We start from the raw sequence: 72089 nt of genomic DNA, 5'->3' as shown, positions 1-72089 counted from the left end.
TTCAAACAAAATGCATCAGATGACTAAAGAAACCAATCTCATGCCAACACAATCATGAAATTGGCACAACAAAGGACTAATCCTAGGCTGTCAAGCCTAATCAAAAGACAAGACCTTAGAACTCCTACTTAATAGATTTGAATTTGCATACAAGTTGGAATCAAAAGAGAAGAGCAAATAAGGATTACCCTTGATGCCGACAAACTCAGATGGAGCGTGGAAAATCTCAAGAAAATGTGCAGATTTCGAAATGGAGCAAAACGCAAGTGACTGATATTGATGTCAAGAGCTGTGAGGAGGGTGACTACGAGGTCCGATTTGAAGACCTTAGAATTGTTTTCCCTAAAAACTCTCAACACAAAAATCACTCTACTATGATCCTAGAAAGTGCAGAAAAAGAAATATCGTTCAACGGACCTCAGACGAAGTAGAAAAATGGGGATGAACAAGGTTGGTTCATTAGCCTATTCCCAGTTTTTTGCAAAAAAAAATTTCTTCTTTTTCTTGCTTTTTTTTTTCTCTATCCAGATCTTGTGCAGCCTTTTTTTCCAACTTGTTTCTTCCCTCTCTATCCTAAAACCTACGTTTGTTATGCATTTATGTGAAACCAAAAACCCTCAAACTAGCAAATGAAGGGTTGGGGTGTCAATGAGTGATGTGTCCCCTTCCATCCCTTTTGATCAATTGTCGTTAGGTGCTAATAGATAAGATTTGGGAGATAATGAGCTGTCTTGTTGCAAAATTTTAAAGTAGAAACGTGCGCGTGAAGGATCTTTTTTTTTTTTTTTGGAAGAGAAGAAAGGAATCGGGCCAATCAGGCCTTTTCTTATTTTCTTTCTTTTTTGGCTTTTGCTCGGTTTTTGAATTGGGTTTAGGTGGACTTAAGATTGGGTTTTTGGTTGGAGTTTTATTGGGTTAGAAGCCAAAGAAAACCTGTGACGACCTAGGCGGACCCTAGGACGAACCCTAGAGTTTAGCAGACTGCCTGCCTGACTCTCATCAGGACTCTCTCACCCACATTAACTTCAAAGACAAAATTAATTTAAACCATCTACTAACAATCCATTCACATTTACATTTACAGCTAAAATAAGAGTTATCCTAACTATATCATTTAATATCTATATATATTCTTCAAAATAAGGTGACCGCATATCTTCAACCTTAAGTACATAGCCAACTAGACTAGAATGTGAATTTGTCTGTTAAAAGAAGCAAAATATGAGTTTTAAATAGCAATATACAAATTTGACCACCCAAAACCATCTATCTCTACTCCACGCTTCTTCCAACATCAACTTCTGTTAGGAAAACAAAGCCAAAGGGATGAGCTTCCACCCAGTAAGATTTTCCAAACAAACAACATTTAATAAACACTTAAACCAGTAAAATTAAGCAAGTACAAAATGTTTCACTGTATAATTACTTTCAAAAGGATACGATGCTCATTAGGAGCCACTTATATAACACAATGCACTTCACAATATAATGACTCATTCAATATAAAATGATACAACCTCCTTCCGGGAGTCATTTCAACATCACTGCACACTCCATCAAAATCATCCCCTTATATCTTCCAAAACAATAAACAATCCCCTACATTCATTAATCAGTTCAATAATATCTAAAGTTCAGGGTATAATCGAGTATACCGAAACACTTACCCAAAACTACCGCCCTATTCGACCAAACCCTTTGCTGGATTGAATAGTCCATTGAACAGAGAGTTTTGGGGCCCAGTTCAGTCGGTGTGATAAAGTACATAGACGGCTTACATTCATGCACACTCACAGTAATATTTGGTCAATTATCAATGTCACGGCCTCACCTCCCCCTAGAGCGTACCCAAGGATTTGGCGGACCGCCTGCCCAACTCTCGTCAGGACTTACTCACGTACCATAAAATTTACAAAATAATAATCTCAACAATAAGAGCAATAGTAATTTCAACCTTAAATGTATACGATCGGGATATCAAATGCCCAAACCATCCCTAAATATAGCCGGGGCTCCAAACATACAAAGTAAAACTAAGTGAATCCGATATGGAGTTAAGAAATGCTCACACGACCAACTAACAAAACTTAGACAAAGATTCCATTTTCTCCAACTCTCACTCTCACGTTCTCGCCCCCTTGCAAAGAAAACAATCTAATAGATTGAGCTTTCACCCAATGAGATTCCAAGAAAACATGCAAGTAAACTAGTAGGCATGATACAATTTATAAGATATCAAGAAGCAGGTCATATCCTAATAAATAATGACATAATGTATAGTAAAACAGGTAAACCAAATAGATCATGCAATAATATACAGTAAAGAACACATTTGTGTCAAAGGATATAGTTTGCTCTCAGGAGCAGGTTCCACAGTAGCATATCCAAAGTCCGTTGACATTCCGTCAACCAATTATGATGTCCATAGACCACCATTTGTCTCTAGTCCTGTTTCTCCGATTATCCTCCTATACCGGACCCGCACATAAAACAAGTACTCAGGACTCGTCAATCTCCTCCACCAAACCCTTTGTCGGCTTAATTCGACCAACTAGCCATGTGGTTGGGTTTAGAACCCCAAGTGTTTAAGTATTCATGATCTATGTTTGGAGTCCTAAATGTTCAAATGTTCATGAGTAGAGTCGTTGGTTGTCACCCAATGCTCAAGCATGTCACGATTGGAGACGTTAGCAGTCACCTAATGCCCTGGTATTCAAACATGTCATGAGTTCAAGTCACTGGTCAACATGTTAGGAAAATTTTCCTCTATCCAAGGTTGTACAGCTTACCCGACCGCTCTAAGGCTGGTCTCAAGTAATAGTTCCAATGAAGGGCCCAATTCAGCCGTTACTAACTTACATTCGCGCATACGTATGAGTAACTCAAGACTGTCTAGCATACCCGACATCTTAGATAAGGGTGCCAATGAAGAATCCAGTTCAACCACTGCAAGAAGATATACATCCGACCTACATTCATGCATATGTACATTAAAGTCCGCATGCAGGATCATATAATTCAATTTTACAAAAGTTGAGTACAATAAAGTACACACTTGCTTATGAAATAACAATTCAAAATCCCTAGCAATTTCTAACAACAAGTCACATTTGATCAAGTAACATGGAACATGCAGTTGGAACACTCACTAATTGATCACAATTTTTTTTACTTCAAACCATGGTTCTTTCTCTTGGTCACTCGCGAGTCCTGTGATCATTTCATACATCAAGAGTCTAACCATTTCATGCCAATATAAATGCAAACTATGAATTTTGAAACTTCACTTAGCCAATAAAGCAATTTGCAGGTTTAACGCCCATAAAACTGTCAAAGTGCAAAGTATTTTTGTTCAAATGTAGGAAAAAACCCTCATGCATGATAACACAATATCTCAAACAACATATAGAGCACAAAGACATCACTTATAGTCAAAATTTTAACGAAAAGGAGACAAGATCTTTGAGGTGCAAAGCTGGCAAATTCAAGCAAGTAGCATGTTGGAGAAAACTCATTTCCTTCTCTTGTCCCCCTTTGTTTTGGCTCAAACCAACATACATATGAAGATCAAAATCTTGACAAGTATCTTGAGCAAACGTGTTAACCTTGGTCCCTAACTTTTGATGATTACAAAACAAATGAATGTTGCTAACATCTCCTCAAAGGCATTTTCAGAAATGAAACAAATCAGGTTCAAAGATTAAGCACATTTGAAAAAGACAGAGTATGCTGAACTTGTTGGACGCTCAAGAAGACAGTACCGGACGTTCGATAGGATCCTTCGAAGTCGACAAAACTATCGGACGCTGAATATGTCTCTATCGGACGTCCGATAGAAACAAGATAATTTCTCAAATCTCTTTGTTTGCTGTCGGACGCACAAAAAGCTTGCACCGGACGTCCGAAAGAATTGAAAAAAATCTCTTAAATTCACTGCCTGCTGTCGGATGCATAAAACAGGGATATCGGACGTCCGACACTCCAACAACTAGATGACTCTTGAGCTACTTTCTATCCGTTGGAAGCACTAATGAGGCACTTTTTTGATCCTATATAAATAGTGGTTGGTCAGATACTTCAAACAACTTTGACACACTGAAGATACAAAAGATCTAGAGTGATTTTGATGAGAAAATACTCTTCAAAGAAGATTTGTAGTCTTAGTGGTGTGAGGTTCATTGTAAGTTTTTCATTTGTGAGTGAATACTTCATAAGTGTAGCTCTGTGAGGGTTGTCCTAAGGGATAGTAAAACGTCCTGACTTGACCGAGTGGAGTTCGGGACAAAAAGGAGGTGAACCTTCCTTTGTACACAAGAGTGATTATAATTTATCAACTTGAAATAGCTTGTTTGAATTAACCTACAAGCTCAAGAGGAGTTGAGTAGTTAATTGGTTTGTAATTCCTTCCTTTTTATTTACTTATTGTTACGTTTGTGCTCTTTAAATTGATTATCTCTTCTACTCCCAAGCAGCCTTGCTTTCTTGTTAATTGTCTCATTGGTTATTTTCGGGCCTTATAATTGGTATCAGAGCAAAGTGACTGCCATTGAGGAAGCCAAAGATCTAAATACCTTGCCTATTGAATTTCTCATTAATTCACTGACTTCTTATGAGCTAAAACTCAAGTTCAAGGCGCAGGAAGAAGAAGATACAAAAGTGAGAAAGAATATTGTTCTGAAGCCTTTACAAGATGAAGATGATACAACCTCCGTAAGTGAAGATGACATGGAAGGTGATGATAGTGATATTGCACTCATCACACGAGGCTTCAAAAGAATACTCAACAAGAGAAGATTCAGAAAAGGTAGACCTAGCAACTCCTTCCCGAATCAGTCCAACAACTTGAGAAACAAAGGGAAGTTAGAGTTCAACAAAAAGTAAACTGATAAGTGCTTTGAATGCAGCCAACCTGGATACTATGCAAGTGAGTGTCTAGTTATGAAGAAGAAAGAAGGAAAAAAACCAAGATTCAATAAATTTCAATTCACATGGAATGAGTGCAACTCTAATGGTGAAATTGAAGAGAATGAAGAATCTGCTCAATTGGCTTTTATGGCTATTGGAGATGATGAGGTAACATCTTGTAACTCTCAATTTGAAAGTGATGATGAAACTGATGATGATCTTGAATCTTTCATTATAAAATTGCATGATTGTTTGAAAGAATCCTATCCTAGACACAAGGAGTTAAAATAGAAAATTAATTTTTTGCTTCGAGATAATGCAAATCTTTTTCAACAAAATAAAAAGTTGAAAACTAAAAATGATTATTTCAAAAAGAGTGAGACTGCTTTACACTTTGAGCTTGATAGAAAAACAAAATTTTGTGAATTGTTCAAAAAAGAACAATGTGATTTGAAAAGAAGAATGGATGGTCTAAATGAGTTGCTTAAACACAAGAAACAAGTCTGTTTTCAAAAGAATAGGTTGAATTCTAATTCCAACGAATTTGCTATTTATAAGAGAAGACAAATAAGATTTATTAAACCTGTTCATGTAAATAACTCCTTGATTATGTGTAATTTCTGTTGTCAAAAAGGTCACATGAAAAGTGATTGCTATGTGAGAAAAAATATAAAAAAAGGCATGAAATGCATGTGGATAGTTAGACATGATGCTAACTCTAACAAGTAGGAGATATTGGTAAGATTGATGAGATTCTTGTTCATAATATTTTTTTTTAATTCTCTTTTGATGTTTCTGATGTTTTGAACTGAGTTTTTATTGATTTTTTTTATTGAATTTGTATGATGTCAAAAAGAGAGAAAAAAGAATAATACCGATCTCATGATGATTTGCTGTGATTGCTGTCATTTCTCTGTTTTTATTTGGATTATTGGATTCTCTGTTATTGTTGCTGGTTTTTAGTAGTTAATTTTTACTCTCATCTTATGATGACAAAAAGGGGGAGAAATGGATGCTATGTGTAAGGGGGAGTTATTCTGAAATTATAAGTTTAGATGCATTGTGTGAGGGGGAGTTTATGCTTATATGCTCATTTTTGTTCTTTCTTCCATCCATTGTTTTGTCATCATCAAAAATGGGGAGAATGTTGACCTTGGTCCCTAACTTTTGATGATTACAAAACAAATGGATGTTGCTAACATCTCCTTAAAGGCTTTTTCAGAAATGAAACAAATCAGGTTCAAAGATTAAGCACATTTGAAAAAGACAGAGTATGCTGAACCTGTCGGACAATCAAGAAGACAGTACCGGACGTCCGATAATCATTGCACAACTTCGGACGCATGCTTCGGACGTCCGATAGGATCCTTCAAAGTCGACAAAACTATCGGACGCTGAATATATCTCTATCGAAGATCCGATAGAAACAAGATAATTTCTCAAATCTCTTTGTTTGCTGTCGGACGCACAAAAAGCTTGCACCGAACGTCTGAAAGATTTGAAAAAAATCTCTTAAACTCACTGCCTGCTGTCGGATGCATAAAACAAGGTTATCGGACGTCCGACACTCCAACGGCTAGATGACTCTTCAGCTACTTTTTATCCGTTGGAAGCACTAATGAGGCACTTTCTTAATCCTATATAAATAGTGGTTGGTCAAATACTTCAAACAACTTTGACACACTGAAGATACAAAAGATCTAGAGTGATTTTGGTGAGAAAATACTCTTCAAAGAAGATTTGTAGTCTTAGTGGTGTGAGGTTCATTGTAAGTTTTTCATTTGTGAGTGAATAATTCATGAGTGTAGCTCTGTGAGGGTTGTCCTGAGGGATAGTAAAACGTCTTGACTTGACCGAGTAGAGTTTGGGGTAAGGAGGAGGTGAACCTTCCTTTGTACACAAGAGTGATTGTAATTTATCAACTTGAAATAGCTTGTTTGAATTAACCTACAAACTCAAGAGGAGCTAGGTAGTTAATTGGTTTGCAATTCCTTCCTTTTTTATTTACTTATTGTTATGTTTGTACTCTTTAAATTGATTATCTCTTCTACTCCCAAGCAGCCTTGCTTTCTTGTTAATTGTCTTATTGGTTGTCTTCGGGCCTTACAAAACGTATGTCAAAATTAGCATATAAATTCTAGCAAGAACGCTGCAATTTCTTCCTCGCACTCTCAGCTAACCCAAGTAAAATTTCCAGCAAGGTTATCCAAATTTGTCTATCGAATCTTCCAACTTTCAACCTTATTCTCATAGCAAAACACTATAAATCATGGCTAGCATAGCATGTGTCACATGGGACTTATCCTTAGCAAAAACAATCCATCATACTTGCACATATACAAAGCTTTCACTAAGTTATTCACTTCTTACACCAAACTAACAAGTTCATGACACCAAAACTAACAAGTTCATGGCAATTACTCTATAACTTGAGCCAACCCCATTTCCATGGCAAATATGCATGTTTTAGACAAGGAAATCTAGCAAACTTTTACATATAGAAAACTCTCAACTAAGCTATCTAGATTTTGCATCAAAGTTAGAAATTTCAATAACACTTAACAAAACGATGAAATTTTCCATAAACCTGCTTCATTTAGCTTCTATTACCTCATATATCAACTAACCCCAAAATAAAGGAAGAAAATAAGAAGTTCTAGCAAAGTTCACCTCTTTACGCCCAAACCCAAGGATGGCAAGCAAATCAAGAAATATGCAAGACTTTCTTCCCCTAAAAACTCCACCAAGAGCTTCCCTCCAAACTTTACTCAAGATCTATCGGAGCAGATTAAGGCTGATCTTTGGATTTCTCATGGATCAAGCAAGAAATCAAGGCTAGAAATGAAGTATTTTCTCTCCCCTTTCCTCTCTAAAATTTCGTCCAAGCTATGCAAGGAAGAAATAAAATGAAAGCTTGGTTGGATAAGAAGAAAGCTTGGTCTTGGCCAAGGGTCTTTGGATGCTTGACAAGTGGCAAAGCAAAAACTAATGTCTATCCATTTGTCTCTCATTCACTAGACTATCTAACTCTCCTCCAGTTAACTTTTAACACCTCTTATCACATAATTTCTTTTGCACAAAATTTCTTCTAATCCTCCAAATTTATTACACACACCTTGCTAGTTGGTCATACCAGTATCATGCAGTATGAAATTTAACATGCACCAAATTTAAAATATGCACCAATTTAAATAAGGTAATAGAGTTAAAAACACACCTCAACCATTAAATCAACCACAAATTCAAGACAAGTAAATTAAATGAACAAAAATGCAGAAAACAAATTTTCAGGTCCTCACAATCAACTTTCAATCTCAACTAAGTCGAGTGTGATAAAGTACTCCCCCAACTTAGAAGACGAGGGACAATTGAGATACACTTTACAATGAATCGCTAGCAATATTCCATAATAAGCACATTTATCACATAGCTTCACTTAAGTAACACATAAACAATTTAGACACACAAATCTGGAAACACTCACCTAAAGTATTTTGAGTTCACACCTCAGTGCTCGGTCCCTCCTCCGGTTCACCCTCGGCCCCTGAGATATTTGTATAAACGTATTAGGCTACATTACGGTTCACATGATTATTGTGACTACCGTATGTATAGGTGTGCATATATATATTTAGAAGGAGTTTTAAGGTGATTATATGTTAATAAAAGTTGGTATTTAGGTTCTAAGGATTATTTAGAATCCGGTGTAAATTAAGTAAGTTTTTAACATTTGATAGTTTAGGGATCTTATGAAATTCCTTGTTTTAACCCTAGATTTTGGATGAGTTTTATAGGTAAAACTTTGATAAGGTAACTTAGAGATGTTTTGATCAATTTTGGTTTGTTTCTACCTTAGAAATTCAAAGTTAAAGCTAGAATCTAAGTTAGGATTGTTCAAAATAGATTTAGTAGGACATACTTCATGTTTTTGGTCCAAAGTTCACTATTTTCTTTGTTCAAATCTCCTAAAATCGAACTTCCATTTTACCATTACATCTAATAGGTTGTTCTTAGTTCAAAGTTTGGTCAAAATTTCCAAATAAAGTTTAGAAATTAGTTTGAAATCCTCAACCATTCCAATTGGCTCAAAAGGGTCTAACTAGTTCAGACATCTCTAGTTTTAGATACCTAAAAATCTTAACATTTAGTTTTCTTTGAATTGGTTCTATTTAGACGCAAGGGATCAATTTAACTCCCATTCCCCTTTTCTAATCATTCAAGTTCAAAAGTAGCTATTTTAATGTACTTTCTTGTCCCATAATTCCATCTTTTATTGGCCAAAAACCACATGCATGACTAGATTATTATGTTAGGTGTGTGTGCAATTCATATAAAGCCAATTAAACCCGATAATAGTTGAAGAGCCACTCAAATAAGCTACAAAGTCCCCTCGATTCCTATAGTTGGTACAGTAACCTTCCTCTTCAATTTTAACCATTTAAATTTTATTTCCAACCACAAATCACACACCAACAAACTCATAACACACAAACAAGTGCGAATCAAGCATTTTTCAGCCAATTTTATAGCAAAATATCCATTCAAACTCCAAGAAATTTCCATCGGCTAAGCTGGAAAATGGTACAAGAGTCATGCAACTTCCAATAAAAATTCCAGCCATAAAAATCAAATTTTCACCATAAAATTCACATGCATGTCAATATTAATGTATAATAAGGTGTGAACAACAACAACAACAGTGAAATTTTACAGCCAAAATTCATGGAAAAACTGAAAAATTTTGCCATCTCTCTCTCTCTCGGTCAAAACTGGAAGAATTCCAGCAATTTGGTAGTTTGAAATGTAGATTCTATAAACTCCCCATTTTTTACACTCAAACCTAACATGCATGTCAAGACCAATGTGTTATAAAATATATTGAACCACAAAATGAAAGTTTGCAGTCAAAATTCATAGAGGAAACTATAAAATTTTTTTCTTTCTCTTTCTCAGCTAAAGTTAGAAAATTCCAACAACTTCTTTCAACGATTTCAGCCAAATTTACCAACATTTCACTATTTTCACAGATAAATATCTTATAAGACTAGAGATGACCATAGTTGTCGCGCCCCATTTTTTATAAGAAAAATAAATGGTTTAAAAAAAAGTGAATTTTGATTTAAAAAGAAGATGAAGAAAAGTATGGGTCTAATGGGACATGAAAATGCGACGATTTGACCCAAAATATAGTTTAAAAAGGGTTTATTGAATGAAAAATGGAGTCGCCACTTGGTATAGAGTTAAGGTGTACCAAGTCACCTAAAAATGAAAATTTAAAAGAAAAAATGGAAAAAAAACCCCTTTTAAACGACTCCAAATCTACGTAAACCAACAAAAAAGGTTCGGGAGTCACATTTGACGAAGGGGAAGGCAAGGATAAAAATCCAAGGCACCCCTTCGACCTAGCCAAGGCTAGTTGCGTGATTTAGTCAAAGATTTTCTTGTTTTAACCAAAGAATTATCACATTTGGATGTACTATACGAATGTAAACCCTAAACTTAGGGGGATGTCGGGGGGCAAAATTTCTCTTCAAAGCTTGAATGGTGCCAATCACATTAATTGTGACGCCCAATAAAGACTCTTCGAAGAAGTCACGAATAATGCAAGTCATGAGACTCGAAAGAAAGAAAAAGTAAGAATAATAATATACAAATGTGTATGACCTAAAGGAATGCATCATGATGGGTGCGGGGGACTTATGTTCGTGACTCAATGTTCCCTTTAATAGAGGGAATACGAGCGTGCTAAGGCTAGAGAAGCCAAACTCGTCCATATCCCATATCCAAGGGGTTTTCCCTAGTCTAATCAAGCAAGATGGACTAATCTACCCCTAATTCCCTAAATGAGATGCAAATCTAAATGTTATATATACATAGGGATAAGGGATATTTTATTAGGGGGAAATATGATGTGAAAATGGTAAAGATTCTAAAAAATGGAAAAATATGCATGAAGTGTAATGTAATCATACAAACATGATCTAACGAGGGAGGTCCTTAAGGGTCTAGCATTGGACTAACCCATATCTATGAATTCCTACTAGCATTGGACTAGTGAAAAATCGGAATGAAGGGCCACAACTAGCGTTGGACTAGTGTGGTGACGTCACACATTCATTACAATCAAATAAATCATGTAAAGCCTAATAAAGCAAATAAACACATAAATCACATATAGCACATAACACATAAGCATGGTATCTAGATGCAAGACCCTAAGAAAGCAAGTAATATGTAGCATGTAAGCATGCAAATCACACAAGCAAGAAGAAAGCAAATAAAACTCTAACTATTACATTTGAGGGGGCCTACTACAATCTAAAAGGGGAAATAAATAAATAATTAAAGTAAATACCTAACTATACTAAAATAAATATACAAAAATAAGCCAAACAAAACGAATAAATGAAATAAATAATAAAATAGAAAAAACATTCAAAAGGCATGCAATTAAACATGTAAAGTCATGTAGGGCACATAGGATCAAATAAAGTGAGAAATAAGGGATAGGGTGTACCTCCCTTGAGTTGGGGCTCTAATGGAGTTAAATTACTTATTTGCCCTCCAAAATACAAAGAAAATGTCAAGGCATCATTTTAATTAACGAATAATCACAAAAGATAAAATGAATCGTGAAATCGAATCAATTAAATCATATAAATAACCCACATTCAAGAAGTCAAAAGAATAAAAGAAAGTTTTGGGGCCAAAATTAAAGAAAAATAAAGTTTAGGGACCTATTAGCAATTAAATCAGGAACCCAATTGAAAGCATTAAAAGTTGGTAGGGCCATAACATAATTAGGGGGAACTTGGGGGGGCTAGAATGCAAATTTGAAAACTTTTCCAAGCAAAGCTTACGAAGAAACCTTCTGTAACTTTGTTAGTGTCTTTCTTCTGCAAAAATTTTCTACCGTAGCTTCGCAACCATTTTCACAAGATTTCATAAACGGGAAGGGGACTAAACATTAAACAGCAAACTAAAACTTGATGCACCCATTGAACAACAAACTGAACCTTAACTTTGAGCAAACACAGAGCTTCATCAACTCAAAGCGGCAAATTCTTATGCCAATCTCAACCCGAACATCACGCATCAGGTTTTTTTTTTAACATACAAACATCAGATAGTGAATCCTACAAAAACTCCAAGCAGTTGGGCTGTTCTACAAAGTACAGCAAAAATCATTTTTTGCAAGCAAGACTTTCGGTTAGGCACTTCATCGAACATCAACTGGCAATAAAATTTTACCGATTTTTCACTAAATTACAGTTACAATTCGCCCCAAAAGTATCAGCAAGCCCAATCAAATTGCTCATGCACAACAGCAATTATATGCATCACATGAATGGGATACACCAGAAAGGGATACAACTACGAGCTTCATTTGAGCATTTCATCGAACACCAAAAGGGTGTTGAAAAATTTCGCCAATTTCGCTCAATTGCCATAAATCAGCACTCAAAAATTTCGTTAAATGCAAAGAAAAATCATTCCAATCAACCTATAACACATACTCGGTCAAAAATTGCGAGTAATTCACACAAACAATTGAAGAAATCATCCTCTGCTTTAAGCTTCAACAATATGAATTTTGAGCAGAAAAATGAAATTCAAAGAAAGGATCACTTACCATACACGTTTTTTCGGCGAGGCTTTGCTGATGGCGGTGGCAAGGGACGGGAAGTTGGCAGTGGGAGCAGAGTTGGCGGCGGCGCCGTTGACCTGAGCATCGGAGGGTTTGGGTTGGGGCGAGTAGAGGCTGTCGGCGTAGTCATGGTGCGGTTTACCATTCTCGTTTGCTTGCCTCTGTCCGAAACTCTCCGTTGCCTCCTTCTTGGCCTTCTGCTCTGCTTTTAAGCATTTTTCTCCTCTGTTTTCATCAAGCCCCCTGACCTCCTTCTCTTCCATTTTTCGCCGCCCTTTCTCTGTTTTTCTTTCTGATTTTCGTCGCTCTCCGCCGCAACCCTTTTTCGGTTCCTCTCTCCGCTCCATTTCTGTCTCACTTTCTGGCTCTCTCTCTCATTTTCGGCCTCACCCGAAAACTTCCTCCCCATTTTTTTTTTATTGTTCCCACTCTAGCCCCCCTGTTCTTGCTCTTTTTTTCGTTTCATCCGCTTCCCTTTTTTTTTTCTCTCTTTTTTTCCCAAAAAAAATCTTAAAACCTACCAAGTGTTTCTCCCTTGCCACCTAGGTGATGTGTTGTAAAAAAACAAAAAGGCACACTTGTCCCACATGCAAGTTTCCACTTGTCAAGTTTCTTTTTTCTTTTCTTTTTTTTTCCTGCAATTTAGTATAAGGACCAAAATAAACAAGACAATAAAATAAAATAGAACAAAATAAAAATAAAATAAAATAAAATAGAATGAAATGAAAACCCTAGAATTGAAACAAATAAAGTTAAGATTAAATTAATCAAACAAATAAAGTTAAAAATCAAAAATTTGGTGTCTACAGTTTGCCCCTCTTTGTCTGAATTTTGGAAAAACTTAAGACAAAGAAATGGACACCAAATACTTACCTGTGTTATTCGGCTACGACCGACTCGAGCGATGGGTGCTTTGAAAATGAGGACAGACCTTTTTGACAAAATTTTAAAATGGGACTGACCCAAACAAGAAATTAAAACGGGACTGACCTGAACAGAAAATTTAAAATCGAGATGACCCTAACAGAAAATTTTAAAATCGGGACTGACCCGAGACAGAAATTTAAAATCGGGACTGACCCGAAACAGGAAATTTAAATCATGGGACTGACCCGAACAAAACTTAAAATCATGGGACTGGCCCGAACAAAATTTAAAATCATGGGACTGGCCCGAATAAAATTAAAATCATGGGACTGACCCGAATAAAATTTAAATCATGGGACTGACTGGAACAAAACTTAAAATCATGGGACTGACTCAAATAAAATTCAAAATCATGGGTCTGACCCGAATAAAATTAAAATCATGGGACTGATCCGAACAAAACTTAAAATTATGGGATTGACCCGAATAAAACTTAAAGTCATGGGACTGACCCGAATAAAACTTAAAATCATGGGACTGACCCGAATAAAATTTAAAATCATGGGACTGACCTGAATAAAGCTTAAAATCATGGGACTGACCCGAACAAAATTAAAATCATGGGACTGAACCGAATAAAATTTAAAATCATGGGACTGACCTGAATAAAGCTTAAAATCATGGGACTGACCCGAATAAAACTTAAAGTCATGGGACTGACCCGAATAAAACTTAAAATCATGGGACTGACCCGAAAAAAATTTAAAATCATGGGACTGGTCCGAACAAAATTCAAAATCATGGGACTGACCCGAATAAAACTTAAAGTCATGGGATTGACCCGAATAAAACTTAAAATTATGGGACTGACCCGAATAAAATTTAAAATCATGAACTGACCCGAAAAGAAATTTAAAATCGGGACTGACCTGAGAGGACTGACCCGAGGGGACTGACCCCAACATGAAATTTAAATTCGGGACTGACCCGAGGGGACTGACCCCAACAGAAATTTAAAATCGGGACTGACCCCAACATGAAATTTAAATTCGGGACTGACCCGAGGGGATTGACCCCAACAGAAATTTACATTCGGGACAGACCCGAAGGAAAAATTAAAAATCGGGATGCACACAAGTGGGACTGACTCACGGCTAGTGGCAGTGCAAATGAAAATGCCTTGACCATCGGTCAGTGGGATTAAACCCGAGTCTGTCGTGATAAACTTGATTTGATTTTTGATTTTGATTGATTTTTTTTTATTTTTTGATTTTTTGATTTTTTTGAATCTTTTCAAAAATAATTTGCCCCAGTATGATGAATTGGTCGGTAGGATTAGACCTGAGCCCGCCATGAAAATTAGTCAGTGGGATAACACCCGACCCTGCCTTGATTGCACAAAAATTCAGGCCCAACGGGATGTTGGCGGCACAAAGTCCAGGCCCAACGTAATCTTTCTGATGTTGGCGGCACAAAATCCAGGTCCAACGTGATCTTTGGGATGTTGGCGGTACGAATTCATGGCCCAACGTGATCTTTGGAATGTTGGCGGCACAAAATCCAGACCCAACATGATCTTTGGGACGTTGGCAGTACGAAATCCAGGTCCAACGGGATGTTGGCAGCACGAAGTCCAGGTCCAACGTGATCTTTGGGATGTTGGCGGCACGAAATCCAGGTCCAACGTGATCTTTGGGATGTTAGCGGCACGAAATCCAGGCCCAACGTGGTGATGTTGGCGGCACGAAGTTCAGGCCCAACGTGATCCTTGGGATGTTGGCGGCACGAAATCCAGGCCCAACGTGGTGATGTTTCAAAAACAAACAAGAAATTAATTTTGACTTGTCAGGAAACAAGAAACTAAACTTGATTGATGATGATCTTTTTTTTTTTTTTTTTGAATGAGAGAATCTTTTCAACAAAATCTGCCCCAGTGTCAGGCCCTTTTTGTTCTTTCTTCTTTCTTCTCTTTTCCGGCATCGGCCTTCCACCTCAATTGATGCTTCTTCATCATTTTGAACTATGAATACCTGCACAAGGGGTTCATCAAAGTATAACATGCACTCAAATTTCTTATTTGAAAAGAACAGCGTGATTGGTTTGACATTCTCAAATGTATTACAAAAAATTTGCCCCAGTGTGGGCCTATTTTGCAAAATCTCTCAAATGAAAATTTGCCCCAGTGTGGGCCTATTTAATTGCAAAAAATTTGTTTGAATGACTCTCCATTTATTTGAACAAAGTAAGCAATTGCTTTTCCTAACATATCATGTGAAGAAAATTGAATGTCTTGCTTAAACTCATATAGCAAATTTCATGATGAATTTCTCAAAATAATGTCAAATTACGAAAGATTTCTTCCCCACTTTAGCATCAATGCTTTGGGTAATGGGTCACCATTTCTTGTTGGCTCATCTTTCAGGACCAATCAAGTGACTTTATTTTTGAAATGACTAAGGAAATGGGAGGTCAGAATCTGTCTCACTCTTGCGCCCAAATCGTATCTAACCCATTTAATATCACATCTTAGTGAAAGCAAATAGTTTGTCCATCCTTATTTCTTGAGAAAACTTAGTCAACATATAAGCTTTTTAGGCTTGTAATGTGTGGACAGAAATGATAGCTAAACATGTGGAAACAGGCTATAGCCTTAAGATCACAAATGGTTGATGGATTCCTCAGAAGCATAATCTTCAATTCGAGTTGTCATGAAGGATAAGTCAACGATGGACTTTATGAGCTTATAATGTGGCTTGAAAGCGATACTTAAAGGAATAAAATTCTCAAGGACATTGCACTGAAGATCGCATTTTTCCAAAATTGCCCCTATTTTGAACTCAAGGATCTTGGATTTGGTGACTCTTATCATTACTTAACGGGGACTTTCAGCATCGAAATTTTTTTGCATTTCCTTTGCATTCATTTCACTTGCTTTTTCTCTCTTTTTTTTTTTTTTTTTTTAACGGTATCCTTGCAGGTTTTCACATGACAAGCACTGTCAAATTCACAGCTAATCAATTCAGAAGTGCATCTAAAAAAATTTCTTGGCATCAGTATATGAGCATCACCTGCCAATTAATTTAGAAAATTTCTCGACAGAGATATTGCAAAGAACAGAAGTCAGGGCTTCCGGCTTTTGTAATGGGATCAGGTGAAGTGCTAAGAAAGGTTAAGGCTTGAAAGCGGATTTCAAAAGCAGTTTCAATGATCTGAGATTGCATTATTGCGCCAACCTTATTTTAGGGTTAAATCAAAATTGCCCCAATTTATTCTCAATTGAGGCTCTTTTCTCCTTTCTTTTGAACTTTTCCAAAAATTTGCTCCAGTTTATGCTCAACTGAGGTTCCCATCTCTTTCTTTCTTTTTCTTTTGATTTTGTTACTTTATCACTTTTCACCTCTTGGGGTTTTTCTTTCTTTTTCAACTCAAACTTGTTCCAGTGTGGGGTTTACGATTCTCAGGGGTTGCCAAACGAAGTATTTTATTCTGAAAACTCAAAAGGGAAAACTAGGGATAGAATGTTCCAATGGAAAAGAAGAAGGCCTGACTTTTTTATTCCGTTCCTTACATTAACTTTGAAAGGAAACTTTCATTACTGCGAAATTTTTTGCATGCATCTGAATCAATTAGTCGAGGATGAATTCTGTTCGTCTATATCCGCGAAACATAGAGGATCCGCCGGACAACTTTTCTTTCTTTTCTCTTTCTCTCTTTTTTCAAAATTGAAGCCCAGGTAGAATAAATTTTTCCATTCGGGGTTCTCTCTTTCTTTTAATTTTAGCATTTTGCTTTTTCTCCTTTTTGAAAAAATTCTCCAATCTCCCTCCCCAATGTGGGGTGCGATCGTAAGTGCTTTTGAAAAGAACCACCGATTTTAACTCAAATGATGATGCAAGGGGTAAAACAGTGTTTAGGTTGTAGAAACGATGGCCAAAGCATCATTCTTACGCTTCATGACAACCAAAGTAACGAAATGCTCATTGAGAATCCATTCCCTTTTGATATTTGAAAATTTTCCAATGTAAGGTAATGATCATTAAGGCTCTTATTTGAAACGAAATTATTCTTTCAAAGGCTCAAGTGAGAGAGCAAATGATAAAATCTGTATGGGTAGAGAAACGAACGCTCGAAGTATCATTCCAAAATTTCAAAATAAACAAGGATAATGCACATTTTTGCTTTCACTTAGATGTGAATTGAATATGATTAGACACAATGGACATTTTTCAAGCAAAGATTACCCCAATTTGTAATTTATCAATCAATGTGACTGATTTTATTTTGGGGTGCTTTTGTGAAGGAGAAAATGTATCTCATTGGAACTTTTGAGTGACCGCTCACCCTTTTTTTTTTAAAAAAAAAAAAACTCCGAGCACTCTTATTGTATAGCTCGGATCACCAATTGAGTGTACGTAAGGATTTTAGGAAGCATACACTCGTGAAATTTCAGGCTGGAGGTTGAGGAAATCTCAATTTAGCTTTATTTCCCAAAATTCATCATGAAATCTCCGATGAGCAAAAGAATGAAATGTACATGAATACAATAATTATCCAAAAACTTTATTGCTGAAAAAGTTTAAAATAAAATTTCTCGTTCAATTATAATACAAATGAGAAGAGAAAAACTTCTAAAGAGCTCCACATATATACACTTTTTGTCTCCTTTTCTTTTGGAACAAACATGTATTAACAAACAAAACTTTCTTTGACTAACAATTATGAAGTCTCTTAGACACTTTAGTCTAACGCTTCCAAATAGATCCATCATGCTTTACGTTGTAGGATCTGCCCAAGAATCAAGTAAAACTTTATCGGATCAAAATTGTTATCAGATATAGAAAAATACTTCCACCTTATTGAAACATTTTTATGAATGCATGGGAAGGGGAAAAAACAAAAGAAAAAACACCCTGAGTTAGTAAGCAAGACAATAAAATCGGTATGCATGTCCTATGGGGGAGCCCATTTTATGCCAAGGGTAGGCCTAGCATGAAAATGCAATCCTCTAGGATAGGCACCATACAATACCTGATGAATCCGATCAACTGATTGAGTGAAAAATAATATGAAAAAGTTTGATCAATTGAAATAAGAAGAGACATTTGTCCTAAAAATGAGGACAAAGTCCGAATGGATTGCTTGTTTTGATTAACGCATGATGTGCAAAAGAGCCTGCTCTTGAAAGGGTTGCAATGTTTCGACCAATTTATTCAGTGAACCTTAGACCTAAATCCTAAAAGGGAATAAGCGGGTCAAACGGATAGGATGAAATTGATGATTTATTCAAAATTGACTAGATTACCTTAAAAAGGGTAAAATAGTCAAATGCATTGAATGAAATTTGATTATTTATTCAAATATCGACCAGATCACCCTAAAAAGGGTAAATTGGTCAAATGAATGGAATAATTTATTCAAAAATCGACCAAATCACCCAAAAAGGGTAAATTAGTCAAATGAATTGATTGAAATTGATGATTTATTCAAAAATCGACCAAATCACCCTAAAAATGGTAAATTGGTCAAATGAATTGAATGAAATTAATAGTTTATTCAAAAATCGACCAAATCACCCAAAAAGGGTACATTGGTCAAATGGATTGAATAAAATTGATGGTTTATTCAAAAATGGGTTGAATTGTCCACCCATTGGCATTTTTCAAAAATTCATCGTGATGCATTAGTCTATGAGCCTCCTAAAAATCAAAATTTGACCTCAATACATTTATCGTCTCAAGAATGAGGAATCATTTGTGAATTTCTTTAAGTCAATGTCCTTTAAGCAAGGGACTTTTATAAACTATGTTAAAAATGGCCAAAAGATGATTGTTAACTGCTCATATTCCAAAGATTACTCTATGAGAATGATCGGATCCTATCTTACCTTGTGCACTACCTCTTCGGACGATACAAAATGTAAACGTGCAAGTCTCATTGGATTATATATCCGAGACACAGGGCGGTTTATTCCTAGCACTGGATCCTCTAAATGGCATTCCCTTCTAGGGTTTATGCATGATGCCATTTATTAAAACAATAAAACATGCAATTTAAATGGAAACGTGACCTAAGGAGCCCTTTATATGCCAGGATAGGCCTAAAATGATATGCCATTAATTTACGAATGAAATATACCAAAATTTCTAAACGTGCAATAGCCTACTATAAGGGTAGGTCCTAAAAGAGGATCATGCCAAAAGATGATTGTTAACTGCTCATATTCCAAAGATTACTCTATGAGAATGATCGGATCCTATCTTACCTTGTGCACTACCTCTTCGGACGATACAAAATGTAAACGTGCAAGTCTCATTGGATTATATATCCGAGACACAGGGCGGTTTATTCCTAGCACTGGATCCTCTAAATGGCATTCCCTTCTAGGGTTTATGCATGATGCCATTTATTAAAACAATAAAACATGCAATTTAAATGGAAACGTGACCTAAGGAGCCCTTTATATGCCAGGATAGGCCTAAAATGATATGCCATTAATTTACGAATGAAATATACCAAAATTTCTAAACGTGCAATAGCCTACTATAAGGGTAGGTCCTAAAAGAGGATCATGCCAAACCTCTTATTTCCTAATGTTTGTGATGCAAAAGACAAGAGACAAGGAAACGTCAGTTCAACACATAATCACATAACACGTTGGACAATTAGATGATATAAAAAGCAACAAAGATAAATAAGGAAAAAGGGTAGGACCCCTCCCCTCGTGCATAGTGTCCTTAATAGGGTAAGATCGACTCTACCCTAGGCATTTCTAATATGGATGCATGAGGTTTGGCTCACTAATGCATCTAGACTCAATAAGACTTCGGCTCCCAAGCCTTCAGACCTAAAGGCGAAGGGTCATCACTCCCAAGGCCTTCGATCGGTGGCTCGAATGATCCCTTAGGTAGCGCTATGGGCGCAGAGCACACCATCCACCTACCCAAGGCAATCGATCTTAATCCTACAAGGAGGTGTGGGAAACACCCACGAAAAAGAGAAAAATAGGGTGACTAAAACTACGTATGCACGTATGAAGTGTTTCGTTTGGAGGGGAGGGATCGAGAACCAACACGAGGCTCTAGGGTAAATTTTCCCCCACCCAAATGCAATGCAAAGCGTGGGATCACATAAATAAACCATCCATCCAAACAATCGTACGCAAATGTGTGAGGGAGTGAGTTGATACGCGCGAAATGCAAAAAATCCTAAAAAAGGAAAAAAATGCAATCCTAAACATCCAAATGCGATATATGAAAAGGTTAAAAGAAGAAAAAAATTGACTAAATCAAATTTGCTCGGACTCTCTAAGTCCCCAGTGGAGTCGCCAACTGTCGCGCCCCATTTTTTATAAGAAAAATAAATGGTTTAAAAAAAATTTTTGATTTAAAAAGAAGATGAAGAAAAGTATGGGTCTAATGGGACATGAAAATGCGACGATTTGACCCAAAATATAGTTTAAAAAGGGTTTATTGAATGAAAAATGGAGTCGCCACCTGGTATAGAGTTAAGGTGTACCAAGTCACCTAAAAATGAAAATTTAAAAGAAAAAATGGAAAAAAACCCCTTGTAAACGACTCCAAATCTACGTAAACCAACAAAAAAGGTTCGTGAGTCACATTTGACGAAGGGGAAGGCAAGGATAAAAATCCAAGGCACCCCTTCGACCTAGCCAAGACTAGTTGCGTGATTTAGTCAAAAATTTTCTTGTTTTAACCAAAGAATTATCACATTTGGATGTACTATATGAATGCAAACCCTAAACTTAGGGGGATGTCGGGGGGCAAAATTTCTCTTCAAATCTTGAATGGTGCCAATCACATTAATTGTGACGCCCAATAAAGACTCTTCGAAGAAGTCACGAATAATGCAAATCATGAGACTCGAAAGAAAGAAAAAGTAAGAATAATAGTATACAAATGTGTATGACCTAAAGGAATGCATCATGATGGGTGCGGGGGACTTATGATCGTGACTCAATGTTCCCTTTAATAGAGGGAATACGAGTGTGCTAAGGCTAGAGAAGCCAAACTCGTCCATATCCCATATCCAAGGGGTTTTCCCTAGTCTAATCAAGCAAGATGGACTAATCTACCCCTAATTCCCTGAATGAGATGCAAATCTAAATGTTATATATACATAGGGATAAGGGATATTTTATTAGGGGGAAATATGATGTGAAAATGGTAAAGATTCTAAAAAATGGAAAAATATGCATGAAGTGTAATGTAATCATACAAACATGATCTAACGAGGGAGGTCCTTAAGGGTCTAGCATTGGACTAGCCCATATCTATGAATTCCTACTAGCATTGAACTAGTGGAAAATCGGAATGAAGGGCCACAACTAGCGTTGGACTAGTGTGGTGACGGGAAAGGGGGCCACGACTAGCGTTGGACTAGTGTGGTGACGTCACACATTCATTACAATCAAATAAATCATGTAAAGCCTAATAAAGCAAATAAACACATAAATCACATATAGCACATAACACATAAGCATGATATCTAGATGCAAGACCCTAAGAAAGCAAGTAACATGTAGCACGTAAGCATGCAAATCACTCAAGCAAGAAGAAAGCAAATAAAACCCTAACTATTACATTTGAGGGGGCCTACTATAATCTAAAAGGGGAAATAAATAAATAATTAAAGTAAATACCTAACTATTACAAATTTGGCATTCAAGTGCCTTTCAAATGATTAAATCGAACTAAAATAAATATACAAAAAATAAGCCAAACAAAACGAATAAATGAAATAAATAATAAAATAGAAAAAACATTCAAAAGGCATGCAATTAAACACGTAAAGTCATGTAGGGCACATAGGATCAAATAAAGTGAGAAATAAGGGATAGGGTGTACCTCCCTTGAGTTGGGGCCCTAATGGAGTTAAATTACTTATTTGCCCTCCAAAATACAAAGAAAAGGTCAAGGCATCATTTTAATTAACGAATAATCACAAAAGATAAAATGAATCGTGAAATCGAATCAATTAAATCATATAAACAACCCACATTCAAGAAGTCAAAAGAATAAAAGAAAGTTTTGGGGCCAAAATTAAAGAAAAATAAAGTTTAGGGACCTATTAGCAATTAAATCAGGGACCCAATTGAAAGCATTAAAAGTTGGTAGGGCCATAACAGAATTACGGGGAACTTGGGGGGCTAGAATGCAAATTTGAAAACTTTTCCAAGCAAAGCTTACGAAGAAACCTTCTGTAACTTTGTTAGTGTCTTTCTTCTGCAAAAATTTTCTACGGTAGCTTCGCAACCATTTTCACAAGATTTCATAAACGGGAAGGGGACTAAACATTAAACAGCAAACTAAAACTTGATGCACCCATTGAACAACAAACTGAACCTTAACTTTGAGCAAACACAGAGCTTCATCAACTCAAAGCGGCAAATTCTTATGCCAATCTCAACCCGAACATCACGCATCAGGTTTTTTTTTTAACATACAAACATCAGATAGTGAATCCTACAAAAACTCCAAGCAGTTGGGCTGTTCTACAAAGTACAGCAAAAATCATTTTTTGCAAGCAAGACTTTCGGTTAGGCACTTCATCAAACATCAACTGGCAATAAAATTTTACCGACTTTTCACTAAATTACAGTTACAATTCGCCCCAAAAGTATCAGCAAGCCCAATCAAATTGCTCATGCACAACAGCAATTATATGCATCACATGAATGGGATACACCAGAAAGGGATACAACTACGAGCTTCATTTGAGCATTTCATCGAACACCAAACGGGTGTTGAAAAATTTCGCCAATTTCGCTCAATTGCCATAAATCAGCACCCAAAAATTTCGTTAAATGCAAAGAAAAATCATTCCAATCAACCCATAACACATACTCGGTCAAAAATTGCGAGTAATTCACACAAACAATTGAAGAAATCATCCTCTGCTTTAAGCTTCAACAATATGAATTTTGAGCAGAAAAATGAAATTCAAAGAAAAGATCACTTACCATACACGTTTTTTCGGCGAGGCTTTGCTGATGGCGGTGGCAAGAGACGGGAAGTTGCCAGTGGGAGCAGAGTTGGCGGCGGCGCCGTTGACCTGAGCATCGGAGGGTTTGGGTTGGGGCGAGTGGAGGCTGTCAGCGTAGTTATGGTGCGGTTTCCCCTTCTCGTTTGCTTGCCTCTGCCTGAAACTCTCCGTTGCCTCCTTCTTGGCCTTCTGCTCTGCTTTTAAGTGTTTTTCTCCTCTGTTTTTCATCAAGCCCCCTGACCTCCTTCTCTTCCATTTTTCGCCGCCCTTCCTCTGTTTTTCTTTCTGATTTTCGTCGCTCTCCGCCGCAACCCTTTTTCGGTTCCTCTCTCCGCTCCATTTCTGTCTCACTTTCTAGCTCTCTCTCTCATTTTTGGCCTCACCCGAAAACTTCCTCCCTATTTTTTTTTATTGTTCCCACTCTAGCCGCCCCCTGTTCTTGCTCTTTTTTTCATTTCATCCGCTTCCTTTTTTTTTCTCTTTTTTTTCCAAAAAAAATCTTAAAACCTACCAAGTGTTTCTCCCTTGCCACCTAGGTGATGTGTTGTAAAAAAACAAGAAGGGACACTTGTCCCACATGCAAGTTTCCACTTGTCAAGTTTCTTTTTCTTTTCTTTTTTTTCCTGCAATTTAGTATAAGGGCCAAAATAAACAGGACAATAAAATAAATTAGAACAAAATAAAAATAAAATAAAATAAAATAGAATGAAATGAAAACCCTAGAATTGAAAGAAATAAAGTTAAGATTAAATTAATCAAACAAATAAAGTTAAAAATCAAAAAATTGGTGCCTACAATAGTGAAATTATCCCAAATAATATTTCGTCTGCATCATACGCACATTTTCCAATCCACCTTTTTATATTTCCAATCATCTTTTTATCTCACATACATTATATCACAAAAAGTGTTACAGTAATTGTTTCAAATAATACCCTATCCAAACAAACATATTTCATGCATTCCTAGTATAATTTCTCCAAAAAAAAAAATTTCAGATAACAAGCTACATATCAATTCTCATTACGTCGGCTATAACACAATTTTCCAACAAATGAGCAGCTATTAAACTGGTTTTTCTTCAGCAAAACTCACCATTCTTATCTAAAATCAACATGCAACATACATAATTATTGGAAGATTGAGCGGTTTTATTACAAGTTTTACCTCCTTTTCTGTGAAAATATAAGCTGGAAAATACGGACAGCCTATTTCCTCTCCTGGCTCCTCATGAAATCGCACCAGCCTTCCCTTTTTTTTTCTGCCTTGCCCTCTCACTGTCTCGGTTGTGGCTGGAAGAAAAAGGAACTAGAAATATGCTCTCCCTCTCTCTCTCTCTCTCTCTCTCTCTCACATACTCTCTCTCATGCAATTTTGGGATGAAGAAGAAGAAAGTGATTTGGTTTTCCCCTTTTGTTTCTTTTGTTCCTCTCAGTCAAGACAAATGGAATGAAGCTGGTTGCATGGTCATTTTTTAAGCATTCCATGGCCATTTGGTCATTTAACAAACTCTTGAACATTTGGCAAACAAAAAAAAAAAAATTGGACATATGTCATTTGCGTGATTTGTCTCCAAACATTATTCTACTATGGCCAAAGTAATTCTAGTAGTCACACTATTCCCCCATTAATTTGTTCTAATTGGTATAGTTTTCATAAAGATATTCATACAATAATCTAGAGTATTCACATACACTTAAATTATAAGGAGTCAAACACTTAAATCAATCAATGATACGCTATATGCAATACTTTCAATCTTTTGAATAAAATGTCAAATGTATGAATAAATTTTTGGGCTCTCACAAAACCTCTACTATTTTCTCCAATTTGAACATCCATTTTTTCTTTTCCTTTTCTTTATTTTTGCGTAAACCTACAAAATAAAATTAAAATAATTACTTAAGCAATTTATAAGTCAAAAATAAAAATAAAAATGAAAATAGTAGACTTGAAATTAAGAAAATTTTGGTGTCTACAACTTGCTCCCTTTTGTCTGAGTTTCAAAAAAAGTTAAGATAAAAATGTAGACACCAAATTACCTATCTGTATCTTTCGGCTGCAACTAAACCAAGACAAACAAGATAAAATGTCATGCATTACTTGATAAAGTAGCAATAAAACATGACCAAACTTATATGGATTTATTTACGTCTCCCATCGTATTTGACGCAATTTAAATATGAGGTAGAATGAAACTTGTGCTAAAATGAAATAAATTAAAATAAAATAAGATAAAATGAAGGAAAACACGAAAAGTGATTAGATAAAACAACTAGCAAAAGGAAAAGTATATCAAATTACAAGTCAATACTTGCTGGCGGGATTAAACCCAGACCCAAACAGCTAATGGAGGAACTCAAGATATTCTCCCAAATGTCGGTCGTTGGTGGGATTAAATTCGAACCCAAACAAAAAGTAGAACTTTCAATTGTCGATTGTTGGCAAGATCAAACCCAAGCCCAAATAAATAGTAGAATAGAAATATACTTTCAAATGTCGATTGTTGGTGGGATTAAACTTGAGTCCAAAGAAAAAGTAGAGCTTTCAAATGTCGATTGCTATCGGGATCAAATCCAAGCCCAAACAAATAGTAGAACAGAAATATATTTTCAAATATAATTGTTGGTGGAATTAAACTCGAACCCAAACAATTAGTAGAAAACTGAAAATACATCTCAAACTTAATGCACCCCGAGCCTAGCCTGTTGGCTAGACCCTTGCCTACGACCTCGTCCACTCCTTCGTCCGTCCATAGTTCTAATGGTGCATAATGCAAGAAATAAAAGTGATCACGCGAGGAATTTCTTAAAACAAGAGCCGATCTTGAAAACATCAGAGATAACAATAATTAACATGTATTTACACTTTAAAATTCATAGAATTAGCAAGTCAGGGGGTATTACAAAAATATAGCACACAAGTGCCACGTAGTCGTGTCCAAGTCTTGATCACATCTCATGTTAACACTCCGTCAACTACATAAGTAGTAAGTCCGTAGATACACCACTTTTCTTTGAATCCCGTCACTGTCAACCCCTTACCGAGTCCACTCATCAAAATTTTGATAATACTCGAATATATCATGGCAATACTGCGCGAGTAATACAGAGCAAGATAAATCATACTCTACGAATATCTCATGGTTTGCTGAGATTATCGACCAAACCCATGCTGGCTTGATTCGGAAAGTTAACCAACGACTTTTGGCCGTCCCCCGAATACGAATACCAATACGAATATAAGTTAATGAGCAATGCTAGAATCGACGATTTTAAATATGAATCACAAATACGAATCACATATACGAACCACAAATACAAATCACATCCACATTACTATGTACAAGCTGGATATGAATTCATATAACAAAATACGAATATGATTTCGCTCGAAAGAGAACGAGTGCGGTAAAGTACACACTCGTTTCAAAATTTTCAAATTTCACATAACGGATAGGGTTAAAAACCAACAACCCCCCTGTGGTTTGCCTAATGTTCACTTTACCTCCCTATGGTTTGGAAACCTACAATTTGACTCCCTGTCGTTTCAACTAAAGTGTATTTAACGGAATTTCTGTTAGATTTTTACTTTAGGTGAAACGACAGGGAGTTCAATTGTATATTTTCAAACCATAGGGAGGTAAAGTGTACATTTGACAAACCACAGGGGGGTTTTTGGTACTTAATGCAAAACCCTTATAGAGGGGCAATTTTGACATTTTCCTTTCAGACGTTAGTTTAGATGTTTTCCGTTAGAGTTTTACTTTAGTTGAAACGACCGGGAGTCAAATTGTAGGTTTCCAAACCATAGGGAGGTAAAGTGAACATTAGGCAAACCACAGGGGGGTTTTTGGTATTTAACCCTAACGGATAAGAAACATTTAACCACTTAGCAACAAATTCATGCACTTGACACTCACCAATCAAAATAAGAGAGTGAGTACGTAAACAAGCCTTTAGGTGTTCCCTTCGAGATTCTCGTGAAGGTCTCCTTGAGAACCTGAGCAAACAATAGTTATCTATTATACACTATCACTTGAAAATCCTTTCTTATCAATAGAGGGATTGTACACTTGTACAATCTAGAAAATACCATAGAATGGGGCTTTGCTTGCTCAAAATTTAAGATTCAAAAGTAGTGTTTATTAACACAAGGAAAAACTGATTCCTTCATAAATACAGTCCAAGATAGTCAATTAGTATTGAAGGATAGGGAAGAGTTTCAAAAACTCAATTCACGTCAAGTTTGAAAATCTCAAATTTGAGGTTCAATTTTTGAAAAATTGTATCCCACTCTTCGTATGTCCAAAATTGGAAAACTTGGTACCGTTAAAAACTATTTCAAAGTACTAAAAGTTTCTAGAAGACACTTTTTCATGATTTCAAATGGAAGACATTCAAAATTTGGTCCAAATTTACTGTTTTAGACTTGCGAGACAGTTTCGGAGTTGATTTTTGGCCAACTTTGGAAATTCAGAAAACTTCACACAATGCGAATTAGCCTCAGAAATTTGGAACTCAATTAGAATTACAATCAATATTTAAAACACAACAAGCAGAACAGGAATTGGAATTTTGAGCACCAAGATATGTCGGCTTAAAGTTACATAAAAAGTGAGACCGCTAGGTCAATTTTTTACATTTAAATCACGGATTTTGGGACTTTGTTTGAGTATAAAAATGGATTTGAAATAGCACCAAATTTGGTAGTATTATCCTACCATATAAGGGTTATTTCTCTGTCAAATTTCATAGAAAAATTCATTCGGGAAGTTGGTTAACAAAACCATCAAAGTTTCCAAATCTCCAAGGCAAAACTGCCTTGCACCTCTAGTTTTCTTTTCTCCAATGTCTAAGAAACATTCAAGATGTGTTTGGTAGATGATTAACTCCAAAATTGCGAAACATCAAGTCCCAATCAAGGTTAAGGCATCAACTAGCCAAAAAGAGGGTTTTCAATCCCTGAGTCAGTTTCGAACTTCGGCAACAACTCACTCAATTCAAGTTGGAATTGAGTGTGGTTGGTGGCGTTGAAAACTAGATTCATAAATCTAAAATTTCTTAGAGAAATTGTTTTAAAAATCTGTCCACAACTAACTCATATTTGAGCATCAATTCGCTGCTCAAAACAGAGCTTCTAGTATGGACGCACAACATAACAGGCAAATTTACAGAGTTGGTACGGATTCCTGAAGTGGAATCAAGATGAGCATTTTATACCGTTGGAAAGTTGGAAATGTCTAGTTTATAATGCCACAAACGACTCTCGATTTCAACCTCAGAGCAAAAAGTTATAGCTGTTTGAAAAACACTGCCAGAGCAATATGGAAAAAATTCTAGTTTTCATGAACTTCCGAAATCACAATATTTGGCCAACCAAATCACGTAATCTTTTGTGGAAACCTTCCACACAGCCCACACAACATATATACATCATAAACAAGTCAATTGAACTTCAAAAAAATGCTCTAAGGGTTACGGCAATGACAGGGGCAGAAATGAAAAAATTCTCCTCTTCACTTCCTTTGAGTTGCCATCCACAATATAACTTATTTCTACTAAATTAAGTACTAATCCAACATTAATAACATCAAAACTCATCAAATCAGTCCATCAACCCATAGTGGGAGTTCATATAGCCCACACACCAATTTCCAACATAAATAAAGCTACCCACCTGATTATATTAGCTTATAAGTGCAATATATCTTCTATAAACCAAAATTTTGGTAGTTGATCGTTGTTTACCTTCCTTGATGAACAAAGTAGAAAATTTCGGCCTCTTGAAGCTAAAAAAAAAACGTGAGATGAAGCTCTTTTCCTAGCTTGAGGTGATCTCCAAGTGATTAGCAATGTTTATGTAAATTTTGAGGTGATTTGGTGAATATTTGGTGATGGAATGAAGAAGAATTTTGGTAGATTTCTCCTCCTTGTTGTTCGGCCAGCAAGAGCAAGAGAGAGAGTGTTGTGTGCTAATGAGAAAGCTTCTTGAGGAAGCTTAAGTGTGTGGTTAAGGTTGCTTCAAAAGTCAACTCTCTTCCCGCGTGCACACGCGCGTTTCATGCTCGATTCCTCTCGAGTTTATTTCACTTGTGCACTAAAGCTCTAATAAACTTTCATTCATACTATTATTATTCATTCTTAATAGTTCCAAAATAAAGGTTTTAAGTCTCTCAATTAATCGCACGCGCGAAAACGTGTACTTCCGATTTGTGCGCGATAAAGCGGAATTTTCAAGAAATTTTTATAACGATAGCATCACTAACTAATAATTGAGTACTTAGTCATAAAAATACCTATTTCAAAACTAATGTACAAGTCTCCAATTTTCCAAACTTATTGTGTTCTCGATTCGATTATTGTCTCCAAACGCGTATTCGCTATTCTCACTTAACGAACTTCCAAAAATTAAATTTTGAAACGAGTCACTTTAAAAATACATGTGAGTTATTATTCTATGTAATTGAGTAATAAAAGATAAAAATAAAATATTCTAAGTAAATGGCCAAATAAATAATTAAATAAGTTAGAAATAGGAAATTTAAATAAGTAAATTTTTGCGAGTCCTCACATCCTCTCTCCCTTTAGAAAATTTCATTCTCGAAATTCACACTTAGGATAACATCATACCCCTTAATAGTCGCACCTAACGAATCAATCAGTAACTTACAATCGCTAACCCATATCTCACAATTTCTATCCACTTAAATTGTAGTCAAATTTTGATTCTATCTTATGAATCTAGGATTTTGTAAAAGTGTGAATTGTATTAGGGTTAATTAGAACCTCAGATAGACAATGAAAAGTAAGAATCATACCTTCAACGACCGTAGCAGAATTGGAAACCTGGTGATAGCCTAATGCATAAACCCTAATTGGTGCTTTAGATCGACTTCCTCCAACACTAGACTGCTTAGCGACTGACTTTTCAGGTTTTTGGGAACTACCTCCTTCTTTTGGTACGGTTGGGCATTTCTATATTTGGTGCTCGGTACTACCACAATACAAGCACTTCCCTTGTTTCCTAAAACAATCACTCTCTATATGGTTGAACTTGCCACAATAACCACAACAACTTGGGGAGCCACAGATTGACCACTTGGAGGTGTCCCTCTCGATTGACCTCGTCCATTGCGGTATCCTCGTGATTGAGTCCCTTTTGGTGTGATAAATATCACCACTCCACCAATTCCTTTTCCCTTTTTAAAAGGTGGGGCACCCTTATCTGCCTGTCCAGAAGGGTTACTAGGAGTGCCGCTTTTCTTAGCATAAAAGTCTCTAACTTGCAGTCTTGCACTCTCAACTCTTTGCGTTTTTTTTTTAAATTTCAATGAACGTAGAGAATTGGGCTGCTGCTAATTCCACCTGAATCTCCACATAAATCCTTATACAAAGCGCCTTATCCTCTTTCGTTCATTAGTCACCAATTTTGGGGCATACTTAGAAAGTTTAGTAAATTTTTCTTCTTATTCGACTACACTAGAAGTTCCTTGCCTCAACTTTATGAATTCATCTTCCCTTTTCTCTTGGACCAAGGGTGGGAGAAATTTCTTATTAAATTCCCTCATGAAATTTTTCCAAATCCAAGAGGTCAGCGCTCTTTCCTACTTCCCCCTTATCACGTCCCACCAGGCATGTGCCATTCCCTCAAATTGGAAAGCAGCAAAATTTACTCGCCTATTTTTAGTATAGTTTAAAGCAGCGAATATATTAGTCATTTTCTCTAACCAGTTCTCAACTGCCTTGGGGTCGGGCTCTCAGTAAATTTAGGCGGGTTAAATTTCAGGAATCTCTCCAAAACCCTATCTTTTCCTCTATCCTGGCCCCGGGCTGGTTAAGTGGTGCTGGACCCTGTCTATTGACTAACCGCTCAAGAATATCAGTCATCCTATTAATGGCAGTAGTCACTTGATTACCCTTTAAATTTTCTTGTCCCTGAGTCGGCTCAGTTGTCGATCTCTAATCATCCCCTTGAGATTGGGCTTGGCTAGACCCTTGCCTACGACCTCGTCCACTCCTTCGTCCGTCCATAGTTCTAATGGTGCATAATGCAAGAAATAAAAGTGATCACGCGAGGAATTTCTTAAAACAAGAGCCGATCTTGAAAACATCAGAGATAACAATAATTAACATGTATTTACATTTGAAAATTCATACAATTAGCAAGTTAGGGGGTATTACAAAAATATAGCACACAAGTGCCACAAAAGAATTTTTTTTAGTCATGCACGACTAAAGTAAAGTCAAGCGCCTCAAAAGTAGGCCACATAGTTAAACAAAAATGCTATGGCCTTGGTACTAGCATTCCCCCAACTAAGTCAATCATTTATAACACTGGTAGGTCTGATCTTCTCGTTCATTTCCGACTCATATCAAGCATTAGGATCCTATTAAGTTACATAGTGTGAGAATCCGTAAAACCCTAATTATTTTTTCTAGGGTTTATTTCCCCTTAATTGCATGTTTTCTGCATTCTCGGGCTTAGAAATATTTTCCTGGTAGATTTTATGCGTAATTATAGTTTTTAGATGATTTTTCTAGTATTGGAGAATTTTTAGAAAATTAAGAATATATATTGGACGTGAGACCCACTAGTGCGAAAAGTTCGGAAAAATTCGGTCAATAAGGTTAAGTTTCGGATACTGTGTAAAATTTATCGGGTGTTAAGAGATAAGTAGAGAGTGAGATTTGATTGATGTGAGAGAGAAAAGAAAGATAAGATTGCATTTAATGAGGTGACACTTGTCACCATTAGAGTGGACATGACTTAAGAAACACTATTCCAATTTTTGACTTTTTTGACCAAAGGATTAAATATCTCAAAAATCATTCAAAAATCACCATTTCTTCTCCTCCTTATGGCCGGCCCTCTCTAGCAAGAAGAAAGAAGAAACTCTTCAAGTTCTAGCTACTACTTGGTGCAAATCACCCAAAAACATTTGCTTACATCCATTTCTACTCCATAAAATCTTTCCTTTTAGTGATAATGAGTGGTCTAGTGAAGTTGTTTTGAAGAGCTAAGGTGTCCACAATCCCTATCTCTCTTGTTACTTGGTAAGTGATGCTAGAACACCCTACTACACCTAATGATGTTTATGTTATGCTTAGAAGTGGCTTGAGTGATGGAATATGTGATTTATTTCTTGATTTGAAGTGATTTGGTGAAATTTTCCATTTTATGATGAATTTTCTGGTTTAATATGAATGGGATGTTGTGGCCTTGTATGATGAATGGTAATGGTTTAAAATGACTCTAGTAGGTGTAAATTGTTGATAAATGCAATCAATTTTGGATTTGGATGGAAAATGGAAAGTTAGGGTTCATAAACCCCTAACTCTGTCCGGTTTTGGATCATAGGGTTAGAGGCCGAATTGGACTTTCCTCAAAACATGAAAGTTGTAGGTATTGATGAGTTTGAAGTGCCTGCAAAATTTCAGGTCATTTGGATTAGTGTAGAGTGAGATATGTCGATTTTACTGTTGCTGTTCTGGGTTGATCAGAATGCGAAAACTGCACTTGTAATTGGCCATTTTGACTGGAATTGCTTTGGATTTAGGTGTTGGTGTCTCTGATGAAATGTAGCTGGATGTCTTAGCTACCATATGCCTTTGGAATTTCAGCATTTGGACCTGTATAGACTGAGTTATAGTAATTACAGCATTATGTGAATTGTAAACCTGTTTTTGGTGGTTCCGGTTTAGTATTTGGCATTTTTGACCTAGTTGGGCTAGGAACTAGATTGAGTGACCTTCTACATTGTTGTATCCCTGGTTCTTAGCTTCGAAACGGTGGGTCTTGCACCCCCATCCGATAACCGTAGAGAATTTGGTGCCATTACCGCATAATAAGGGCAAAACAGTTTTTCTATTCGGGGCCAAGACTAATGCTATTTCTAATTTCTGGTTTGCTATCATGCTTATTTATGCATATGAAACTCTATTGGGGTTGTGTTCAGCATTGTTTTGTGACTCGTTATCGAGTCTCATTGTATTTGTTTGCTTGTTCTAGGAGGAAACGGTGGTGCACGATGTTCGTTTAACGACGGTGCATGAAACATCATTTTCTCACTTGGTGAGTATACTACTCACTTAATTGTTACTATGTGGCTTTGCTAAATGTATATGTGATGCCTTGAAGGCTTACTTGGATATTGGAATTGATTAAGGTGAGGGTGTACTTGACCGCCCTCACCCCTTTTGATAGTATCACTGATTGGCTACCGTTTTACTGCATTACTGAACTTGATATATTGGTTGGTGAATTCCATTTCATGGAAACTGCTTTGGTGTCGTTTGGACGAATGTCCAACGGCCTTACTGTATTACTGAGCTCAACCCCGTTTGGTAGTCTATTGGATCGAGCCGACGAGGGCTTGGTCGTGAAAATTGTCATGCCACGGGGACTGTACTGAGGAACCTTGTAGTAACGAGACTTTTGGTTCCGGTATACTCGAGTATTACCAAAACTACTGAAATGAAGTGCGGGCCCGGTTGGGGTATGTTAGGTGGAAGGATTGGAAGTAAAGGGTGGTCTACGGTTTGGTACTTTTAACATTGACGGAGAGTCAATGAGGTTGGATCAAGATTGCAAGCGTGGAAATGGGCTCTTGAGAGCCGACCGTATCCTTTTACCGTTTTGCTTCATTGCTTATTTGGGTACTTTAAGTGATCGGTTATGCTATATGCTATTGGTTGTTATTGTGTTAGTTGCTCACTGGGCTTTAGCTCATTCCGTGTCATTTGTTTTCCTTACAGGAAAATGAACACTTTTGGAAAAGGTTGTGATAGTTGGATGCAAGTTGAGCTCATGTATATGTATTTTGAATAGCTCCTTGAGGGTGAAAACCCTAAGTGCTTTGTTTCCACCAATGTTTGGTGTGTAAATGGCTACTTGTATATGTATGAACTAAATGGATATTTTGGTAGGCCGTTTGGCTTGTAAATGTTGATTTCCATTGTATATTTATGTATGGTTATTGTTTGGATGAATTTCGGAGTGACACGCTTTTCAAACGGAAAAGGAAAAAATTGGCGAGGATGAACAGTGCTGAATCCGGATTCTGACGTGATTTTACTGTTCATCTTCGGCTTCGATTTTCGGTTTTTTTTTTATTTCGTGATTTTGACTTGTTTGCGCGCAATGGTATGTTCCGGAACGTAATAGAACGACGTAAACTGTACCGTTATTCCTGGCAAGAGTTGGGCAGGCAGTCCGCTAACCCCTTTGGTTCGCCTTAGGGGAAGGTGGGGCTGTCACAGGTGGTATCAGAGCCTAGGTTTGAATTAGCCTGGGTGTTATAGGAATGCTTGACTTGGGATTCTATTGTTTATGCCTATTAAGTGTATTCATGTTATTTCTTCCTTTGCTATAAGATGGATGCGAGTGGTGACCCTAGTGCTAGTCCTTCGGGGGTGAGACCTCCCAGAGCACTCCCTGTGATTCCATATCAGACCAGGTAGAAGGGGGCCGTGGTGCGTTGGAGCCCGGCCAACCGCCTTCGACGGTGTGCGTGCCGTGATACTTATGCTTACCCGAACGCCTTAGTTTTGGCGATAGCGAAGGAGCGTAAGGAGCTTGCTAAGGATAACACTAAGTTGGAAGCTGTGGTTGCTACGTTGGAAGCTGAGGTGACTCAGGTTAGGGCAACCAACGAGAAGCAGGCGGCACGTATCATGGAGCTAGAGTATGACGTGCATGAGGCCGAGGACAGAGTTGATGACCTCTGTGACCAATTGAGGGATGCACGCGAGTGCGAGGTTAAGCGAGCTCGCAAGGTCAGGGGTCGTGCGGAGGCCATCCTTAATCTGTGCGACGACGGACTCGAGGAGTCTAGTGATGAGGCCTCGTATGCTGGGGCCGAGGCTGGGGAGGAGTCTACTCCGTCGCCTGGATCCCAGACCCCGGCGACTGACTAGGCCTTGATCTTTAGGCATCTTTTGGATGGTTGGTGGTTTTTGTATGTACATAGGGATAGGGATAGAGCCTTAGCTAATCGTTTTGGGTTGAGTTAGCTACGTGTAAATTTCTTTTGATAGGCCTATCCTCGGGAGGATCGTTTATGTACGTACGTGCCTTGGCCGTACTTGACTGACTGATTGTATATATGTGTTTGGCTTGTATATATGTGTGTTTGTGATTATGCTTGGACTGTATACCTATGTGTTTTTGTGCAAAGTTTAAGTGTTGCTTATATGTTTTGTTACTACTTTGGTTTAGTATTCTTGTCTAGATCAAGTAGAACTCATGGAAGGTACACGGAGTGGTCGGGGACGTGGGCGCAGAACTAGACAACCCACACCGGTTAGGGAAACGGGGGAAACCTCTACTGGACCCAATCCTGGATCGCAAATAGACCCGAATGTACAAATAGCTGCTGCTATGCAGTAAATGACCAATTTACTAGCACAAGTAGTGCAACAACAAGGCCAGAACCCAAACCCTAACCCCGAAAACCCTGGCCATCATATCGAGAGCGAAGATAGAGCGCTAGAACGTTTTCAAAAGTTTTCTCCGCCAAAGTTTGTTGGGGGACCCGACCCTGATGTTGCTGAGAAATGGCTTGAGAAGATGGTAGACATTTTTGCAGCTCTACATTACCCAGACGAACGGCAGGTGACTTTTGCCGTGTTTCAACTTGAGGGGGCTGCCAATTCCTGGTGGAACGTAATTAGACAGAAATGGGAGCGGGAGCAGACGCCTAGAACTTGGGTGAATTTCATCCGAGAATTTAATGCAAAGTTTTTCCCTCCCCTAATCCAGGAGAGGAAGGAGGACGAGTTTATCCGACTCCGGCAAGGGGCTCAGACTGTGGCGGAGTATGAGAGTCAGTTCACCCGCTTGTCCAAATTTGCGCCTGAATTAATCATGACTGAGCAACGACGGATTAGGCGCTTTATTCAGGGTTTGAACGTTGAGATCCAGAAAGACCTCGCGGCGGCTCAAATCACTACGTTTAGCGAGGCAATGGAAAAAGCCCAATGAATGGAAAGTGCACGGCTGCAGGTCCGAAACTTCCAGGCTAAGAAGCGTGGCTTTCCTGGGAGTACTTCTGGACAGGGTGAAAAGAGTACTCCCTTTAAATTTGGACGAGGCACGGGAGGTGGTCGACAGTCTGGCTCAGGCAGAGGGACTCCGTTCAGGGGTGGCCAAGCTGGGCGAGGACAAAGGGGGAACGCTCAAGATGGCTCGGCTTCGGCACCTCGTGATCCCTGTGGGCACTGTGGGAAAACAAACCACACCGAGGATAATTGCTGGAGGAAACAGGGTAAGTGCCTGCGGTGTGGAAGTGCGGACCATCAACTAGCTACTTGTCCGGTCCTGAAACAAGACGGAAAGGGGAGCCAACCAACATCTAGGACCAATACTGGACCAGCCAAGGGAGACGGATTCAAACCTAAGGTGCCGGCTAGAGTGTATTCCTTAGAGCCCCATCAGGTTCCAGAATCTTCTGAGGTCGTAAAAGGTACGATCCCTATCTTCCATCGCTTTGCCAAAGTTTTAATTGATCCTGGTGCCACTCATTTGTTTGTTAACCCTGATTTCATGTGTGGCATCGATATAAAACCTGCTAGTTTACCATATGACTTAGAAGTTAGTACTCCTACGGGAAATCAACGTTTGGTGACTAGTATGGTTTATAGGGATTGCGATGTATGGGTAGGTGAAAGGAGCTTTTTAGGAGACCTGATTAGCTTGTCCATTAAGGGGTACGATGTGATTCTGGGTATGGACTGGTTAGCCAAATATAACGCCCAACTGGATTGTAAAACGAAAATAGTAGAATTTCGCATTCCCGGCGAGGCAATTTTAAGGTTGGATATAAGGGGTAGGTTAGCTCATCTGCTCTCATTTCGGGCATTCGAGCTAGGAAACTGATAAGTCGAGGGGCGCAAGGATTTTTGGCCTTTTTAATTAATACCCCTACGGATAAGTTAAAAGTGGAAGACGTGGCCGTAGTGAGGGAATTTCCGGATGTATTTCCTGATGAGTTAGTAGCCTTACCTCCGGAAAGGGAGATAGAATTTCGAATAGATCTTTTACCTGGAACCGCACCCATCTCAAAAACCCCTTACCGTATGGCGCCTGCAGAACTAAAGGAGCTTAAGTTGCAATTACAAGACCTTTTGGAACGGAGATTCATTCACGAGAGTGAGTCTCCTTGGGGAGCTCCTGTCCTATTTGTGAAGAAAAAGGACGGAACCTTGAGGATGTGCATTGACTATAGGGGGCTGAACAACGTAACCATCAAGAATAAGTATCCACTGCCTCACATCGACGAGTTGTTTGACCAGCTGCAAGGAGCAGTGGTCTTCTCCAAGTTGGACCTCCGACAAGGATACTACCAGTTGTTGATTAGAAAGGAGGACATTCCGAAGACTGCTTTCAACTCAAGATACGGGCATTACGAGTTCGCCGTTATGCCCTTTGGACTGACCAATGCTCCCGCCGCCTTTATGGACCTGATGCATAGGATTTTTAAACCCTATCTAGACCGATTCGTCGTTGTGTTCATTGACGACATTTTGGTCTACTCTAAGACACGCGAGGAGCATGAGGAGCATTTGAGAGTGGTGTTGCAGACATTGAGGGAACATCAGCTGTACGCCAAGTTTAATAAATGCGAGTTCTGGTTGGAGAAAGTAGCATTTTTAGGTCACGTGATCTCCCACGAAGGTATTTCGGTGGACCCGGCGAAGGTAGAGGCCGTGACAAATTGGAAGAGGCCAGAAACCCCCACGGAAATTCGTAGCTTTCTAGAGTTAGTTGGGTATTACCGACGGTTCATTAAAGATTTTTCCAAACTGGCAGGACCTTTAACCGACCTGACGAAGAAGCATGGTCAATTTATCTGGAACGCCCGATGCGAAACGAGTTTTCAGGAATTAAAGAGAAGATTGACCATGGCTCCGGTACTGGTCTTGCCAAATGGAGTGGACGGGTTTGCGGTTTATGCGGACGCGTCGCGAGAAGGTTTGGGGTGCGTTTTGATGCAGAACCGGAATGTGATTTCGTTTGCCTCTAGAAAATTGAAGCTTCACGAGCAGAACTATCCGACTCACGATCTGGAACTAGCCGCAGTTGTCTTTGCACTGAAAAAGTGGAGGCATTACCTATATGGGGTGACCTTCGAAGTGTACTTGGATCATAAAAGTCTTAGGTACCTCTTCTCCCAAAAGGAATTGAACATGAGGCAACGAAGGTGGATGGAATTTCTGGAAGATTACGACTGCACAATCAACTACCATCCGGGAAAGGCAAATGTGGTAGCAGATACTTTGAGCCGTAAGGTGCAAGTAGTAGGGTTGATGATTAAGGAGTGGGATTTATTAGAATTCGTGTGCGAGTGGAGACCCTGTCTTGGGAGTCATAAGGTGATATTTGGCAATATTAGGGTAACCTCTGCTCTACTGGAACGCATAAAAGGGGCGCAAGGCGAAGATTTGATGGTACAGAAGTGGAGAGAGAAAGTGAAAAAGGGAGAAATTACGGACTTCAATTTGAGTCCTGAGGGCATTTTGAAGTATCGAAACCGAGTAGTGGTACCCAAGGATGAGTCGTTGAAAGCAGAGATTCTGGAGGAAGCTTATAGGTCCAAGTATACAATCCATCCGGGCAGCAGCAAGATGTACCAAGACCTGAAAGGAACCTATTGGTGGGACAATATGAAGAAGGAAATCGCTCAGTACGTGCAGAAATGTCTCATTTGCCAACAGGTGAAAGCGGAGCATCAAAAACCATCGGGTTTGTTACAACCCTTGGAGATACCCGAGTGGAAGTGGGAAAACATTACAATGGACTTCGTTTCAGGGTTACCAAGGACGCAAAGAGGACACGATGCCGTTTGGGTGATCGTTGATCGATTAACCAAGTCGGCTCATTTCTTGCCAGTAAACATGAAGTATTTGTAGACACCAAATTTTTGGTATAATTTCATTTACTGTTTATTTTTAGTTTTTTATTTGTCGTGTTAGTTTTATTCGATTTTTAGTTTTTAGTTTATAGTTTTAGTTTTATTTTTAAGTTTTTAGCATAGAATTTCTTGGAAAAAAGAGAAAAAGGAAAAATAAATAAAAAAAAGAGAAAAAGGAAAAATCATGAAAAATGAAAAAATCATAAAGAAAAAGAAAAAAAAGGAAAAAGGAAAAATAGCAATTTTGTTTGGTTTTATTTATCTATTTTAGTCATTTCCACTTAATTTATCTTTTATTTTTGTTTGGTTCATTTAGAGAAAAAGAAAAGAGCAAAAAAACGATGAAAATGGGAAATGAAAAAATTGGATTTTATACTTTGTTGTTTCTAGTTTATTTGTTTTATCCAAGGTTAATTAAATTATTTTGTTATTTATCTTTATCAATATTGTTTTAATTAATCTCAAAAAAAAAAAAAAGAGAACAAAGCCGCGTTATTTGCAGTCGGGCAGTCCTTAGCTGCAAATACCGAAGGATGGACTGAGGTTTTAGGGTTATGAGGCCCCATATAAATAGATAGAGGGAGAGAGCCGCAAAGAGGGAGGGGAAGGATAGAAAGTGACGGCTAAAACTAGAGGGAGCAAGAGTGAGGGAGTAACAACAGGAGGTTCTTGGATGTGAAGGAGAGGGAAACGAAAGATGGCACGAGAGAGAGGTTTTAGGGGGCATTGACTGACGGCTGGATTGAGAGGAAAAATTGGAAAAACCAGGGAGAAAAGAGAGCAAGAGAGGTGCGGCGGCGGAGTTAGAAAGAAAAAGAAGAAAGAAAGACAGAAAGATAGGGCAAGAGTGAGGGAGCTAGAAGGAGTCCTTGACGGCTGGAAAACTGAGGGCTTTGAGAGAGTCGAGACCGAGAAAAGGTCACGAGCAAAGCTGAAAAAAAAAACGGGGATTGAAAGAGAGAGCGAGAGGGAACAATCTGAAACTCTTGGAGCTAGAAGAAAGCCTAAGAAACAGCAGAAAGGAGAAAACTTTGCAGGTCTCCATCAGTAGCTTGAATCCATTCATCTTTCCAAGAGGTAACCTGTGAAATTTCTTCCGTCCTTTTGGCTCTTTGCATTTCGTGTTCTGCCTTGTCATTTCATTCAACTTCTCCGTTATAATCTTGCGTTAGAATGTAGCTTTCGATCCATTTGACATTAGGAATGGCATGAAGTGTTGTATTGGTTTGAAAGATTGCTGCTTTAGTTGAGTTTTGTTGGCCGCATGTACTCAGAATATCAGGGTTGTGAAGTTGTAGAACATTTTCCCAGATTTTTGCATGGTCTTGTTTGGGATTTTGTGAAGTTTTTCCTTGATAAGTTCATGAAATTTGTTTGAATCATAGCGCGGTTACGAAAGTCTGCTGCAACGGGTCTGGAGTTTGGGTTTTGTGGCAGCAAAAAGAATTGAATCAAAATAAAAATGATCAATTTTTAAAGCTGTTAAAGTTTTTTCAAAAATGGTTTACGCTATCTCTTGGGTTTTATTTGCTGTTTTATGGTATCTTCTTTTGCTTGTTCAAGCTGCGTCTGTTAGCATTCGATTCCTATGATAGTCGATTGTAAGCATGTTTGCCGTTGGGTGTCTTCATGCCTTTGCTGCAATTTCACATTCCCTTGGGTTCTAGAGATACAGATGCTTGTGGCATCTCTTGATGCATATCTTTTGCTGCTGGTGTGTGTTTGAGTCACTTTTATTGCTTTAATCTATCCAATGAGATGCTTTAACATTGATTTTCTGTCAAGATGATATTTGGAATTTCTGTTTAAAATAAGAAAAGCTGCATTTCGTTTCTCATGTTTGTTGTTTTCCTGGTCCCGCAACAGCTCACGAAATTGGTTAGACATCTTTTGCCTGTTTCATTTGGGTGTTGAAGGGATGAGAGGGAAGGTTTGGCGTTGATGTTTGTGTGTTTGTTTAAGGAAAAGCTTGAATCATGCCCAAGTACTTGCTGGAAAATGCATTTCAACTTGCCAAGCCATTTTTATATGTTCCAGATTTCTGCACTCTTTTCCCTCTGAACCTTATGTTTAAATGTAAGAGTTTAAGGTTAAAGCTAGGAAAAACATTGGATGATCTTGCTTCTTTGATCTAAGTTTTAGTTTGTTAAGCCATTAGTTGAGTTGGTTTGGCAAACAATGAGTTTTATGCATTTTTCTGGTATGAAATACGCCTGGTTTGAAAATGCAAAGTTGCGGCAGAAATTGCAGAAGAGCTTCTACGTTGTTTGCATGAGTTTGCATGAAAATGACTTCCAAAAATTGCATTCTTACCCCCAGGTTCCCTTTTATTCTATAAAGGCCCAATTACATTTCAATTTCTTGCAATTAGGTCCTAAGTTGATTGCAATTTGAGTCATTATTTGGCCTTTTATTATTTTTTGGGACCTTTGAAGCTCTTAAATGTTTCAATTGGCCTTGATTGATTGATTAATGGTTGCTTTTGAGTCCTAAAAATGCAAGTGAAACCACTCATTGACCTTTATTTGCCCTTGGACCCTTGAAGTTCCTAAAAAATGTTTAATTAGGCTTGAGTGCTAGGTTAGCGCTCGCAATTGAGTCCTTGGTAGCCTCAACTTTGCAATTCGATTACTCGTTTTGCTGTCATTTGTTTAGGTAGTACTTAATGCATGAATTTGTGAACTTTATGATCAAATGAGCTTGTGTTCGCCTAATTTCTTGAATTTTCTGAAATAAATGGGCTTTGGCCTTTTTCTTGCTCTTTGACTTTCAAAGTTTCTAAAATGTTTCAATTGGCTTTGAATGGTTGATAAATGCTTGCAATTGGGTCTTTGGTGGATCCCTTTATTGGAAACTATGTATTATTTGATTTCATTTAAATTGTAATTAGGAGAGATTTGGTGACTTTGTTATACTTTACTATTTGAGGTACCGTGACCTTTTTATTGTTTTGAAGTCATTTCTCTTTCATTTGGACACCATTCAAAGGGGGCGGTATAATTTCTTTTATCCCTTTTTGTGTCTCCTATGTGATCCAACGTGCTAAGTGAAAATTGCATGTCTACTTTGCTTTCCTAGCCTTTCCTTAATTCCTTTTATTTATGTCATTTACTTTTGCTTTTTATTTAAGTTATTTTTTATGGGGTATGTGTACACCTCTTGGCTTGTAATAGATAGGGTTTGGAGGGGCATTTGATGAAGACCTATTGAAGACATGTGCCTAGCTAGCAAATGTAATAGGTTCGTTAGTTTGTTTGCATGCCTGTGTTATGTGTTACTTGCTTTATTAGGTTTTTTTCATCTAGTCGAGTATGCTAAATGTTATGTGCTATGTGTTTATAAGTGTTTGGCATGTCTACTCGCTTTCCATAGCCTGAATGAATGTGATGGATGAATGTACGTTTCCACTAGTCCAACGCTAGTCGGAATTCATAGAATGGGCTAGTCCAACGCTAGACCCTTAGGGATTTCCCCTCGTTAGTACATGTTTGCATGTTCATTACATGTCATGCATTCTTTTTAGTTTTATCATTTTGCATGCCCCTCGAACCCCTTTTTCCTCCATTTTAGGATTTTTGCATTTCATGCTAGTTATAGGGTTCATTTGCTTGAGAGTCCCCTTAAATATGGGATATAGACGAGTGTGGCTTTTTCTAAGCCTTAGCACGCTTGTATTCCCCCTATAAAAGGGCAAATTGAGTCACGATTTAGGTCTCCCCGTACCCAATATGCATACATTCCTTAGGATTATGCATCCACTCTACCATTTTATACTCTTATCACACTTTCATTTTTTTCCTCCCATCTTGCACATGTGCACTTTTATATTTTCACTTGCACACGAGCACTCTTGTCATTACTTGCACACATGCACTTCATATTATCATTTCACATACCGCACCTTGCACACTCTCACTTACACATTTTTGTCTTTTATTATTTTTTCAAACTCATGCATTCACATTGCATACATGCATTCCATTCATTTGCATCCCACTCGCATTATTCGTGACTTCTTCAAAGGATCGTTATTGGGTTTCACAATTAATGTGATTGGCACCACTCAACCTTTGAAGAGAAATTTCCCCCAATACCCCTAGATCTAGGGTTTGCATTCATGTAGTGCATCCAAATGTAATAAATTTTTTGGTTAAAACAAGAAAATCTTTGATTAAATCATGCAACTAGCCTTGGCTAGGTCAAAGGGGTGCCTTGGATTTTATCCTTGCCTTCCCCTTTGTCAAATGTGACTCCCGAACCTTTTTCTTTGGTTTACGTGGATTAGGAGTCGTTTAAAAGGGGTTTCTTACTACTTGTTCCTATTTTTCCTTTAAAAATTCATTTTTTGGTGACTTGGTACACCTTAACTCATTACCAAGTGGCGACTCCAATTTTTATTTCAAAAAACCCTTTTTAAACTATAATTTTGGGTCAAATCGTCGCATTCTCAAACCCCCATTTAGACCCATTTTTCTTTTAAATCACAATTCATTTTTCAAATCACAAATTGAATCAAAAAATACATTTTTTCAAACCATTTATTTATTTATCAAAAAATGGGGCGCGACAGTATTCAATGGATAAGTTGGCCCGACTGTACATGGATGAAATAGTAAGACTACATGGTGTCCCTGTGAGCATCGTCTCCGATCGGGATCCACGATTCGTATCTCGGTTTGGGCAGAAGTTTCAAGAAATTCTGGGAACTAAACTCAATTTGAGCACGACCTATCATCCTCAGACGGATGGCCAGTCGGAACGGACCATTCAAACTCTTGAGTACATGCTACGAACGTGCATTCTGGATTTTGGAGACAATTGGGGTCAGCACATGACCTTAGTCGAATTTGCATATAACAATAGCTTCCATTCGTCGATTCAAATGGCTCCGTACGAAGCTCTCTACGGACGCAAGTGCCGGTCGCCGATTTACTGGGACGAAGTTGGTGAAAAGAAAGCACTGAACCCGGCAACTATTCCATGGATGGAAGAGGCTCAAGAGAAAGTCAAGTTGATAAGGCAACGGCTTCAAACAGCCCAAAGTCGACAAAAGAGTTACGCGGATAATCGAAGAAAAGACTTGGAGTTTGAAGTTGGAGACTACGTATTTCTCAAGATCACACCCTTACGAAGTCTTACAGCGGGTAAAGGAAAGAAGCTTCAACCGCGGTACGTCGGACCCTACCAGATTCTTCAGAGGGTTGGAGCGGTCGCGTATCGATTGGAACTGCCATCCAGTCTCTCTCGAATCCACGATGTATTTCACGTCTCGATGCTAAAGAAGTACCATCCCGACCCATCCCATGTATTGCAACCGGAGGAAATTGAAGTGGACGAATCACTTGCCTATGAAGAGAAACCGGTCCAAGTGCTCGATCGGAAAGTCAGGGAGCTCAGAAACAAGCGGATTCCGCTAGTGAAGGTGCTATGGAGAAACCACGGAGTTGAGGAAGCTACTTGGGAAATAGAAGAGGAAATGCGAAAGAAATACCCAAACCTTTTCGGGAATTAAGGTGAGAAATTTCGAGGACGAAATTCTTTTAAGGGGGAGAGAGTGTGAGAACCCGTAAAACCCTAATTATTTTTCCTAGGGTTTATTTCCCCTTAATTGCATGTTTTCTGCATTCTCGGGTTTAGAAATATTTTCCTGGTAGATTTTATGCGTAATTATAGTTTTTAGATGATTTTTCTAGTATTGGAGAATTTTTAGAAAATTAAGAATATATATTGGACGTGGGACCCACTAGTGCGAAAAGTTCGGAAAAATTCGGCCAATAAGGTTAAGTTTCGGATACTGTGTAAAATTTATCGGGTGTTAAGAGATAAGTAGAGAGTGAGATTTGATTGATGTGAGAGGGAAAAGAAAGATAAGATTGCATTTAATGAGGTGACACTTGTCACCATTAGAGTGGACATGACTTAAGAAACACTATTCCAATTTTTGACTTTTTTGACCAAAGGATTAAATATCTCAAAAATCATTCAAAAATCACCATTTCTTCTTCTCCTTATGGCCGGCCCTCTCTAGCAAGAAGAAAGAAGAAACTCTTCAAGTTCTAGCTACTACTTGGTGCAAATCACCCAAAAACATTTGCTTACATCCATTTCTACTCCATAAAATCTTTCCTTTTAGTGATAGTGAGTGGTCTAGTGAAGTTGTTTTGAAGAGTTAAGGTGTCCACAATCCCTATCTCTCTTGTTACTTGGTAAGTGATGCTAGAACACCCTACTACACCTAATGATGTTTATGTTATGCTTAGAAGTGGCTTGAGTGATGGAATATGTGATTTATTTCTTGATTTGAAGTGATTTGGTGAAGTTTTCCATTTTATGATGAATTTTCTGGTTTAATATGAATGGGATGTTGTGGCCTTGTATGATGAATGGTAATGGTTTAAAATGACTCTAGTAGGTGTGAATTGTTGATAAATGCAATCAATTTTGGATTTGGATGGAAAATGGAAAGTTAGGGTTCATAAACCCCTAACTCTGTCCGGTTTTGGATCATAGGGTTAGAGGCCGAATTAGACTTTGCTCAAAACATGAAAGTTGTAGGTATTGATGAGTTTGAAGTTCTTGCAAAATTTCAGGTCATTTGGATTAGTGTAGAGTGAGATATGCCGATTTTACTGTTGCTGTTCTGGGTTGATCAGAATGCGAAAACTGCACTTGTAATTGGCCATTTTGACTGGAATTGCTTTGGATTTAGGTGTTGGTGTCTTCTGATGAAATGTAGCTGGATGTCTTAGCTACCATATGCCTTTGGAATTTCGGCATTTGGACCTGTATAGACTGAGTTATAGTAATTACAGCATTATGTGAATTGTAAACCTGTTTTTGGTGGTTCCGGTTTAGTATTTGGCATTTTTGACCTAGTTGGGCTAGGAACTGGATTGAGTGACCTTCTACATTGTTGTAGCCCTGGTTCTTAGCTTCGAAACGGTGGGTCTTGCATCCCCATCCGATAACCGTAGAGAATTTGGTGCCATTACCGCATAATAAGGGCAAAACAGTTTTTCTATTCGGTGCCAAGACTAATGCTATTTCTAATTTCTGGTTTGCTATCATGCTTATTTATGCATATGAAACTCTATTGGGGTTGTGTTCAGCATTGTTTTGTGACTCGTTATCGAGTCTCATTGTATTTGTTTGCTTGTTCTAGGAGGAAACGGTGGTGCACGATGTTCGTTTAACGACGGTGCATGAAACATCATTTTCTCACTTGGTGAGTATACTACTCACTTAATTGTTACTATGTGGCTTTGCTAAATGTATATGTGATGCCTTGAAGGCTTACTTGGATATTGGAATTGATTAAGGTGAGGGTGTACTTGACCGCCCTCACCCCTTTTGATAGTATCACTGATTGGCTACCGTTTTACTGCATTACTGAACTTGATATATTGGTTGGTGAATTCCATTTCATGGAAACTGCTTTGGTGTCGTTTGGACGAATGTCCAACGGCCTTACTGTATTACTGAGCTCAACCCCGTTTGGTAGTCAATTGGATCGAGCCGGCGAGAGCTTGGTCGTGAAAATTGTCATGCCACGGGGACTGTACTGAGGAACCTTGTAGTAACGAGACTTTTGGTTCCGGTATACTCGAGTATTACCAAAACTACTGAAATGAAGTGCGGGCCCGGTTGGGGTATGTTAGGTGGAAGGATTGGAAGTAAAGGGTGGTCTACGGTTTGGTACTTTTAACATTGACGGAGAGTCAATGAGGTTGGATCAAGATTGCAAGCGTGGAAATGGGCTCTTGAGAGCCGACCGTATCCTTTTACCGTTTTGCTTCATTGCTTATTTGGGTACTTTAAGTGATCGGTTATGCTGTATGCTATTGGTTGTTATTGTGTTAGTTGCTCATTGGGCTTTAGCTCATTCCGTGTCATTTGTTTTCCTTACAGGAAAATGAACACTTTTGGAAAAGGTTGTGATAGTTGGATGCAAGTTGAGCTCATGTATATGTATTTTGAATAGCTCCTTGAGGGTGAAAACCCTAAGTGCTTTGTTTCCACCAATGTTTGGTGTGTAAATGGCTACTTGTATATGCATGAACTAAATGGATATTTTGGTAGGCCGTTTGGCTTGTAAATGTTGATTTCCATTGTATATTTATGTATGGTTATTGTTTGGATGAATTTCGGAGTGACACGCTTTTCAAACGGAAAAGGAAAAAATTGGCGAGGATGAACAGTGCTGAATCCGGATTCTGACGTGATTTTACTGTTCATCTTCGGCTTCGATTTTCGGTTTTTTTTATTTCGTGATTTTGACTTGTTTGCGCGCAATGGTATGTTCCGGAACGTAATAGAACGACGTAAACTGTACCGTTAGTCCTGGCGAGAGTTGGGCAGGCAGTCCGCTAACCCCTTTGGTTCGCCTTAGGGGAAGGTGGGGTTGTCACACATAGGACCATCCGTCAATCTTTCTCTACTTCTCTCTCTTAATTATTATGCCATCTTAGCCAAACGACTATTGGTTTCCTGTAACTATTCACGCGAAATATCGATTCGTTCTTTGTGACGACCCCACCTCCCCCTAGGGCGTACCCCAGGGTTCAGCGGGTCGCCTGCCCAGCTCTCGCCAGGACTCACTCACTATGGAACTCAAATCATGTATATACATCCATAGACAATAGATGCTCAAGTAAAAGATAAGAAACTTCTACACACCAGAAGTCTTCAAAGTTTTTACCATTCAAGTACAAATATCGAATATACAAGGGTTCTCATTCCTCATACCACCAGCCCGTGCCAAGCACTAGGGCGAGAACCATTACAAGGCCAAAGAACTAGATCAACTAGACTATACAGAACGCTCGTCCTTGCTCGCCTTTCCCTGCTAAGGAAAACAATTGACGTGGTATGAGCTAAAAAGCCCAGTGAGGTTCTATATATATAAACAAGTAATTAAACAAGGAACATTAGTCATGTAATAACATTTAATCCAGAAAACATGTTCAATATAAAGCAATGATAATACATTCATTAAAAGGATACAGGCTCACGAGGAGCTATTTGTTTGTTCGTTCGTTCCCCTGACATTTCCCCTTATTCCTCCAATCGTTTGAAAATACATTTTTTTTTGTAAGTAGAATCCCTCGTTCATCCTTTTGTTCGTTCATCCCCTTTTCCGGACGTTGACCGGACTCCACCCATCCGGACATTGGCCGGACTCCACCCATCCGGACGTAGCCGGACTACAAGGTAATACTCGAGTATACCAAATTCACCCAGGTTCCTAATCGCTCGACCGAGTCCGCTTCTGGCTCGAGACGACCGGTAACAAGGGCAAGGGCCCAGTTCAGCCAAAAGGCTTACATTCATGCGCAACTAGTATTTCAACATTTAATCACCGAAAATTTCATATTTATTTAGGTCGAGTGCGATAAAGTACACACTCACCTAGCAAAAGTTCATTTTAAAAATCATAGAAAACAAGTAACATGTAATCAAATAGTCACAAATAACCACATAGATCCAACAATCCACATAGTCATAGGAACAAAACGTATATAGAACACTCACCTATTTACGCACAACAACGTGCAAAATATCCTTCCGGATATTATCTTTAGTCACCGAGAAAACCTAAGATTAAATGAAAAGAATATTACCACTCATTTGTCACAACCAATTAGGTGCAATCAAAGAGACTCGTCGCATGATGAGTAGAACGTATAAAAAGACTTTAAAGTGGAACGTGGACATTTGGACTCGTGGATAAAAATAACTAGGGTTTCATAGACCACACATAAAACCAACTCAAAAGGGTTATAAAATTTTCTAATGGAAACACTTGAACTAAAGACAAATCAAAATCCAACTAGATAGACTAGGAAATACCATTTTCGGAATCGTTTATGTGGTTGAAACTTATCTTATATTCAAGTAGATATTATAGACTAATTGTCTTAATGAAATTCATGAAAAAGAGAGGACAAAATACTCAAGAAAATCCTAAACTACTCCTCTTTATTTGGTAAGAGTAAGTAAACATTTGGAGTTCCAATTGAAGAAGGATCATGTTTTTAAGATGGAAAAACGGTCATAGTATTTTACAAGTTCAAATAAACCTTAGCTTTCAGGCGAAAATTTGGGCAGCATGCCCTTTGTGTTTACCTAATTTTCCAGCCATTTTGGCTTCATTATTTTTCCTCAACCACAACCCAACATCACACATAAGCAATTCAAGTCAAGAGCCGTTCCATAGGCTCACAATATCATAAGAATAAGAAATACAGAAATAACAAGTGCAGAAATTCAATTTAGCAAAAGACAGATTTGACGTATGAAAGCGGAAATAACTTATCCGAGGCTACGCTTATCGGATTAAGACGCAACTTATGCCGTTTCGAAGCTAAGACACAGGGCTACAATGTTCATGAAGGTCACTTAGTCCAGTTTCTAATGTAACTTGGTCAAATTCTCAAATTACTAAACCAGAAATCAATTCATCGGCTGTTTAAATGCATTACACTGTAATGGACATATCTCAGAGTACACAAGTCCGAATCAGGTTTTCTTAGAGGCATTTGAAAGATAATTCAGAGTAATACAACTTTCATGTTTTGGTAAAAAGCTAAATCAGAATGAATACTAGTCAAAAAATGTGATAAACTGGACTTAACTGATGAAACGGACTGCTGGGAAATTTTTAAAACAGTGAGGGTATTTTGGACTTTTTACATCATACGTTGCTCCGATTGAGCTGAAATTTTTTAGGATCCTATAAAACACCATTCTCTACAACTTTCCTTCTTTGACCTAAGGCCAATTCGGCCTCTACGATAAGGCTACAAAACCGGACAGAAGTGAAACATGAAATTCCAGAAATCTGGAAATTCTTGAAATCAAATGCTAATTTCTTTATTTTTGGCTTGCTTCACCATCTTAACTTCCCATATTAGACTTTAAACATCAAAGCCCCAAATTTTAAGCACTAGAAAAATCATAGGAAAGCTGAAAAATATTCCAATAAATTGGAAAATCATGACCCAAGCCTCTATTTCACCACATACCTCAATAATTCAACCATATGTGACATATTTAGCAACTAATCGTGAATTTAATCGGAGAGTCAAGGTTCCAGCATGTATACCTTTCCAAGGAGACTAGAAACAAGTGTTCAAGGCCTTTGTTCCTCAAGAAAATTACACCGGTAGGTAGCCTTTGTGCTAGATAACAACTTAATCGGAGTAGATTTGCGCGAATAGAAGAAACTTTTCAAGATTTGGAGAAGAAATGAAGGAGAATGAGATGAACTCTCTTTGTCTCTCTCTCTCTCTCTTATTTCGGCCAAGATGCAGAATTAATGAAGGAAATTAAGCTAAGCTTGTGTTATAAGAAGGTTGGAAAGCTAAGGATTAATTCTAGCCACAAGTTTGGCTAACACTTGGACTAATCTTGACCACAAATTTTTCTCTCTCTTGTTGCATTTCTAACCTCTAATTTTCGGCCAATAGGAGGGCTAAGAGGGGGAAGATATTTTGCTCCATTAATGATAAACTTGTATGGCAAGAAAGTGGTGGTCAAGTGGTGGTTCAAACGGTAGTGCACGGTACACGTCGGTGTGACGCGTTTTCTCTTAAATCGCACGTACTAGGGTTTTTACTTCCAATTCACTAACTTTTTATCATTACTTCTAACCACATATTATTTCTCACTTAAAAGTCACTCTTAAGCACCAAATTTGATCCTTACTCGGTACCGGATAATTATACTGCGGTTACACGAAAAATCCGATTTCACCTTGAATTGAAAACGAATAGGAAAACCCTAATTTCCTATGGTCATTGGCACTTTTCTAGGGTGATTGAACCATGGATAACATGAAATAATAATTTCCAAATAATTTCAAATAAAAGGGAATTTTTGAGAAATATGCAAGGAATTTGCGAGTCCTCACACTCTCTCCCCCTTAAAAGAATTTCGACCTCGAAATTCCAACTTGCATTAATCAGATCAAAAAAATAGTTCTCGAAAGTTGATCACGTACTAAGAATCATTTCAATCTCACCCCAAGGATCTTTTGGGTTACAATATTTTCCAGACTCAGCTAAGATGACCCCGTCCGGTCTCTCACGTCACTTCCTAGTCACTCGATGTCCGTAGATTTCTTATATTCATTTTAGTCGGACAAAGCCTGTTCATATTCCAAAATACAAGTCTCAAGTACTTAGCAGCGCCTCAACTCTAGAGTACTCAGGCACAAGAATCCGAAATAAGATAATTCACATCTCGAGCTGCAGTCTCAAGAGCAAACTATCTACAATCGAAATTCCTACCTGACGTACCTATCTATGGTCCTCAGATACCATGAGAAAGATTTAAGGCCGATAACATTTATGATCCATAACTTATGCTCGAACGAACACTTAATCCTTCATACTTATTCACCACTTAGTCCAGGCTCACTCCGCGCAAAGACCACGCGAAGCAGCTATAGGTTTTATCCCTCAATTGCTTACCTTTCAAATCAAATCAAATCCCACAGTCCGGCATCCCAAACTTTAAGCCTAAGATACACTACAGAAATCTGAAGCCTAAGCTCTGATACCACCTGTGACGACCCCACCTCCCCCTAGGGCGTACCCCAGGGTTCAGCGGGTCGCCTGCCCAGCTCTCGCCAGGACTCACTCACTATGGAACTCAAATCATGTATATACATCCATAGACAATAGATGTTCAAGTAAAAGATAAGAAACTTCTACACACCAGAAGTCTTCAAAGTTTTTACCATTCAAGTACAAACATCGAATATACAAGGGTTCTCATTCCTCATACCACCAGCCCGTGCCAAGCACTAGGGCGAGAACCATTACAAGGCCAAAGAACTAGATCAACTAGACTATACAGAACGCTCGTCCTTGCTCGCCTTTCCCTGCTAAGGAAAACAATTGAAGTGGTATGAGCTAAAAAGCCCAGTGAGGTTCTATATATATAAACAAGTAATTAAACAAGGAACATTAGTCATGTAATAACATTTAATCCAGAAAACATGTTCAATATAAAGCAATGATAATACATTCATTAAAAGGATACAGGCTCACGAGGAGCTATTTGTTTCTTCGTTCGTTCCCCTGACATTTTCCCTTATTCCTCCAATCGTTTGAAAATACATTTTTTTTTTGTAAGTAGAATCCCTCGTTCATCCTTTTGTTCGTTCATCCCCTTTTCCGGACGTTGACCGGACTCCACCCATCCGGACATTGGCCGGACTCCACCCATCCGGACGTAGCCGGACTACAAGGTAATACTCGAGTATACCAAATTCACCCAGGTTCCTAATCGCTCGACCGAGTCCGCTTCTGGCTCGAGACGACCGGTAACAAGGGCAAGGGCCCAGTTCAGCCAAAAGGCTTACATTCATGCGCAACTAGTATTTCAACATTTAATCACCGAAAATTTCATATTTATTTAGGTCGAGTGCGATAAAGTACACACTCACCTAGCAAAAGTTCATTTTAAAAATCATAGAAAACAAGTAACATGTAATCAAATAGTCACAAATAACCACATAGATCCAACAATCCACATAGTCATAGGAACAAAACGTATATAGAACACTCACCTATTTACGCACAACAACGTGCAAAATATCCTTCCGGATATTATCTTTAGTCACCGAGAAAACCTAAGATTAAATGAAAAGAATATTACCACTCATTTGTCACAACCAATTAGGTGCAATCAAAGAGACTCGTCGCATGATGAGTAGAACGTATAAAAAGACTTTAAAGTGGAACGTGGACATTTGGACTCGTGGATAAAAATAACTAGGGTTTCATAGACCACACATAAAACCAACTCAAAAGGGTTATAAAATTTTCTAATGGAAACACTTGAACTAAAGACAAATCAAAATCCAACTAGATAGACTAGGAAATACCATTTTCGGAATCGTTTATGTGGTTGAAACTTATCTTATATTCAAGTAGATATTATAGACTAATTGTCTTAATGAAATTCATGAAAAAGAGAGGACAAAATACTCAAGAAAATCCTAAACTACTCCTCTTTATTTGGTAAGAGTAAGTAAACATTTGGAGTTCCAATTGAAGAAGGATCATGTTTTTAAGATGGAAAAACGGTCATAGTATTTTACAAGTTCAAATAAACCTTAGCTTTCGGGCGAAAATTTGGGCAGCATGCCCTTTGTGTTTACCTAATTTTCCAGCCATTTTGGCTTCATTATTTTTCCTCAACCACAATCCAACATCACACATAAGCAATTCAAGTCAAGAGCCGTTCCATAGGCTCACAATATCATAAGAATAAGAAATACAGAAATAACAAGTGCAGAAATTCAATTTAGCAAAAGACAGATTTGACGTATGAAAGCGGAAATAACTTATCCGAGGCTACGCTTATCGGATTAAGACGCAACTTATGCCGTTTCGAAGCTAAGACACAGGGCTACAATGTTCATGAAGGTCACTTAGTCCAGTTTCTAATGTAACTTGGTCAAATTCTCAAATTACTAAACCAGAAATCAATTCATCGGCTGTTTAAATGCATTACACTGTAATGGACATATCTCAGAGTACACAAGTCCGAATCAGGTTTTCTTAGAGGCATTTGAAAGATAATTCAGAGTAATACAACTTTCATGTTTTGGTAAAAAGCTAAATCAGAATGAATACTAGTCAAAAAATGTGATAAACTGGACTTAACTGATGAAACGGACTGCTGGGAAATTTTTAAAACAGTGAGGGTATTTTGGACTTTTTACATCATACGTTGCTCCGATTGAGCTGAAATTTTTTAGGATCCTATAAAACACCATTCTCTACAACTTTCCTTCTTTGACCTAAGGCCAATTCGGCCTCTACGATAAGGCTACAAAACCGGACAGAAGTGAAACATGAAATTCCAGAAATCTGGAAATTCTTGAAATCAAATGCTAATTTCTTTATTTTTGGCTTGCTTCACCATCTTAACTTCCCATATTAGACTTTAAACATCAAAGCCCCAAATTTTAAGCACTAGAAAAATCATAGGAAAGCTGAAAAATATTCCAATAAATTGGAAAATCATGACCCAAGCCTCTATTTCACCACATACCTCAATAATTCAACCATATGTGACATATTTAGCAACTAATCGTGAATTTAATCGGAGAGTCAAGGTTCCAGCATGTATACCTTTCCAAGGAGACTAGAAACAAGTGTTCAAGGCCTTTGTTCCTCAAGAAAATTACACCGGTAGGTAGCCTTTGTGCTAGATAACAACTTAATCGGAGTAGATTTGCGCGAATAGAAGAAACTTTTCAAGATTTGGAGAAGAAATGAAGGAGAATGAGATGAACTCTCTTTGTCTCTCTCTCTCTCTCTTATTTCGGCCAAGATGCAGAATTAATGAAGGAAATTAAGCTAAGCTTGTGTTATAAGAAGGTTGGAAAGCTAAGGATTAATTCTAGCCACAAGTTTGGCTAACACTTGGACTAATCTTGACCACAAATTTTTCTCTCTCTTGTTGCATTTCTAACCTCTAATTTTCGGCCAATAGGAGGGCTAAGAGGGGGAAGATATTTTGCTCCATTAATGATAAACTTGTATGGCAAGAAAGTGGTGGTCAAGTGGTGGTTCAAACGGTAGTGCACGGTACACGTCGGTGTGACGCGTTTTCTCTTAAATCGCACGTACTAGGGTTTTTACTTCCAATTCACTAACTTTTTATCATTACTTCTAACCACATATTATTTCTCACTTAAAAGTCACTCTTAAGCACCAAATTTGATCCTTACTCGGTACCGGATAATTATACTGCGGTTACACGAAAAATCCGATTTCACCTTGAATTGAAAACGAATAGGAAAACCCTAATTTCCTATGGTCATTGGCACTTTTCTAGGGTGATTGAACCATGGATAACATGAAATAATAATTTCCAAATAATTTCAAATAAAAGGGAATTTTTGAGAAATATGCAAGGAATTTGCGAGTCCTCACACTCTCTCCCCCTTAAAAGAATTTCGACCTCGAAATTCCAACTTGCATTAATCAGATCAAAAAAATAGTTCTCGAAAGTTGATCACGTACTAAGAATCATTTCAATCTCACCCCAAGGATCTTTTGGGTTACAATATTTTCCAGACTCAGCTAAGATGACCCCGTCCGGTCTCTCACGTCACTTCCTAGTCACTCGATGTCCGTAGATTTCTTATATTCATTTTAGTCGGACAAAGCCTGTTCATATTCCAAAATACAAGTCTCAAGTACTTAGCAGCGCCTCAACTCTAGAGTACTCAGGCACAAGAATCCGAAATAAGATAATTCACATCTCGAGCTGCAGTCTCAAGAGCAAACTATCTACAATCGAAATTCCTACCTGACGTACCTATCTATGGTCCTCAGATACCATGAGAAAGATTTAAGGCCGATAACATTTATGATCCATAACTTATGCTCGAACGAACACTTAATCCTTCATACTTATTCACCACTTAGTCCAGGCTCACTCCGCGCAAAGACCACGCGAAGCAGCTATAGGTTTTATCCCTCAATTGCTTACCTTTCAAATCAAATCAAATCCCACAGTCCGGCATCCCAAACTTTAAGCCTAAGATACACTACAGAAATCTGAAGCCTAAGCTCTGATACCACCTGTGACGACCCCACCTCCCCCTAGGGCGTACCCCAGGGTTCAGCGGGTCGCCTGCCCAGCTCTCGCCAGGACTCACTCACTATGGAACTCAAATCATGTATATACATCCATAGACAATAGATGTTCAAGTAAAAGATAAGAAACTTCTACACACCAGAAGTCTTCAAAGTTTTTACCATTCAAGTACAAACATCGAATATACAAGGGTTCTCATTCCTCATACCACCAGCCCGTGCCAAGCACTAGGGCGAGAACCATTACAAGGCCAAAGAACTAGATCAACTAGACTATACAGAACGCTCGTCCTTGCTCGCCTTTCCCTGCTAAGGAAAACAATTGAAGTGGTATGAGCTAAAAAGCCCAGTGAGGTTCTATATATATAAACAAGTAATTAAACAAGGAACATTAGTCATGTAATAACATTTAATCCAGAAAACATGTTCAATATAAAGCAATGATAATACATTCATTAAAAGGATACAGGCTCACGAGGAGCTATTTGTTTCTTCGTTCGTTCCCCTGACATTTTCCCTTATTCCTCCAATCGTTTGAAAATACATTTTTTTTTTGTAAGTAGAATCCCTCGTTCATCCTTTTGTTCGTTCATCCCCTTTTCCGGACGTTGACCGGACTCCACCCATCCGGACATTGGCCGGACTCCACCCATCCGGACGTAGCCGGACTACAAGGTAATACTCGAGTATACCAAATTCACCCAGGTTCCTAATCGCTCGACCGAGTCCGCTTCTGGCTCGAGACGACCGGTAACAAGGGCAAGGGCCCAGTTCAGCCAAAAGGCTTACATTCATGCGCAACTAGTATTTCAACATTTAATCACCGAAAATTTCATATTTATTTAGGTCGAGTGCGATAAAGTACACACTCACCTAGCAAAAGTTCATTTTAAAAATCATAGAAAACAAGTAACATGTAATCAAATAGTCACAAATAACCACATAGATCCAACAATCCACATAGTCATAGGAACAAAACGTATATAGAACACTCACCTATTTACGCACAACAACGTGCAAAATATCCTTCCGGATATTATCTTTAGTCACCGAGAAAACCTAAGATTAAATGAAAAGAATATTACCACTCATTTGTCACAACCAATTAGGTGCAATCAAAGAGACTCGTCGCATGATGAGTAGAACGTATAAAAAGACTTTAAAGTGGAACGTGGACATTTGGACTCGTGGATAAAAATAACTAGGGTTTCATAGACCACACATAAAACCAACTCAAAAGGGTTATAAAATTTTCTAATGGAAACACTTGAACTAAAGACAAATCAAAATCCAACTAGATAGACTAGGAAATACCATTTTCGGAATCGTTTATGTGGTTGAAACTTATCTTATATTCAAGTAGATATTATAGACTAATTGTCTTAATGAAATTCATGAAAAAGAGAGGACAAAATACTCAAGAAAATCCTAAACTACTCCTCTTTATTTGGTAAGAGTAAGTAAACATTTGGAGTTCCAATTGAAGAAGGATCATGTTTTTAAGATGGAAAAACGGTCATAGTATTTTACAAGTTCAAATAAACCTTAGCTTTCGGGCGAAAATTTGGGCAGCATGCCCTTTGTGTTTACCTAATTTTCCAGCCATTTTGGCTTCATTATTTTTCCTCAACCACAATCCAACATCACACATAAGCAATTCAAGTCAAGAGCCGTTCCATAGGCTCACAATATCATAAGAATAAGAAATACAGAAATAACAAGTGCAGAAATTCAATTTAGCAAAAGACAGATTTGACGTATGAAAGCGGAAATAACTTATCCGAGGCTACGCTTATCGGATTAAGACGCAACTTATGCCGTTTCGAAGCTAAGACACAGGGCTACAATGTTCATGAAGGTCACTTAGTCCAGTTTCTAATGTAACTTGGTCAAATTCTCAAATTACTAAACCAGAAATCAATTCATCGGCTGTTTAAATGCATTACACTGTAATGGACATATCTCAGAGTACACAAGTCCGAATCAGGTTTTCTTAGAGGCATTTGAAAGATAATTCAGAGTAATACAACTTTCATGTTTTGGTAAAAAGCTAAATCAGAATGAATACTAGTCAAAAAATGTGATAAACTGGACTTAACTGATGAAACGGACTGCTGGGAAATTTTTAAAACAGTGAGGGTATTTTGGACTTTTTACATCATACGTTGCTCCGATTGAGCTGAAATTTTTTAGGATCCTATAAAACACCATTCTCTACAACTTTCCTTCTTTGACCTAAGGCCAATTCGGCCTCTACGATAAGGCTACAAAACCGGACAGAAGTGAAACATGAAATTCCAGAAATCTGGAAATTCTTGAAATCAAATGCTAATTTCTTTATTTTTGGCTTGCTTCACCATCTTAACTTCCCATATTAGACTTTAAACATCAAAGCCCCAAATTTTAAGCACTAGAAAAATCATAGGAAAGCTGAAAAATATTCCAATAAATTGGAAAATCATGACCCAAGCCTCTATTTCACCACATACCTCAATAATTCAACCATATGTGACATATTTAGCAACTAATCGTGAATTTAATCGGAGAGTCAAGGTTCCAGCATGTATACCTTTCCAAGGAGACTAGAAACAAGTGTTCAAGGCCTTTGTTCCTCAAGAAAATTACACCGGTAGGTAGCCTTTGTGCTAGATAACAACTTAATCGGAGTAGATTTGCGCGAATAGAAGAAACTTTTCAAGATTTGGAGAAGAAATGAAGGAGAATGAGATGAACTCTCTTTGTCTCTCTCTCTCTCTCTTATTTCGGCCAAGATGCAGAATTAATGAAGGAAATTAAGCTAAGCTTGTGTTATAAGAAGGTTGGAAAGCTAAGGATTAATTCTAGCCACAAGTTTGGCTAACACTTGGACTAATCTTGACCACAAATTTTTCTCTCTCTTGTTGCATTTCTAACCTCTAATTTTCGGCCAATAGGAGGGCTAAGAGGGGGAAGATATTTTGCTCCATTAATGATAAACTTGTATGGCAAGAAAGTGGTGGTCAAGTGGTGGTTCAAACGGTAGTGCACGGTACACGTCGGTGTGACGCGTTTTCTCTTAAATCGCACGTACTAGGGTTTTTACTTCCAATTCACTAACTTTTTATCATTGTTTCTAACCACATATTATTTCTCACTTAAAAGTCACTCTTAAGCACCAAATTTGATCCTTACTCGGTACCGGATAATTATACTGCGGTTACACGAAAAATCCGATTTCACCTTGAATTGAAAACGAATAGGAAAACCCTAATTTCCTATGGTCATTGGCACTTTTCTAGGGTGATTGAACCATGGATAACATGAAATAATAATTTCCAAATAATTTCAAATAAAAGGGAATTTTTGAGAAATATGCAAGGAATTTGCAAGTCCTCACATTCTTTTCCCTGCAAATGGAGATCTCAAGTCCTTAACATTGCCCTCAACTCTTAAGCATTCGGGTACAAGAATCCGAAATAAGATAATTCACATCTCAAGTTGGCCAGTCCCAAGAGTGAATTACCATATTTGAGATTCCTACCCAACATACATATCTAGTCTTCCCCAAGTATTATGATAAAAGGTTTATACCTATCACATTCATGATTCACAGCTTACGCTCTAAAAGAGTAATTAAATCTTTACTCATTCATATGATAAGGACCATAACACCATTTGGTCCAAACTCATCCTGTGCAGATACCACACATAGCGGCTATGATTTTTTTTATCCCTACAAGTGGTCACTTAACTTTCAAACCAGTCCCACAGTTTGGCATCCTAAAATTCAAGCTTAGGATACACTACAAAGATCTGAAACCTAAACTCTAATATCAACTGTGACGCCTCCACTTCTCCCAAGGGCGAATCCAAGGGTATCTGCAGGACGCTTGCTCAACTTTCGCCAAGATTCGAGACAATTTCAATTCAAACCTAGTCTAATACTAACAATGAAAGTCAAAATAAAGGTACGAAGTCATTTCCATACATAAATATCCAGTCTTACGTCACAATTTCAAATTTACAATTACTTTTCTCCAAAATATACAACATCCAAAACTGTCTAATCGATTACAATTAAAACACTATTACAAAGGTGCATCAAGTCGGCATTTGCTTAACTCTTTCCAATCGGGTTCCTGTTAAGGAAAACAAACTAATGGGATGAGCCAAGACTCAGTGAGGCCAAAAAACACACATGCAAACACATAATCCAAATAGCAACAACAATTACATTGTAAGTAAAGCTATCAAGTTCGAATAATTCACACTTCGAATAGAAAAAATAAACAAAATAATTCAAGGACATGTAGCTCTCAGGAGCTAAATTCCACGTAGTCGTGTCCAAGTCTTGATCACTTCTCATGTTGACACTCCGTCAACTACATAAGTAGTAAGTCCGTAGATACACCACTTTTCTTTGAATCCCGTCACTGTCAACCCCTTACCGAATCCGCTCATCAAAATTTTGATAATACTCGAATATATCATGGCAATACTGCGCGAGTAATGCAGAGCAAGATAGATCATACTCTACGAATATCTCATGGTTTGCTGAGATTATCGACCGAACCCATGCTGGCTTGATTCGGAAAGTTAACCAACGACTTTTGGCCATTCCCCGAATACGAATACCAATACGAATATAAGTTAATGAGCAATGCTAGAATCGACGATTTTAAATACGAATCACATATACGAACCACAAATACGAATCACATCCACATTACTATGTACAAGCTGGATATGAATTCATATAACAAAATACGAATATGATTTCGCTCGAAAGAGAATGAATGCGGTAAAGTACACACTCGTCTCAAAATTTTCAAATTTCACTTAACGGATAAGAAACATTTAACCACTTAGCAACAAATTCATGCACTTGACACTCACCAATCAAAATAAGAGAGTGAGTACGTAAACAAACCTTTAGGTGTTCCCTTCGAGATTCTCGTGAAGGTCTCCTTGAGAACCTGAGCAAACAATAGTTATCTATTATACACTATCACTTGAAAATCCTTTCTTATCAATAGAGGGATTGTACACTTGTACAATCTAGAAAATACCATGGAATGGGGCTTTGCTTGCTCAAAATTTAAGATTCAAAAGTAGTGTTTATTAACACAAGGAAAAACTGATTCCTTCATAAATACAAGTCCAAGATAGTCAATTAGTATTGAAGGATAGGGAAGAGTTTCAAAAACTCAATTCCTGTCAAGTTTGAAAATCTCAAATTTGAGGTTCAATTTTTGAAAAATTGTATCTCACTCTTCGTATGTCCAAAATTGGAAAACTTGGTACCGTTAGAAACTATTTCAAAGTACTAAAAGTTTTTAGAAGACACTTTTCTATGATTTCAAATGGAAGACATTCAAAATTTGGCCCAAATTTACTGTTTTAGATTTGCGAGACAGTTTCGGAGTTGGTTTTTGGCCAACTTTGGAAATTCAGAAAACTTCACACAATGCGAATTAGCCTCAGAAATTTGGAACTCAATTAGAATTACAATCAATATTTAAAACACAACAAGCCGAACAGGAATCGGAATTTTGAGCACCAAGATATGGCGGCTTAAAGTTACCCAAAAAGTGAGACCGCTAGGTCAATTTTCTACATTTAAATCACGGATTTTGGGACTTTGTTTGAGTATAAAAATGGATTTGAAATAGCACCAAATTTGGTAGTATTATCCTACCATATAAGGGTTATTTCTCTGTCAAATTTCATAGAAAAATTCATTCGGGAAGTTGGTTAACAAAACCATCAAAGTTTCCAAATCTCCAAGGCAAAACTGCCTTGCACCTCTAGTTTTCTTTTCTCCAATGTCTAAGAAACATCCAAGATGTGTTTGGTAGATGATTAACTCCAAAATTGCGAAACATCAAGTCCCAATCAAGGTTAAGGCATGAACTAGCCAAAAAGAGGGTTTTCAATCCCTGAGTCAGTTTCGAACTTCGGCAACAACTCACTCAATTCAAGTTGGAATTGAGTGTGGTTGGTGGCGTTGAAAACTAGATTCATAAATCTACAATTTCTTAGAGAAATTGTTTTAAAAATTTGTCCACAACTAACTCATATTTGAGCATCAATTCGCTGCTCAAAACAGAGCTTCTAGTATGGACGCACAATAGAACAGGCAAATTTACAGAGTTGGTACGGATTCCTCAAGTGGAATCATGATGAACATTTTATACCGTTGGAAAGTTGGAAATGTCTAGTTTATAATGCCACAAACGACACTCGATTTCGACTTCAGAGCAAAAAGTTATAGCTGTTTGAAAAACACTGCCAGAGCAATATGGAAAAAATTCTAGTTTTCATGAACTTCCGAAATCACAACATTTGGCCAACCAAATCACGTAATTTTTTGTGAAAACCTTGTATACAGCCCACACAACATATATACATCATAAACAAGTCAATTGAACCTCAAAAAAATGCTCTAAGGGTTACGGCAATGACAGGGGCAGAAACGAAAAAATTCTCCTCTTCACTTCCTTTGAGTTGCCATCCACAATATCACTTATTTCTACTAAATTAAGCACTAATCCAACATTAATAGCATCAAAACTCATCAAATCAGTCCATCAAGCCATAGTGGGAGTTCATATAGCCCACACACCAATTTCCAACATAAATAAAGCTACCCACATAGTTATATAAGTTTATAAGTGCAATATATCTTCTATAAACCAAGATTTTGGTAGTTGATCGTTGTTTACCTTCCTTGATGAACAAAGTAGAAAATTTCGGCCTTTTGAAACTAAAAAAAAAACTGTGAGATGAAGCTCTTTTCCTAGCTTGAGGTGATCTCCAAGTGATTAGCAAGGTGTATGTAAATTTTGAGGTGATTTGGTGAAGATTTGGTGATGGAATGAAGAAGAATTTTGGTTGATTTCTCCTCCTTGTTGTTCGACCAGCAAGAGCAAGAGAGAGAATGTTGTGTATTGATGGGAAAGCTTATTGAGGAAACTTAAGTGTGTGGTTAAGGTTGTCTCAAAAGTCAACTCTCTCCCCGCGCGCGCACGCGCGTTTCGTACTCGATTTCTCTCGAGTGCATTTCACTTGTACACTAAATCTCTAATGAACTTTCATTCATACTATTATTATTCATTTTTAATAGTTTCGAGATAAAGGTCTTATGTCTCTCAATTAATCGCACGCGCGAAAACGCGTATTTCCGATTTGTGCACGATAAAGTAGAATTTTCAAGAAATTCTTATAACGATAGCATCACTAAGTAATACTTGAGTACTTAGACATAAAAGTACTTATTTCAAGACTAATGTATAAGTCTCCAATTTTTCAAACTTGTTGTATTCTCGATTCGATTATTGTCTCCAAGCGCTTATTCGCTATTCTCACTTAACGAGTTTTCAAAAATTAAATTTTGAAACGAGTCATTTTAAAAACACATGTGAGTTATTATTCTATGTAATTGAGTAATAAAAGGTCAAAATCAAATATTCTGAGTAAATGGCCAAATAAATAATTGAATAAGCAAGAAATAGGAAATTTAAATAAGTAAATTTTTGCGAGTCCTCACATCCTCTCCCCCTTAAGAAAATTTCGTCCTCGAAATTCACACTTAGGATAACATCATACCCCTTAATAATCACGCCTGGCGGATCAATCAGTAACTTACAATCGTCAACCCATATCTCACAATTTCTATCGACCTAAATTGTAGTCAAATTTTGATTCTATCTTTTGAACCTAGGATTTTGTAAAAGTGTGAATTGTATTAGGGTCACTTAGAAGCTCAGATAGACAATGAAAAGCAAGAATCATACCTTCAACGACCGTAGTAGAATTGGAAATCTAGTGATAGCCTAATGCATAAATCATAACTGGTGCTTTAGATCAACTTCCTCCAGCATTAGACTGCTTAGCGACTTACTTTTCAGGCCTTTGGGTACTACCTCCTTCTTTTGGTACGGTTGGGCATTTCTATAACTGGAACTCGGTACTACCACAATACAAGCACTTCCTTTGTTTCCTAAAACAATCATTCTCTGTATGGTTGAGCTTGCCACAATAATCACAAACAACTTGGGGAGCCACAGATTGATCACTTGGAGGTGTCCATCTCGATTGATCTCGTCCATTGCGGTCTCCTCTTGATTGAGTCCTTTTTGGTGTGATAGATATCTCCACTCCACCCGTTCCCTTTTTCTTTTTAAAAGGTGGGACACCCTTATCTGCATGTCCAGAAGGGTTATTAGGAGTGCCCTTTTTCCTAGTATAAAACTCTCCAACTTGCAACCTTGCACTCTAGGCTCTCTGCGCTTTTTCTAAGATTTCAGTGAATGTAGAGATTTGGGTTGCTGCTAATCCCTCCTGAATCTCCACATTAAGTTCTTGTACAAAGCGCCTTATCCTCTTTCCTTCATATTCGGCTACACTAGAAGTTCCTTGCCTCAAGTTTATGAATTCATCTTCCCTTTTCTCTTGGACCAATGGTGGGAAAAATTTCTCATTAAATTTCCTCGTGAAGTTTTCCCAAGTCCAAGAGGTCTGCGCTCTTTCACACTTCCCGCTTATCAAATCCCACCAGGCACGTGCCACTCCCTCAAATTGGAAAGCAGCAAAATTTACTCGCCTATCTTCGGTATAGTCTAAAGCAGCGAATATATCAGTCATTCTCTCTAACTAGTTCTCAACTGCCTTGGGGTCGGGCTCTCAGTGAATTTAGGTGGGTTAAATTTCAGGAACCTCTCCAAAACCCTATCTTCTCCTCTATCCTGGCTCCAGGTTGGTTAAGTGGTCCTGGACCTTGTCTCTTGGCTAACCGCTCAAGGATATCAGTCATCCTATTAATGGTAGTAGCCACTTGATTACCCTCAAAATTTTCTTATCCCTGAGTCGGCCCAGTTGCCGATCCCTGATCATCTCCTTGAAATTGGGCTTGCCTAGACCCTCGCCCACGACCTCGTCCACTCCTTCGTCCGTCCATAGTTCTAGTGGTACCTAATGCAAGAAATAAAAGTGATCACGCGAGAAATTTCTTAAAACAAGAACCGATCTTGAAAACATCAGAGATAACAATAATTAACACGTATTTACACTTTAAAGTTCATACAATTAGCAAGTCGGGGGTATTACAAAAATATAGCACACAAGGGTCACAAAAGGATTTTTTTTAGTCATGCACGACTAAAGTAAAGTCAAGCGCATCAAAAGTAGGCCACATAGTTAAACAAAAATGCCTTGGCCTTGGCACTAGCATCACCCCCAATTAAGTCAATCCTTTATAATATTGGTAGGTCTGATCTTCTCGTTCATTTTCGACTCATATCAAGCATTAGGATCCTATTAAGTTACATAGGACCATCCATCAATCTTTCGCTAATTCTCTCTCTTAATTTTCATGCCATCTTAGCCAAACGACTATTGGTTTCCTGTAACTATTCACGTAAAATATTGATTCGCTCTTTTCCCCGCAAATGGAGATCTCAAGTCTTTAACATTGCCCTCAACTCTTAAGCATTCGAGTACAAAAAGAATTTGAAATAAGATAATTCACATCTCAAGTTGGTCAGTCCCAAGAGTGAATTACCATATTTGAAATTCCTACCCAACATATATATCTAGTCTTCCCCGAGTATTACGATAAAAGATTTATACCTATCACATTCATGATTCACAACTTACGCTCTAAAACAGTACTTAAACCTTTACTCATTCATATGATAAGGACCATAACACCATTTGGTCCAAACTCACCCTGTACAGATACCACGCGAAGTGGCTATGATTTTTTTTTTTATCCCTACAAGTGGTCACTGAACTATCAAACCAGTCCCACAGTCCGGCATCCTAAATTTCAAGTTTAGGATACACTACAAAGATTTGAAACCTAAGATCTGATACCAACTGTGACGCCTCCACTTCTCCCAAGGGCGAACCCAAGAGTATCCGCGGGACGCCTGCCCAATTCTCGATAGGACTCAAGACAATTTCAATTCAAACCTAGTCTAATACTAACAATGAAAGTCGGAATAAAGGTACGAAGTCATTTCCATACATAAATATCCAGTCTTACGTCAAAATTTTAAATTTACAATCACTTTTCTCCAAAATATATAACATCCAAAAGTGTCTAGTCGATTACAATTAAAACACTAATACAAAAATACCTCAAGTCGGCATTTGCTTAACTCCTTCCAATCGGGTTCCTGTTAAGGAAAACAAACTAATGGGATGAGTCAATATTCAGTGAAGCCAAGAAACACACATGCAAACACATAATCCAAATAGTAACAACAATTACATTGTAAGTAAAGTTATCAAGTTTGAATAATTCACACTTCGAATAGGAAAAATAAACAGAAACAATTCAAGGATACTGTGGCTCTCAGGAGCTAAATTCCACGTAGTCGTTTCCAAGTCTTGATTACATCTCATGTTGACACTTCGTCAACCACATAAGTAGCAAATCCGTAGATACACAACTTTTTTTCGAATCCCGTCGCCGTTACACCCCTTTACTGGGCCCGCTCATCAAAGTTTTGATAATACTCGAGTATATCATAGCAATACTGCACGAGTAATGTCGAGCAAGATCTCTCCAATAAATCATGCTCTACGAATATCTCATGGTTTGCTGAGTTTATCGACCAAGCCCATGCTGGCTTGATTCGCAAAGTTAACCAACGAGTTTAGGCGTCTCCCGAATACGAATACGAATACCAATATGAATATAAGTCGATGAGCAACACTCGAATCGACAATTTCAAATACGAATCACATATACGAACTACAAATACGAATCACATCCACATTACTATGTATATGCCGGATATGAATTCACATAGTAAAATACGAATATGATTTCGCTTGAAAGAGAACGAGTGCGGTAAAGTACACACTCGTCTCAAAATTTTCAAATTTCACATAACGGATAAGAAACAGTTAACCACTTAGCAACAAATTCTTGCACTTGACACTCACCAATCAAAATAAGAGAGTGAGTGCGTAAACAAACATTTAGGTGTTCCCTTCGAAATCCTCGTGAATGTCTCCTTGAGCATCTGAGCAAACAATAGTTATTTATTACATACTATCACTTGAAAATCCTTTCTTATCAAGAGAGGGATTATACACTTATACAATCTAGAAAATACCATGGAATGGGGTTTTGCTTGCTCAAAATTCAAGGTTCAAAAGTAGTGTTTATTAACACAAGGAAAAACTGATTCCTTCATAAATACAAGTCCAAGATAGTCAATTAGTATTGAAGGATAGGGAAGAATTTCAAAAACTCAATTCCCGTCAAGTTTGAAAATCTCAAATTTGAGGTTCAATTTTTGAAAAATCGTATCTCACTCTTCGTATGTCCAAAATTGGAAAACTTGGTACCGTTAGTAACTATTTCAAAGTACTAAAAGTTTTTAGAAGACACTTTTCCATGATCCCAAATGGAAGACATTCAAAATTTGGCCCAAAATTACTGTTTTAGGCTTGCGAGACAGTTTCGGGGTTGGTTTTTGGCCAATTTTGAAAATTCAGAAAAATTCACACAATGCGAGCTAGCCTCTGAAATTTGGAACTCAATTAGAGTTACAATCAAGATTTAAAACACAACAAGCAGAACAAGAATCGGAGTTTTGAGCACCAAGATATGATGCCTCAAAGTTACCAAAAAAATGAGACTGCTAAGTCAATTTTACAGATTTAAATCACGGATTTTGGGACTTTGTTTGAGCATCGAAATGGACTCGGAATGACATCAAATTTGGCAGTATTATCCTACCATATAAGGGCTATTCCTTCTCACATTTCATAGGAAATTTCATTTGAAAAATTGGTTAACAAAACCATCAAAGTTTCCAAATCTCCAAGGCAAAGCTGCCTTGCACCTCTAGTTTTCTTTTCTCAAACCTTTGGCCAATGAAAACATCCCAAATATGGTTCATTTATATAGACAATGTCTAAGAAACATGCAAGATGTGTTTTGTAGGTGATTAAATCCAAAATTGCGAAACAACAAGTCCCAATCAAGGTTAAGGCATCAACTAGCCAAAAAGAGGGTTTTCAATCCCTAAGTCAGTTTCGAACTTCGGTCACAACTCACTCAATTCAACTTGGAATTGAGTGTGGTTGGTGGCGTTGAAACCTAGATTCATAAATCTACAATTTCTTAGAAGAAATCATTTTAAAAATCTGTCCACAACTAGCTTATATTTGAGCATCAATTCGCTACTCAAAACAGAACTTCCAGTATGGACGCGCAACAGAACAGGCAACTTTACATGGTTGGTACGGATTAGTCAAGTGGAATCATGATCAGCATTTTATACCGTTGGAAATTTGGGAATGTCTAATTTCCAGTACCATAAACAACACTAGATTTCGATGTCGGAGTAAAACGTTATAGCTGTTTGAAAAACACTGCCAGAGCAATACGGGAAAAATTCCAGTTTTGATGAACTTCTGAAATCACAACATTTGGCCAACCAAATCACGTAATTTTTTGTGGAAACCTTCCACACAGCCGACACAACATATATACATCATAAACAAGTCAATTGAACCTCAAAAAATGCTCTAAGGGTCATGGCATTGACAGGGGCAGAAATGGAAAAATCCCCTCTTCACTTCCTTTGAGTTTCCATCCACAATATCACTTATTTCTACTAAATTAAGGACTAATCCAACATCAATAACATCAAAACTCATCAAATCAGTCCATCAAGCTATAGTGGGAGTTCATAGAGCCCACACACCAATTTTCAACATAAATAAAGCTACCCACATGATTATATAAGCTTATAAGTGCAATATATCTTCTATAAACCAAGATTTTGGTAGTTGATCGTTGTTTACCTTCCTTGATAAACAAAGTAGAAAATTTCGGCCTCTTGAAACTAAAAAAAACCGTGAGATGAAGCTCTTTTCCTAGCTTTTGGTAATCTCCAAGTGATTAGCAAGGTGTATGTAAATTTTGAGGTGATTTGGTGAAGATTTGGTGATGGAATGAAGAAGAATTTTGGTAGATTTTTCCTTCTTGTTGTTCGGCCAGCAAGAGCAAGAGAGAGAGTGTTGTGTGCTGATGAGAAAGCTTCTTGAGGCTTAAGTGTGTGGTTAAGGTTGCCTCAAAAGTCAACTCTCACCCCGCCCGCACACGCGTGTTTCGTGCTCGATTCATCTCGAGTTTATTTCACTTGTGCACTAAACCTCTAATGAACTTTCATTCATACTATTATTATTCATTCTTAATAGTTCCAAAATAACCTTTATGTGAACCCCGAAATTGATATACTGTGAGACCCCGAAATTTTACATTTCTTTATAACCTTTATGTGAACTCACTTACGTTTGATTCTTGGTTGCTTTAATGGTTGAATTTGAGTCAAGAGAGTAAATTTTGTTAAGAAAAGTTTCATAATCTCAAGTTGTTAGAAAATCTAGAATTTTCGCAGAAGGCTCCGCATAGCTTTGGAAAATTGGCTATAACTTCGTATAGGAAAGTCGGAATTGATTTCCGTTTGTTGCGTTTGAAACTAGACTCAGAGAGCTTCCTACGATGCAAAATTTAGAGTTTTATTCAATGTCTATAAATTCTAGGAAATTGGCAAAGTTGACTAAAAATTCTACCCTGCACAAGTAAACATAGGAATGTTGTAGTAGCTTATGGCTCAATTTGGACCAACTTATGAACTAAATCTCTTTGAGGTGTCTTCTAAAGATTTTTAATATTTGAAGTTTAGTTTTTAACAAACCAAGTTATATAAATTTTTTATATTTATAACTCAAGTTATAATTTTTCTAAAGGAACGGCATAAGTTAGGGTTTTTGTGCCTACTAGGGTTTTGGTGTGTGTTTTTGTGTGCATTTTGGCAGTGTGATTGTGAGGACTTGTAAAATCCCTCATAGTTTCTTAAAAATTTCCTTTTATTTGGAATCCATTATTTTACAATAGCTTTACTACTCATTCACATTCTCAATAGTTACAATTAATCATAAAACCAAGGTTTTCCCTTTTCTTTCATCGTTAAGGTAAACTAGGGTTTTTACACCTTTTGGTAGTGTGATTAATCGGTGTGGAGTGCGTACTCAATTTGGTAATTAAGAGTGAGTTTTAGATAAGAGAAATTGTGTGATTAGAAGTGATAATAATAAGTTAGTGAATTATAAGTTAAAACCCCAGCACGCACGATTTAAGGAAAATCGGTTTGAACCGACGGGTACCATTCGCTACCGATTGAGTGCACCATTTGAACACTACTTTATTACCTTAATCTCCTTACTTTTATTTCAGCAAAATTAGCCCTAAATATCTTCTCTAATCAGCCGAAATTATTGACTAAAAAAGAAAGGGAAAAGAAAAAATTTGAGATGTAATCTTGTGATGACACTTGGCAAGCATCCAACCATTTTTTACCAACTCAAGTCTAAGCTTCTTATCCCTTTCTTGGAGCTCAATTTCTGCCTTTTAAGCTTCATTGTGGCCGAAACCTTGAGGGAGAAAAACAAGAAAAGAAAACTTCATTTTCATCTTGGAGCTTAGCTTAGTTTGAGTGAAAATCAAGAATCTAAATCGATTAATCATTTCTTTGAGCACTTGGGAAGCTTGGTGTGCTAAAAGTTTACAAGGAGAGGTGGTGGATATCTCTTGCAAGCATCTTAGTGAGGTATTATGGCTGTCCATCCTATTTCTTTCCCTTAATCTTGCTTAAGTTGTGTAGCAACTCATATTCTTGGTTAATGATAGCTATGTAAGTAGTTTTGATGATTATGGTGGATTTGTGAGTTAGGGTTTTGAATTGTTTAGCTGTATTTCTTCTTGTTTAGATAGAATATGATGTGAATAAGCTTATATAAGGAGTTGAAGTAGTGGTTCAACCTACAAATGTGAAGTTTATACCTTGAATGCATTAAATTCCAGATTTAAGGATTTCAAATGCTCTGTTCTGACCAGTTCCATTCGTGTATGATGGAGGCCAAATTGGGCTTTTGTTAAAACATAAAAGTTGTAGGAAATGGTGTTTTATAACTGCTTGTAAATCTTTAGCTCAATCTGAGCAATTTAGCACGTGAAATGATAAAAATACCCTTGACTGCCATAGGTATAGTTTTGCGGACAGTTTTGACATTTCATCATTTTGTCTGCATTTTTTCACCTAGATTCATATAAAATCAGCCTTTTGCCAAAATACAAAACTTTTAGCCCTATGTTTCAGCTTTCCAATGCATCCAAAAACACCTCAAACGGAATTGTGTAGCCTGAGTTATTGTCATTTGAATTCAGTACTGACAACCGTACTGACAAGGACCTTCTGGTTCTGTAATATGTACTTTTGACCTAGATCAATTGTGAACTGGATTGAGTGGTCTTCATGAAAGTTGTAGTCCTTTGTCTTATCTTCGAAGTGGTATCAAGTTCACACCAATCCAATAAACATAACTCTAGTTGTGACTAAAACGTTATAAGATGTTGAATTTGCCATTTAGTCTTTTGCCTTCAAAACTTGATTTCCGATTGGATTATTATACTTGGATGATTTTGAGCCATTGAACGGCTATTGTGATGAGATTGATTATTTGTATGTGTTTTGGGGCTGAATTAAGAAAAACAATGAAGCCATAAATGGCTGAAAAATAGGTAAACACAAAAGGCGTACTGCCCAAATTTACACTAGAGGGTTAAGTAGAAGTACTCGCAACTTGAGTACGAATTCGGGAATGAATCTTACTTGAATCGTCTAGAGTATTCAAGTCTTGTTTCATAGAGGCCTATAAGTTAGCATTCGGCTGAAATTTATACCCTTGGAAAATGAAAGTAACGACTAATCGAAGTACGTTTTTCTTGTCACTTCGACTCAAATGGTGATTTCAAAGTTTAATCGCTTCAAAGTTTCACAGTTTTAAGAGCGAGCATGAATACTACCTAAATGAGTTTCAGTTATTTGATTTTCTTTAAGCGAAACTCTTAAGTTTCGAGCTCTAGTTGATTTCCAACTTTTAAATGATATTTTATCGCAGATTTGAACTCTGCACAAGGAGTAATACCTGAACGTGAATCGAAGAAGCACTAACTCTTTGGTGAGTGCTTCCAAATACCTGGTTGAACTGGACACTTGTTTTCAATACTTGACCAATGTGATTTAATAATATATAATTTGTTTGATCGGGCAAGAGTATA

At 37.7% G+C, this 72089-nt stretch overlaps 2 long non-coding RNA genes across 4 annotated transcripts; both read right to left on the bottom strand.

Moving 5' to 3' along the window:
• Window positions 1-52024: 52024 nt before the first annotated feature.
• Window positions 52025-54646, bottom strand: LOC140006488 (uncharacterized). Of its 2 annotated transcripts, none has more exons than XR_011814132.1 (2): window positions 54485-54646; window positions 52025-52221 (listed from the first exon to the last, which is right to left on the bottom strand). It is a non-coding gene; the product is annotated as an uncharacterized lncRNA (long non-coding RNA). The 2 variants fall into 2 exon arrangements; XR_011814133.1 differs by lacking the exon at window positions 54485-54646 and adding an exon at window positions 52912-52976.
• A 1423-nt stretch (window positions 54647-56069) lies between these two features.
• On the bottom strand, window positions 56070-58691 carry LOC140006486 (uncharacterized). 2 transcript variants are annotated; one of them, XR_011814128.1, is made up of 2 exons: window positions 58530-58691; window positions 56070-56266 (listed from the first exon to the last, which is right to left on the bottom strand). It is a non-coding gene; the product is annotated as an uncharacterized lncRNA (long non-coding RNA). The 2 variants fall into 2 exon arrangements; XR_011814130.1 differs by lacking the exon at window positions 58530-58691 and adding an exon at window positions 56957-57021.
• Window positions 58692-72089: the final 13398 nt, after the last annotated feature.

This window comes from Coffea arabica, chromosome 1c, assembly GCF_036785885.1.
Source record: "Coffea arabica cultivar ET-39 chromosome 1c, Coffea Arabica ET-39 HiFi, whole genome shotgun sequence".
NCBI lineage: Eukaryota > Viridiplantae > Streptophyta > Magnoliopsida > Gentianales > Rubiaceae > Coffea > Coffea arabica.
This window is presented reverse-complemented; position numbering and strand designations above follow the sequence as displayed.